The sequence below is a fragment of the Myxocyprinus asiaticus genome, chromosome 2, assembly GCF_019703515.2.
Source record: "Myxocyprinus asiaticus isolate MX2 ecotype Aquarium Trade chromosome 2, UBuf_Myxa_2, whole genome shotgun sequence".
Lineage (NCBI taxonomy): Eukaryota > Metazoa > Chordata > Actinopteri > Cypriniformes > Catostomidae > Myxocyprinus > Myxocyprinus asiaticus.
In genome coordinates, this window is record NC_059345.1 from 56,086,619 (window position 1) to 56,158,707 (window position 72,089).

Below are 72,089 nucleotides of genomic sequence, written 5' to 3' on the forward strand. Positions count from 1 at the left end.
ATCTCTTTTTGTCATGCTGGGGAGTGGTCTCAGGTAACACAGTGGACCAATCACAGCTATTGTGGTCTACATCAATGTGACCACCATTTACATTTTTGAAGAGGTGCAGGTTAGGCTAGGTAACCGCCATAGTTACACGTGGCCTACGACGTTGGTTCGACGCAGAACTATAAATCAGCCTTGAGGGTCATACTAGTTGAGTACCTATTGTACTTTATTTGGTTCAAATTACTCCCTTTGTCTCTGGTGGTCTTATTTGGTTGCAACTCATTCCCCTCCTTGCCTTGGTGTGACACAGTGTACAGTACAGAGTGTTTTTTGCATGCTATGATGTGACAGACAACTAGTTATGGTTTCATCCACACCACACTGGCTAATCAAACTCACTCTCAAAATTCAATTGTAAGTCTTGAAACTTTAAGGGTGTAAATTTGAATAGAATAGAATGTGGATGTCACTCTTGCACATAACTGAACTGTGTGTTGACAGAACCATATTTGGCACTCTGAAACAGGACAGACAACAGTATTCTACTGCTGTATGATGAGTAGTCTATGAAAAATATTGGTATTGTGTCCCATCTCACACTGCAATGGGACTAACCCGATATCTATTTTACAGCACCACTTATTAAGAGTTAGACATTAACAGCCCATCTGGTTCAGTACTTGCACAGTATTTGCATGCTATTATTAGCATTTCCCTCTTTGTCCTGCAGCTGTTACCCCATAGAGAGTTCAACTTCCTGCAATTTCACTGCTTTGCACATTCCCTTCTTTGTTTGGTATCCCCCTTCTCACTGTCATGACACTTGAACATCAAACCTCTTTTTACAGCCATCTTTCTTGCTGTCAAAGCTCCCTAGAGAGGAAAAAAGCTGCAGATGCTGTGTAATGATGCAAATGTGTGTGTGTGTGTGTGTGTGTGTGTGTGTGTGTGTGTGTGTGTGTGTGTGTGTGAATCAGAAGCTTGGCCATAAGTCATGGTTGTGATGTAGTTTATTGGTCACTCATGCCAGGATTTGTTTGATAGCAAGGGCGTGAGCTAGAGAAGAGAGGCAAGAGATACTGACTCACTATTTTAAACCTCTCTCATTAATCAGCAGTTATAGGGATTTGCAAGGATGCACACACACTCTCTTCTTTGTTTATTGCTCCAAGGCAATACGTCAGCACACTATTGTCGCTGTTTATAGCACATACTGCATGTCGAGTTAAATGTGTAGGCTAATCTCACTCTCTCTCTTTCAGATGTGTATAGCAAAGTTCTTTCTCTCACCAATCAAATAAACAATGCTACCACTCTGAGCTTGGAATGTAAATTAAATCAATATCAGGGTTTAATATATCTACTTCTGTCAAACTAGCATTGATGGATGTTGAAGGAAATAACAAAGCTGATAATGTTTAAGAAACACTTTATATATGACATTTCCATTACCCATGTCAGCACAATATTCTGCTATCCATTTCCTCTAACAGCAGCAAAACCTGTCTCCATTAGGTATTTTTTTAACTTAACCCTGTAAAGTCTGATATATGAAAGAATTGTCAGAAAATTCACATTTTTATTGCCATTAGACAAACTATAAAAATAAATTGTAATTTTTTTTTACATAATGCATTTATTATTATTATTATTATTATTATTATTATTATTATTATTATTATTATTATTATTAGGGGTATTATCAGAGGACTTACTGGGCTTTTCATAGATACCAAATGTTTGAGAGTTTGGCCATGACAACTTCCACTCCTTGGTCTATAAATGTAGATTGAAATGTATTACAGTTCAATTCAGCACATCAAATATAATATGAATAAAATATTATTTTTTCAATAAACAATTTGTATCATATGTATTTTATGCACCAAACTCTATATTGACATTTAAAAAAAATAAATTGTAAAACTTTTTTTCTCTGGATCTCAGTAACTTATGATAAGATGACATCATAATAGCTTGTAATGTAAAATAATGAGATCTTTATAATGATAGAGCAGGCTGCATATATGAAAATACAAGTAATATTTTTTGTTTGCATAAATGGAATGGAATGCTTTGAGAGATATACATCAAAAGCCTAATGTATCATATTTTTGATACATGGATTTCAAAGGGGAGTTTTCAATAAAATAATATTCAAAATTTTAACCAAACACAAGTTGCTTATATTCAACAAATACTCATTTTAAAATATCAGTAACAATATAATCATTACTGTCACTTTTACTTTATTAAAATAAGCTGTCATTTATCCCAGCATAAGAGTCACTTTTCCGCAAGTCCGCCACCATTTTAAATAGATCGATATAAACATTGAAACCACTTTGTTTTCACAAATAATCATTAGATGGTGCCATAAACATGTGAAACTTACATACCATAGGTTGTTTGGCTCGTCAGCTTGAACAGAGTGAAACAGGACCCTTCAAACGTTGTCTATCATATTTGATACACACTGCGTTACAGGGTTAAGCAAACTGATTTACACACATAGAATAAATAGCAAACATGCAAAACATGTTGATGTTAAAATTTCCTGTCCATTTATATATTTGGGCTGATCAAATACCAAATCTACTAATTAATGATTAATATATGTTGGTTAAGTTGGCTAACATATTATTTTTAGTAACTTTACACACAGACACATACACACACACACACATACACAAAAATGCAGACCAATGTAGCGGTTGCACGACTACTAATATTTAATAGTCGACCCCATTAGTTGTGTTGAATTCGACTAGTTGTGATGTCATCCACCAGCCCCCTCCCCTACTCGCTGAATATTAAAGTATACAATAGAAAGATCTACGTTCACTACAATATAATGGGTTTTAGCAAGTTATATGTAATTTAAAAAATAAAAACGTAACTGCATTTCATTAGCCATTAGTTAGCCATGTGCCTGGTGTCCTATAGGTTGCCATGAAAATGCGCATAAGTAGTTTGACACCTGAGGGCAAAATTATAAGTGATGCTCTGAGTGTTGTTTTGTATGTGAAGGGATCAAATGGAATAAACACCAACCTTATATTGTAAGTGCCTCATCGTAACCTCAATTTCTGTTTTTATTTTTTATTTTTTTTAAAGGAGGGACAAGTTAAAATGATGTTTTGTGGTAATCAACATTCTGCCACAAATGCTGTGGATTAAACTTCTCTTGTATTGAACACAGAACCATACCACAATAATTAATAAAAAAAAAATAAAAATTGACTTAATACCAACATACTGTAATTTTTACCTAGGGCATTTGTCATTAGCATATGTGAGCAATTCTCAGTTCTCAGTTGTGTGTGTGGTTTTTGTCAAGCAGGATGAGTGACTTCACATGCGGTCTTCTCTGCTGCCAGCTTGTTAGAGTAAATGTGATCAGCTTGTGCCATGGCTTCTGGCGAGAGTGAATGAATGTGTACGGGGAACTGTAGAAAAGTCAAATTTAAGTAAGTTAGCTATTACAAACTTCTTGCCCAAAAAGCATGTGCTGAAATTGTTAATGACTTGATCTTGTTACACGTAACCGCGCGCCTACGTGCGTGTGTTGCTCACCACTAATGTTGACCGTATTTTAAAAGCTCCTTGATGTTGACGCACCTTATGACATCAAAACGCTTTCGATGCAATTATTTTCTAAATATCCTTGCTCTGGAGAGCTCTGAGATGACAGAATAGAGTATCTACTGTATAATACTTTCCATGGTAACAAGTAAGGATGTCAAAAGTACCGGTATTATCGTAGTAAACTCCACACTTAGTTCATTCCAAAAGGATTGTTTAGTGTAAAACGTTGAAGATTAGCAGACAGGGGGTCAATCTATTAAGTTATGAGCTGTTTCCTCACAATAGCAGTTTATTCAGCACACTGAAGCATCTCCTCCATAGACATCCATTAAAAAATAGCATCTTGTCTCCTCGTCAGCTTACCGCCCATAGAATGTCTATGGGACTGCCGTGTAATGCTATTTTATGCCAAGATTGTAGGCTCGATTATGTAGAAGGGTTCTGCCTGTGGTAATGCAGGTATGCAATGTGCAAGAAAGGTCAAAAGAGCAGTTTACACCATCAATCAAACCTTTTTTTCCTATGTAAACATGCGCAAGACAGAAGTCTTTGACCTTTGTGCCACGTCTCACAAATACACTTCTTGGTCAAAATGCCTGTATTTATTTGTATGCTTTATTGACTGTTTACATCAAATTACTTGGAAAAACTTGAAGCAATGCTTAATTACTTAATTGAAAAATACTTTAATTGTACATGCCATTGTTTTAATTTGCTAATATTTATTTTAGTGCTGTCAGTCGATTAAAATTTTTAATGGCGATTAATCTCATATTTTGAAAGTGCTATAATTTGACACTATACTTTTCCATCTTAGGAAAGAAAACAAAAAATGTAACAATATAATGCTTTATTAACATTTTCCAAACAAAGCCTTCCACAGTATAAAGATAGAAATGCACTAAAATAGCACAAATTCAAGCAAAATAAAACATTTCCCAAAGTTTAACTGGGAGGTTGACTAATTGAAAGAACTAGTCCCCACATAGGGGGCGTTTTCATTGCAATGGGAATTAAATCTCTTAAACTCAAATCTCCTCCACAATCTTAATCTGCTGGTAGACTGTGGCAATCCGCTTTCCTACAACGGCAGCGCCACTTTGGACTCCACACGAAGAAGGCTTGCAGACAAAAAAGTCTCATTCTGCGTTTTGGGGATAGTTAAGACTTGACATGCTTCTGTTGTATTAAAATGCGCCTTACATAGGCTGAAAAATACTTGATTTCTATCACAAATCAAATCTGGGATTATGTACATAAAATAGCATTAAGAGGTTCTTTCAATCATTTTATCACAGAGGCGCTGTTTTGTGTGTGTGCAGAGATTCCTTTATTTACTGAGATAACATCCTCCGACTATCTAACCTCCATCATAGGAGAGAGTGTAACGGACAACTTGTGTGTTATGACAGTACTGCCCATAGAATGTCTATGGGACCATGGCATTATGCTATTTTATGCTAAGCTTGTACAATCTCCATGTTAGAAGGTGTGTGTTGCTGTGTCTCGTTTTGAAGGCTGCGTGCTTGCTAGGACGCTTCCTTTGAAGGCAGCTGTATACCGAGCGTCCTCCTTTAAACAAACCTCATTTAAATGAGACGGCCTTCATAGGACAAACGGAAACAGAACTTATCATGGTTGCTATTACAGCATGCCAACAACTGTGAGCGCTTTGAGTGAGAAGGGAACAAAGTCTCTTTGGAAGGGAATGTATGAGGTAAATTTTAGGAGAGTTATAATGATGTAGAAAGAAAAGAAAATAGATTTTACAGGTGTACTTTTAGTCTATAATACTTCATTTTAATTACATATTACTATAATTATACATATTATATACTCTGCACCCATCTACTGAGGTACATCAACTTGGGAATTAACATTACTTGCGTTTGATCATCATATTTTCGATCAAATTGGCGTAATTTGTTTTTAGAAAAATTATGTTAATTTCTGTTGAAGCAGAGAATTGTGGGTTGTGAGTGCCCACGAAGGATACACCTCATGCATCCTCCGAATTCCCGTGAATGACAGTTGCATTCGAAGGCTGCATTCGGAGTGTCCTACTCGCTTTTCTGAAATGAGACAGCCTCGATGACGTATGCGGCCGACAAATGCGACCTCCGGAGGATGCAGCCTTCAAAACGCGAACAGCTTGTGTGTGTGTTGTGAAGTGTGCGTCAGTGTAATGACACCGGGTGGACACATTACAAAGGATCCGCCCTTCCAACAAGTGTTTATGCAGGTTTTTGTTGTATTAACCGCGTTAAATGCATTAATCGCGATTAAGAAAAATAATGCGTTAAACTTTAATTAATCTCATGCGTTAACCCGTTAATTCTGACAGCTCAAATTTATTAAAAAACATTATCTTTAGTAAATAAATAAATTAGTGTGTTCAATAGCATATCAGTTGCTACTGAATACTGTTGTGAGTGTACAGTGTACAGTATAATGCAATTTTACTAATAATGGGATAGAACACTGACATTTGGGTGTATTGTGACAACTCTAGTAATATTAGACCTCCATTAGAAAGTTTTTGTTTTGTTTTTGTTTTGCACAAATAGTTGAGAACTCTGAAACAATACCCTGTTAATCCTAGTTTAGTTGATATGCTCTAGAAAATGCTGGAGTTTGAGGTAAATTGGTCAAAAGTTCTAGTTACTCAAATTGCAACTTTTTCAGGCTGAGTAAATAGGCCTTAGCAAAGCACCATATATAGGAAGACAGGAAGAGAGATAGAGAGAACTCTCTTGTGCCTAAACACAAACACACATACACACGGTCTGGGCTATTAGCTCTGTTTCTGACAGAATGAAAGGCGGAGTGGTGGAGCGCTCTGACATTAATGAGAGGGAGATGGAAGGATGCAGTTCTTGACTGTCATCTGACCACCAGCATATGGCATTTCATGTGGACAGCAAAAGAGGCTTTAATCATGTTTTCCCTAAGCAAGATACACTAATGGCTCTCAGGAGACAAAATCTGCAGTTTGATTCTCCTGACTTTCGATGCCTTTAAAGGAACAAGAATAAAGAAAGATGGCTTGAGTGTTATAATTCAGCAGGTGGACATTAATTGGACAGATTAAAGGAGAGGAAAGAGAGAGAGAGGAATAGAGAGTGAAACAAAATATGGTGGTGTGTCTTTGTATACAGCACTCACTCTTTGAGGCTAAATGAGTGTTAACTGGAGAGTGAAATTATAAGTTTGGAAGTGTCATCACCATTGAAGATTTCATCCACAACTGCATGTTTAAGAACTCTAAATGACAAAATGTCTCTCATGTGTCTTTTTACTGTCATACTTTTCAGCTGTGACAAAACCAAAGCATCAGGCACAGTTCAGTAGTATCTGGTACCCAGCACTGTGTTTTATTTATTTATTTATTTTTAAATATATCTAAATCTTTATTTCTAAAGAATAAATATTCTATACATAATTACATGTAAATGCTTTATTCCACAATGTACAGTACTGTGAAAATGTCTTAGGCACACTAGATGTTTCACAAAAACATGTCTTAAGATGAATATTTTATATATTCTGCTTTAATCTGTCAATAGGAAATATCTGTTGTAGATTTCCAAAAAATCCTTTTGCAAATAGAACAGAAGTAGAACAAGGAATCCTGCAACAGATGGTATGGCCCCCACAGAGCCCGGATCTCAACATCTTTAGCCACTTTTCCACCCATCGGGCCGAACAGTTTGGAGCACGCTACGGAACGATTACAGTAGCATTTCAGGTTCGGCACGGCATGATTGTAAACCGTTCTCGGCTCAGGTAGCTTGACTGAACTCAACCTTGCTGGTGGAATGGCTTTAGTACATGGCGATTCACAATTGTCAGTTTGCCAACTCCAAGGTAACTTAAAGCACATTTAGTGTTCCTAGCTTGCTAAATTTGCTAATATTTGGCTGAAGTTAATAAAAGTTAATACAATTTTTTTTGTTTAGTCTATTTACATGATTTTATGATGATGGTTTAACTAATATTGTAGCCTATATTTATTTTTCAACACGTCTATTTCATTAGGAAAGTAGGCTAGATAACTAGCTCATTAAGACTAAAAAAACTCAATATATTCTAATATACTATTTTCATATAAAACATATATAATATTTTGTCAATAAATATTATTTTTAGCTAGTCTGACAGAAGCAATTGCGACAGCCTAAATACATAGAACTGTGGCAAGCTCTCCAAGATGCTTGGAACAACATATCTGCCAACAACCCTGAAAAAATGTGTGCAAGTGTACCTAGGAGAATTGGTGCTGTTTTAAAGGTATAGGGTGGTCACACCAAATATTGATTTAGTTTTTTTTTTTTTTTTTAATGTGCACTGCACTTTGTATTAAGTTAATTGATAGATAAAAAAAATATTAATGTCATTATTTTTAAAAACATTCTCACTATCCAAAATTTTTCACAACTGCCTAAAACATTTGCACAGTACTGGATGTGCCTGTGGAATGCATCACAAATATTCAGCTGATAACAGCACCATTCTTTCACATAACCACATGATAGTTTCCATGCTGTTTGTACAGTTATTCCACTTTTTGTTTTTTACCAAAACGTTTATGATCATGCTGGAGATTATTAAAAAAAGCATACTCTCTTGTCCAAAATCTTTGTACAGTTAGCTGTGTGTATGTTATCATGACTGCAGTTCAGTCATCCTTAAAAGAGAGAGTGATTCGAGAGCAGCCGTTTGGTGCAGCCGCTGCAGTTGCTCCAGAGGAGATGCACAAGCTATGAATGACGACGCAGCTCATTCACGACTGTCCTTTTGTATGTGAAGTATGCAACTGCACACTTCACATACTACTCTTACTACTTTTACTATGTCTGTCTTTGGCAGAAATAAGAATAGTATATTAGTATGCCATTACCATGATGTTTATTCTGACATCTCCAGTTTGGCAAAAACTCTCACAACTCCATGTTTTTATAACCATACATCATGTTTATGTCATGTGTATTTTGTTGATTCATGTTTTTCATGTCTTTTATTTTGAAATGTATAGTTCCTGTTTCATGTCATGTGCTTCCCTTGTTCTGTGATTTCATGTTTCCCTCCACATTCATGTGTCTTGTTTTCATTGGTTGATTGTCTTCTTATCTTGTTTAGAGTTCTTTGTGTTTATTGGTTATCATTGTCATGTGTTCTCCCATGTCATGTATTTAACGGACTCTGCCTTGGTTCACCGGGCCCTCGTTTCACCTTGGCTCTATGTCCCTTCAGCTCCACCATGGTCCTTCAGCTAATCGGCTTCACTGGGGTCCCTCATCCCTCCAGCTCCGCCTTGGTCAGTCGGTCACCTGGCTCCGCCTGAGCTCTCCAATCCCACAGCTACGCTTCGTCAATCCGAGCCTGCGGCTCCACCGGGGACCTCCTTCCCTACGGCTCCGCCTTGGTCCTCAGTACCACCAGCTCCGCCTCTGTCCTCCAATCTCCAGCTCCACCTCGGTCCTCCGAGCTTTGGGTGCTACCTCGGTTCTCCGAACCTCCAGCTCCACCATGGTCCTTCGAGTCGTCGGCTACTCTCCGGGCAGCATGTTCCATGGTGTCGCCCTTCAAATCTCTCACGGCTCTGCCTTCCATGGCTCCGCCCCTCAAGGCTCTACCCCTCAAGTCTCTCATGGCTCCACCTTCCACAGATGTTGCCCTGATCACATGCTCCACGCCTTGTCTTGCCAAGCCACGCTTCAAGAACCACCCCCCCAGCTCCCTACAGAACTTTGAGTTTATGCCATGTTTTATGTGTTGGTTCATGTTCTTAGTGGGGATGATATGTCATGTGTATTTTGTTGATTCATGTTTTTCATGTCTTTTATTTTGAAATTTCTAGTTCCTGTTTTATGTCATGTGGTTCCCTTGTCATGTGATTTCATGTTTCCCTCCATGTTCATGTGTCTTGTTTTCATTGGTTGATTGTCTTGTTTAGAGTTCTTTGTGTTTATTGGTTATCATTGTCATGTGTTCTCCCATGTCATGTATTTAACCCTCATGTTTTCCATGGTCAGGTATTGCTGAATGTAACTTTGGTTGTGTTGTGTAACGTCGTGTTATTGTTCAAGCCAAGTCAAGTTTATGTTTTGTTCACATTTGTAGTTAGGGTTTTTGGATTTCACTTTTGTTAATAAATTTGCAGTTGGGTTCTTCATCATCTTTGTCATTGCCAGTGCCAGCAACAATGTTACAGTTTATATAATGCTATATTATGTTTGTCATAGTAATATGTTTATTCATAAAAAAATTCAAAATTATTAAAAATACTGACTCATTTATTGATATTAAAATAATGCAGGCTTTTATTGGACTTTCTTCTTTTTACAAACAACAGGCCCTGTATTAAGCAGCACATAACCTTTTCAAATGAACAATGTTTCTGGTTATTTTATGTAAAATTCAAACATCTGTTTATCTGAATTCCACTTCGTCTGCAATTACGTGACTGGTGTAGGTTCAGCAGACGAGGAGAAGAGCAAGTGGCTGGCTTGACGGCTCTCTTTTCAACTCTTCCTCTGACTGCAACCGGTAAATCTCACCGATCGACAAATCGAGATGCAGTTCAAGTCGAACACACCTCTATACTTGGGCCGATTGACTTAACATGTCACATGTGAGCGAGCCAATTGGCTAACAGATAACAAGTCAAAGAACCTATCAGCTTGTATCACATAGAGCTGCATGGCTGAACTTTTTAACCTGTTTACTTTTTAACCTGTTTTTGCTCTGTTCTACTTAAAAGTATACTCTCATTTGTGTAGCTGTCATGTGTATTCTGTTGATTCATGTCTTTTATTTTGAAATGTTTAGTTCCTGTTTCCCTTGTCATGTGATTCCTGTTTTCCCTCCATGTTCATGTGTCATGTTTTCATTGGTTTATTGTTTAATTAGCTTGTTATCAGTTCTGTTTGTTCATTGGTTTATGTTCCCCCATGTCCATGTATTTAAGCCTCATGTTTTCCATTGTGTAGTTGTCAAGTATTGGATGTGAATGTTGTTTTGTTGTCAAGTCCAGTCCAGTCCAGTCCAGTCCAGTCCAGTCCAGTCCATGTTTTTGTTAAATCACGTTTATAGTTAGGGTTTTGGATTCACTTTTGTAAATAAACTGCACTAGGGTTCTCATCTTCATCATCGTCTTCGTCTTCATCATTGCCGCAGCCAACAAGGTTACAGTAGCTCAGTTATTATTAGGTGTGGGCGATATGACCAAAATCTTTTATATCACGATAGCTATATATATCACGATATAGTATTTATTTTTATTTTTTTCTGGAAAGCCATTAAAAATCGGTTAACATAATAAATAATATTGTAATCCCTATTTTTGGAAAATTTAGTCAGTGAAAACTACGTCCTCTTATATAATTTTCTCCTTATTTAGAACTTGACAAAAAGTCAGAGTTAGAAATAAAATAATATCTTAAAATCAACCTTAGCATAATACTCAATTTCACATTATGCCACATTTCAGTCTGATATGTTGTTGACCAATATTATTATAAACATTTCTTAGGAAACTCAAGATCTTTTCAAAGTAAAGCAACAAAGAAAATATTACTTAATTTTAGATACAAAATACACAATGAAAATAACACGTCTTGCAGAAAATAAATTTCAAATCTATTTATAAACCATTCTTGCAAAAAAAAAAAAAAAAAAAAAAGAGGAATTAATGCGTTTCTATTAATCATATCAGCTTCTATTGATCTTATCAGCAATATTTCATCAAATGATGGAGAAGTACAGATGTGTGGTGTAGTCAAGCGCACCTCAGCATGTTAAAGAGATGATTCAGGTGTCTGGATCACAGTGATGCTGTCCTGGTAGAGTGTGTCAGATCACGGTGAACTTCTGCATCCTCCGCTATAGAGCGTTCGAGTTTGTGGGCGCGTTTGCGGCGTTTTCTGATCTGCATAATTCCTTTAGTGAATCCGGCGTTAAACCAACGTGCGCAAATTTTACCCGCAGAAGCCTGGTTTCAGTCTCACGTGACGCGTGCCTATTGATATATACGCTGGTGCTGCGCACGATATACACGATATAGCTAAATCTCTATTGATTGACACTTTATATAGTCGCCACGATATATATTGTGATATTGCCCAGCCCTAGTTATACTATGAGAAGACCCTTTGATGAGAGATGACTTTACATGAAGCTGATAAATGAACAAATGCAGTGGAAAACTGTTCTTTCTCAGAGGATCCAGATTACTGATTATAACAGATTTCAGCTGACAACAATATGTAAATTGGAGGGAGTTGGTCATCTGATTAATCTGAAGGATTTTTGAGATTCAGCCTAACCTTCAGAGCCCTTCTGCATCATCAACACAAGAAGGACACAGTTGTAATAAAATGAATTTTATTTACAAATAGATAAACAAGAACAACTAACAACAACTACAAAATGTACTAATATGTTAAAAGATGCCACAGATGGATAAGAAAAAGTGCATAGTATGGAAAGATGCAAGTGGTTGAGTTGGATAAAGCTATGGCAGAGTATGGTTTATCTTTTGGAAAGATAAACTGCTGTTTCTCTGTAAACTAATAAGGTGAAGACCTTATCTCTAGTTTAACAAATAATTCAAGATTAAAGAACATTAGGTATTTATTAACGGATTACGAACACAAATTACAAACACTAATGCCTAGGTCTTTGGGAATAGGTTTGGAAAGTGATTTTTACGTTCTGCTTGATCATGTGACGAGCTTGGTAACAGCGACGTATTCCACTGGTTATGCTGTTGTGCGTTGCAGTGGAGAAGGAGCTGGATTCCGTTTCAACAGCCTTGAACACGAAGCGCTGGGGAATGCTGATCTCTTGTGAAGCATTGGAGAATAGACAGAGTGTTTGTCGGACAGACGTGCCAACATGGTCACAGAGTCGAGTTTCATTCCCATGAAGGAAACTTGCCGACTGGGCACCAATGCAATCTTTGCCCAACTGACTTTGAGGCCAAAACACTCCAAATGTGTAAGCAACAAGTAAAGTACATGTTTTTCAGGTCGATCAACATGAACCAGTCCAGAGGACGGACATGAGACAAAATTTGTCTCTTAGTAACCATCTTGAACAGAGACTTTGGGAGGGTCCGGTTAGAGCATCGTTAAGTGTAATATGGGCTGCAGCCCACCATTCTTCTTGGTGTAACAGGGTTGGAAATGACTGTCAATAATTATGAACTCCTTGTGGGTGAATTCCATAAAACTAGGCATTCAGTTATATTCAGGGGTGTTCAAGGGTCCCCTAGTGGCTACTGATGTACTGCAGAATGTACTTTGTTCCTTCTCGCTTGCCGTACTCCAGTGGAATCGATCGTCACTGCTGCAGGTATGTACGTTTATGTTTGTCTCTCTCATACTGAGTGGATAATTGTGACAAAAGTATGTTTTAAGGAGATCCCTTGAATTTAATAACTGGTGTGCATATACTGTATGTTAATGAATATGTGATGCATTTAATGTTTTCACATGGATATTGTAATGTTTATAAATATTTAGTGTTTCACCTCGTGTCTCAGGTGAGCATATTGCAATGTCAGCTTGCCAATTAGTCAACATATGGTGGATTATTTAAATCAAATCAAAATCAAATCAAATCCCTTTATAGTCATGCAACCATATACACAAGTGCAACAGTGGGTGAAAGTCTTGGGTGCAGTTCCGAGCAACAGTCATGACAGTGATGAGACATATACCAATTTACAATAAACATCAGATTTACACAACACAATTTACATATCTAATATAAACATAATTACACACAACACAATATACAAATAATAATATACAATGTACAGTATAAAAAACACACAATATAGAATACACATACAATATAGAATACACAGTATACAATAAAAATAGTATATATAAAATATACAGTAGGTTGTATTGTGCTGTATTGACATTCAGGCTGTCGGTTGATAGTCAGTTGCCAGTGTGTTGTTAAGAGAGAATATAATTTGTGACAGTCCAGTATAAGATTAATAAAGTGCAGTGCTGATGTATATTGATCGTGAGAGATCAAGAGTTCAAAAGTCTGATTGCTTGGGGGAAGAAGCTGTCATGAAGTCGGCTGGTGTGGGTCCTGATGCTGCGATATTGCCTGCCTGATAGTAGCAATGAGAGCAGCCCATGGCTCGGGTGGCTGGAGTATCTTATGATCCTCCGAGCTTTTTCACACACCACCTGGTATATATGTCCTGGAGGGAGGGAAGCTCACCTCCGATGATGTGTCAGGCAGTTCGCACCACCCTTTGCAGGGCTTTGCGGTTGAGGGCAGTGCTGTTGCCGTACCAGGCAGTGATGCAGCCAGTCAGTATGCTCTCTACAGTGCTGGTGTAGAACCGTGTGAGGATGTGGCGGTTCATTCCGAACTTCCTCAGCCGTCTCAGGAAGAAGAGGCGCTGGTGAGCCTTCTTCACAACGGCCTTAGTGTGCACAGACCATGTGAGTTCCTCTGTGATGTGGACACCGAGGAACTTGAAGCTGCTGACTCTCTCCACCGGTGCTCCATTGATGGTGATGGGGCTGTGTTCTCTGTCTTTTCTCCTTAAGTCCACCACAAGCTCCTTGGTCTTACTGACATTGAGGGAGAGGTTGTGCTCCTGACACCAGCGTGTCAGAGTGTGCACCTCCTATCTGTAGGCTGTTTCATCATTGTCTGTGATCAGACCTACCACCGTCATATCATCAGCAAACTTAATGATGGCATTGGAGCTATGTGGAGCTGCATTCTAACCACTGCTTTACAGGAAGTCCAGGATCCAGCTGCACAGCGAGCTGTTTAAGCCCGGAGTTTCACATCAAGCTTGGAGGGCAATATGGTGTTGAATGCTGAGCTGTAGTCTCAAACAGCATTCTCACATATGTGTTCCTTTTTTCCAGGTGGGAGAGAGCAGTGTGTAGTGTAGATGCAATGGCATCATCAGTGGAGTGGTTGTTGTGGTATGCAAACTGCAGTGAGTCCAGTGAGGCAGGCAGCACAGAGCAGATGTAATCTCTGATTAGTCTCTCAAAGCATTTGCTGATGATGGGGGTCAGAGCAACAGGACGCCAGTCATTTAAGCAAGTGATTTTGGATTGCTTTGGTACAGGCACAATGGTGGATGTTTTAAAGCATGTGGGGACCACAGACAAGGAGAGGGAAAGGTTGAAAATGTCCGTAAAAACACCAGCCAGTTGGTTCGCGCATGCTCTGATGATGTGGCCCGGAATGCCGTCTGGACCTGCGGCTTTACAGATATTCAATCGTTGGAAGGATCGGGTTACATCTGCTACAGAGACGGAGAGTGAGCTAACCTCTGTAGCTTTGGCTGCGAGAGCTCTCTCCGCGAGGGCGGTGTTATTTCCCTCGAAATGAGCATAAAAATATTAAGCTCATCCGGAAGAGAGAGGCAGCGGAGTTTTTATTCCCTTTGAAGTCCGTGATGATATTAATTCACTGCCACATGCTTCTAGAGTCAGTGGTATTGAACTGTCCTTCAATCTTGTCCCTGTACTGGCGTTTGGCTGCTCTGATAGTTTTGCGGAGGGCATAACTGGCTTGTTTATGCTCCTCAGAATTCCCAGAATTAAAAGCGGAGGTCCACGTATTAAGTGCCGCACGAACATCAATTTTAATCCACGTTTTGGTTCGGGTAGATCCGTATAGTATTGGTCGGTACTATGTCATCTACACACTTCCTGATGAAACATGTTACGCTATCAGCATAGACCTCGATGTCGTCATCAGAGGCGGACCGGAACATCTCCCAGTCTGCGTGATCAAAACAGTCTTGTAGCATAGAATCTGATTGCTCCCACCAGCACTGGATCGTTCTGAGGGCTGGTGCTTCCTGTTTCAGTTTCTGCCTGTAAGCGGGCAGAAGCAGAAAGGAACAATGGTCCGATTTGCCAAATGGTGGGCGGGGGAGGGATTTGTAGCCATCCCGGAAGGGAGAGTAGCAATGGTCCAAAACTCGATCCCCTCGTGTGTTGAAGCTGATGTGTTGGTAGTATTTTGGTGCTATTGACTTGAGGTTGGCTATAAAGTCCCCGGTCACAATGAACGCGGCCTCAGGGTGTGCGGTTTTCTGCTCACTTATACTCCCATACAGTTCCTTGAGTGCCCGGTCTGTGTCGGCTTGTGGGGGGATGTACACAGCTGTGATAATGACCGCTATGAATTCCCTCAGTAGCCAGAATGGTCGACACAGAAGCATGAGAAATTCCAGATCAGGAGAGCAGAAAGACTTGATAGAATGTGCATTCCTCTGATCACAGCAGGATTTGTTGATCATAAAACATACACCACCACCTCTGCTTTTACCTGAGAGGTCTTTCGCTCTGTCCGCTCGATGCACGGAGGACCCCATGGGTTCGATGGCTGAGTCTGGAATCTCCGCAGACATCCAAGTTTCTGTAAAGCATATAATGCAGCAGTCCCACGTCTCTCGTTGGAAAGACAAAGGGCTCCACTGGCGTGTTTGAAAACAGCAGGTCGGCATTGAGGTATTTAAAGTCTGGTTTTTGGTGTGCTATTGCAGAACCAATGTCCAGAAGTGTTTGTCTAACGTATACAATAATGCAGACAACATCCAAGACAAAAAACATAAGAATTGTAGACAAAACAAACAAAAAAACTGCAATATTGGGTCGGAGCTCGCAACGCAGCAGCCATATTTGGTGCCATCTTGAACTTCTTGAACTTCTTGATTATTCACAATATGAGTTGAGTGAATGTGTGTTTTTCTAGTCTTTGTGAATGTCTGCTGTAGCTGTTACCCCATGTGTTTATGCAGTGTGTTGGAATTCTCTGGAATAAATTGAAGATTGATTGCCTGTGTAGGTGTGTCCCATCACCTGTTACATTGGCAACCAGAAAAAAACAGCTGTAGAAGCCTTTCTCTGTGTCGCACGCTGGTACTGACTCTATCGCATTTTCGGTGAGGAGACATCATTCCTCATTGCGTAAAACTGCCGCATGGTAGAGGAGAGAATGCCGTTGAAGCACTAGCCATGTTTGACCATGCGCAGTACCCAGCTAGAGAAGCCCAGAAGGCCGTGCCATGCACCCGCGTAACTGGCCAGAGGACACAGGGGCTCGCCTGTGCTCACTGGGGTCTGAACTCCGCCCACCCTCAGGGAGTGGTCATGCAGTACAACTGAGTTTGTAATGAGAACTGGAAATGAGCGAATTTCCGTTCTTATGTTTGAGCCACGAGCATCCGTAATGAGGTCTGAACATTTTATTGGAACATGACAAACACTTGGCATGGAGCCAACAACAGCACAATCAGTAACATTGTTGTGAACGTCTTCTCGATCCCGGCAATCAGAGGCAAGGAGAGCTAGGAAAACTCGGTGGGGACACAAAGAAGTGTTCCAGGCCTTCTTTGGAGCTAGAGTAGACAAATCCGTGGACACTGATCTCCGGTTCATGGTACTTGAACCATCAGGAATGCTTGCCTTACCCAGAAGGAGGTTTTCCATGGAGACAAGGGCTGGAAAACAAAATTTTATGCTTGAGCAACAGCCGCTGGCTCAGTCTCCTCTTTCTGGGGAGCTGGAGTGGTGGAGGCACTGAGCTTTGCAGGGTGCTGCCTTGAGAAAGAGCAAGTGAGCCAGTTGCATCACAGAGCCATCTCGTCTCAGCAAGATGTGTCATTACGCTTGCAACTTACTTCTTAGCTGTTTGGAACAGCTTGGTGAATGCACTCATGCAGTCACCAAAGAGGCCCTGCTGTGACACCAGGGCATTGAGCAAGACAGCTTTGTCATTATCGTATATCTCTGTCAAGTTGACAGACACCTGGCTACCCATAGATCTGCTGATGACTTGTGCAGTGATCTTAGTAGCCTGAAGCGCAAGATCAGTGGTGCGACACACAGGGTTGGGGAGTAATGGAATATATGTAACAGGATTACGTATTTAAAATACAAAATATTAGTAACTGTATTCAACTACAGTTACTATTTAAGTCATTGGTAATCTGAATGCAGTTACATTCAAAAAGTATTTTGATTACTGAAGAGATTACTTTGTATTTTATTGTAATTTTTAAAATTTAATGTTTAGAATATTCAGTCGGAAAACATGTATCCATATAAATGATGCGATCCGAGGAGCTTTTGAACAGCAGTGAAACACTTTCTTATGTGTTACATTCATACAAGTTCATACTGTTGTGAGTTAAGGGGTGGATATGACGTCATTGACGAACTTTCCCTTGGGAGCTTAATAGAGGAGCTACATAATGTTTCTACAGCTTAACAAAAAACAGTTAGAAACGCTTTGACAGATGAAACATCAGTCCGATAAATACAAGATTACATGCCTTGTCAATGTTTTTTATGTGGTTAGGGTATTTGTACAAGAAATGCTAACTAACGTAGCCTTTAACATCGTATAGAAATCTACAAATAATATATTTTCTGCCTCATTCTATGAACAGAATCCACATATGACCAGAAAAGGATGTGCACACCCTGTGGGGTTTGAAGCTTGGAGCAACAAAAATAGTAAACCTTACATAAATTGTCATGTGAACATTTAGCTTTATGCTAAGCTAAAATTCTATTTCTTGCCTTTACATGCATCTGTTACCAGGTGCGATTATATTTTATAATGAATTCTATGGCAAAAATGCACATTGGAGCAAGTTTGATATTAACGCAAAGATGTACAGCAAAAAAATTATTCTTAATGAGAATTTAAATATTTTTTTTTTTCTGTAAAAATATATACAAATCCATAAAACAAGATACATTTTCTTGAGTAGCAAGAGTTATTAAGCTTGGGTTATTTAGGCTTTTTTTAGAGAAGTGAATTTTCTTACTTTATTTACTTGTTTATAGTCAAAACAAGTAAAAACATTTTTGCCAGTGCTGAAGAAGTAATCCAAAGTATTTATATTACTTTACTGACCTTAAGTAATCTAACGGAATGTGTTAAAAATGACATTTTACAGCATGTATTCTGTAATCTGTAGCGGAATACTTTTCAAAAGTAACCTTGCCAACCCTGGCGACACAGCTCTTTAAAAGACTCAGGGGCTGGCCCTTCTCTTCCATTTCCTTAAGCAGGTCAGCCTGTTAGGCCTGCAAGACCGCCATGGTGTGCAGGCCCAAACCAGCCTGACCTGCAGTGTAGGCCTTGCCTACAAGCAAAGACGTGAGCTTGCAGGGCTTGGACAGGTGCACCGGCCGGGCTTTCCATCCCAGTGCAGAGGAGGGCCATAAATAGGACTCACTGGATCTAATGATCTAATTTGAGTTTTTAATGGCAACTTGAGTGTGTACGGCTTAAAGCGATCAAACATTCATCTGCGTTGTACTTCATTTGTTTCTTTATTTCTTTCATATTATTTTCTTATATATTTACTCATTTCTTTATATTAATTTTCTATATTAAATTTTACTTATTACTTTCCTTTTTATATTTCCTTGCTCTTGCTATGCATTTTTATTTCTGTTTAATCTTATATTGTGCTGTATTGTCTTCTAGAGATAAGGTATTGTCTCCATTTTAAGGTTTTTAACGTCACAGGACGATGTTGTGGAGCAGTAATTTTCCACTGCCTTTGCTTGGTATAATAACACTTGTTTGAATTTGTTCTGGTCAGAAGAAGTCAGTATGAGCATTAAGAACCACACAGCTAAGATTATTCAATAAACTCTGCTCATTTTTACCATCACTTTGTCTCCTGCCTTCTGCTATTTTTACTTTACTGCCTATGTGTGCCTCTTGGGCTGGTAGAAGAGTTAACAAACTGTTGATGTTGACTGGGTTTTGGACATCAGACATCTGATATTTGTAAATCTTCTACCTGAGAAAGAAGTCTAGTGAGAGACAGGATCAAACATTCCTGCCATTGTCGGTCATGATGGATGATTTAACATGCATTAAGCAGGATCGATGATCTAACAGGCCGCTACTGCCTCTTTGACTCGGGGGAATATTAATATAGCCCATTTGTGCGGCGCGGTCGGGCACCGTGAAGGCTGCTGCACCGGAAACATTAGTTTGTGCAGAGTAGGGTGAATTCCATGCTTTGACCAGCTGGTCATGCAACTTGGGAGAAACAGCACCAGGCGACGGGACGCGGAGTTGCGCCAACTCGGTAAGAACCGTTCATTGAGCCGAGAATGCTCAGGCTTACTCGGAGTGGGCCACTCAAGCTAGAGCTTTTCAACCATCTGAGAGAGAACCTGTGTCAGCTCAGCATCAGAGATTTTCGCACAGTTTTCCTCCCTGCAGGGGGATATACCAACGACCTCATCGGCTGTGTAAGATGAGGCCTCACCTTCAGACACTGTGAGCGATATAGCTTCTCCGACTTCATTACAACCGCCAAACTTGTCCACACCATGCTTGCCAATTGTGGGGCGCAGATTGTCATGGGCGGATTCAATGGGCAAAGATGTTTGAAATGGAGGCGGGGAGCAACAAAAGGTGACAAACTCTCTGCGCTCTATATCTTGGCCTCATTTGAATCCCTCATGCGTTCCCTCAGGAGCCGCAGAGGGAGTATGGTGTTAGGGTGTTGGATTGGCTTCGTCCTTCAGAAAGAAGGTGAGCGAAGCGTCTTGAGTTTTATGCATTCACAATGAAAGCAATTAGTCTCACAGAGCGCCGCTTCCACGTGAGCTTGGCCCATGATTCTATAGCAGCACTTGTGCCCGTCAAACAGAGGGATATAACGCTCACAAGAGGAAAACATTTGTGAAACGCCATCTTGAAAAAGATGTTGTTAAGCAAATGGCACTTTTATGCGCTTTATTCCTAAATAAAACACACATCAACAATCACAATGCAATAGCTTTTCAAACACGGAACTGATAAAGGATACACTGTTCATTGGAGCACAAGCAGGGAGATAGATATAATCCACTCGCTGTTAAGGTGTGCAGATTCAACTGCAAAAATTCGGGCATCCAGAGCAAGAGAGATGTTATCGTGACCCTTGAAGAGAAAAATTCTGATGAAATTGCGCGGTGCTTTGGCTTATATGCCAATGATGCTTGCATCAGGAGCCAGGTGTCAAGCGCCATTTACCAATAGATTGCCATGATTTTATTGGGCTTAAGAGGTCGCCACTCCTTGGAGGAGTTTCCTATAGTGTCAGTTACTGATGCAGCGGCGAAGTGACCGACTTGAAAGGGAACATTTGACCTAGCCCTAAATTAGGTCACTTTTTATACTGTTGATTAAACAGAAACCAGGATTAAAGTCAACATTAATTGCTGTTTGCAACTTATTTTACTTCCATAATGTGAAAAATGGGCAAAACTTGATTTTATTCATTGAGAATTGATTAGATGGTGATAAGTACAGTAAGCGTTATACACCAGAATGGAGCTAGACAGAGACAGTTTTTTTGTCATTTGGAATGCCCAATTCCCAATGCGCTCTAAGTCATCATGGTGGCATAGTGACTCACCTCAATCCAGGTGGCTGAGGACAAATCTCAATTGCCTGTGTGTCTGAGACCGTCAATCTGCACATTTTTATCACGTGGCTTGCTGAGCGCGTTACTGCGGAGACCTAGCGCGTGTTGAGGCTTCACGCTAATCTCCGCAGCATCCGTGCACAACTCACCACGCAGCCCACCGAGAGCAAGAACCGCATTATAGCGACCACGAGGAGGTTACCCCGTGTGACTCTACCCACCCTAGCAACTGGGCCAATTGGTTGCTTAGGAAGCCTGACTGGAGTCACTCAGCACGACCTGGATTTGAACTTGCGACTCCAGGTGTGGTAATCAGCGTCTTTACTTGCTGAGCTACCCAAGCCCCAGAGATTGACATCAGCAGAAAAAGAATGCCATTTCAGAGGAAGAGCAACTTATGCCAGTTTTTTAAGTTTAATTTAGCTGGAATAAAGAGAATGGTTGAATTGTTAAAAAAAAAAAAAAAAAAAGACAAGATTTGTGCATTAAGAAAGTAAATGGGAGGCAATTTTGCTTTCATTTTAAATTCAAGTTTTTAAAACAAGGCTAACCAAAGCATCAAATTCTGTCCTTGTCATTACATGGTATGAAGCTTTTAAGTTTTTTTTTTGTTTTTTCTGCTCCCATTTGTTGTAATTCACTTTAACAGTATATAAATGAAATACTAATGAATGTACTAATTCAGACTGCCTTGTGGAGTTTTAGCTCTGTAGAATCCATCTAAATTTATTAGGGCGGATAAAGGAACTAGTTTTTTCGATGCACTCCCAATTCAAGCTTATAAAGCAGACTGTGAGGTTTTTAATCAAATTAACACAGGAAAAACAACAGATGAAAGCTTGTTTGGGAGGTTTTTTCTGTTTTTGTTTGCCTGTGTGTGTGTGTGTCTGCAGGTGTTTCAAAGTATATTTGAGAGAATGTGAAGTGTCTCTGCACTGTGTATGTGGTTTTGTTTATTTATTTGTGCATGTTTGTGCATAGAGGGAGCAGAACTACTGCGGCTCAATTAACAAACAAGACAACAAATTGTCTGACTGTTTTCCATTCGCTCTGTGTGTTTGCATTTGGAGGAATACAGAGAATTTATTTCCAGAAAATGTTTTCTCCTTTTTCATTTTTGATTTTTCTCACTATAATCTATGTTGAGTGTAAAAGAACTGAATGCTATTTCATATCCTTATGCATCTTCTGTTCTCTCTCTCTCCCTCTCTCTCTCTCTGTATGTCATCAAGGGTTCTGTTTTCCAGTTTGAGAATTTAATTCCATAATTGTGATTTTTTTATCTACATCAACCCCACAAAATGGGGGCATGTCAAACCTATGACTGTTATACAAATAACATTTGTTGCAAGGTTTTAAATTGTTATCAGAAACCCAAAGCTTTAAAGGGATCTACATTTCTATGGTTGTTCAAGAAGCTGATGATAAACAGACATTAAAAAAAATATAATATCATGAGGAATTAGTGCCGCAACATACTTTAACTTTTGGAACTCAAAATCTGTTACCCAGAAAAAAATTTTTTTTTTTCTAAACTAAGCAGCAAAACGACTCATTCTTCTACAACTTCCTGACTTCTGACAGATGAATACATTAACACATGATGCCCATGTTCACGCATGAATGACATCTATGAGTGGTTAGTAAAATATGTGAAAGTTCATCAAATGTTGTACTGTTCCTGGCTGCGTGTAGCACCTGCGACTCTGCATATGCTTCTGACGAATCCCAACATTTGGGAAAAGTGGCTGAAATTGATTTTTTAAGTCCCTGGTCATTACAGTCTAAATTTTATCATTTTTGTAGCTTATTTTAGTTGTGGCAGCTCATTGTATGACTCTGTCACCAGATAATGCAGGTTTTGTAAAGAGACTGGGAAATGAACTCTTATGTTTGTAATTCGTTTGATGTTAAAACACTTTCTCCAATCCTTGCTGGAAATGCAGAGACAACTATAAGTAAACCATTAGGTTGATTTCCCTAAAAAGTGTTAACACTGTGTCTCTGTGGCACTATAAAAATTGCTCTGTTTGAGTGGCCCGTCAAGCCCAAGTCCAACACAACATTAGCTAAAACAATGGCGTGTGTTTGGGGCGGGACTATCTGTTTGTTCGACCAAAGGCTGAAGAAGGGTGTATCCGGAAAGTTGTTTGAAAACAAATTTCATTTTTGCAGGTGATGCTAATGCTGCAGAAATTACACACTTCAGCTTGAAGGATGGAAAATGGTCATACAAACTAATGAAAAACTTGTGTTTTTGGCTCAAATATCTATAGAATAAGAGGGCATCAAGGTATATAGTTGCATAGTTAAAAATTGACAAATAACTCATTTAAAATCATATTGATGTGGTTTTATACCTGGATATGCTTTCATACTATTGTATGCTCTCTAAATGTGTATTTCCATATTAAAAAGTGACATGTGTCATTTGTTTCTGCACACGCATAAATTCACAAATCACATCTATGAATTTCTGCTTCCTATTTGCCTGATTATGATTGTTGTTGCTGTTAATTATCATTATAATAACCATAAAAAGTATCAATAATAAATAATACTATTAATAAAACATATTGAGTGAATATTAATCATGAATTTCATAGAATTCATCCATTTGCTCAACAAAATCACACACATTAATGTCATTCTGACCTAAACCACTGGTAGCTTCTCCCTCAATTAATAAAATCAATTGCGAGCAAATTGACAGTTCATCATGACTGCCACTAGGGGGAGAAATACGACAGTCATATGTGAATGTCGGAGACATGTAGCAGCTTAAGAGACATGCTTGTTTACATATTCTGTTAATCATGGCAGCAGGTATTCACTGAATGATGATCAAATGATGGAGAAGGGCGTTATAATAGGGCATATATCCAGACGCGCGGTGAAGTCCAGTGCTTTTTCTGAATTTAAAAAATCTGATTTAGATGCCTGGATCACAGTGGTGGAGTCTGCTGCATCCTCCACAACCTTGCACTTAAAATTGGCCTCAAAAATGGGGAACTGCGGCAAGAAAATTGCATTCAGCGAGAGTTATTATTTTATTTGTTTATTTATTTATTTTGCCCATGACTGTGCATTTACCTAATTGTCATACTGCTTTTAGTGACTTGGGAGCTGAAAAAAACTATACAGCACATGCAAATAAGCAACAATATAAGTGGGTGCAATTCATTCCTGGTGAATTCTCCTCTCCAAAGATAAGCATAAACTCTTTGGTTCTGTAAATTGTACTTCAAATCCTTCTTACAAAAAAAGATGCATTTAAATCAGTGGAACAATTTTTGAATGAATGAAATTATGAACACTTTACACAGTAATTCATTCTGCTTGTTTTTCATGAATGATGCCTTTTGTGTTTTGTGTATGTTTTAAGTCTATAGTTGAAGAAAAATATAATTTTTGTGTATTTCTTATTGAAATGTAATCATGCCTGAACATCATTCATTTACTTTCCCTTTTCCTCTCTCCATCTCTCTTTCAGATAGAACTTAAGCAGCTGACTGTCAAATGTGTGAAACTGTTCCTTGGCTCTTTGTTAGATTAATATTGGGCCTGCCCCCTTTCACTCATTGGTAATGAAAGTGAGTTAGGAATTAACTCCAAGCATCTCTATGGCTAGCCACATGCGAGAGTTGCTGTCTCTGCAGAAAAGCACCCACTCCTTCACTCTTCCCTTCCATCCCTCTCTCTCTCTCTCTCTCTCTCTCTCTTCAGTTAATTACTGTAATGGTTCGGCTGTCCTTTGGGGATGCTGAAAGGTTGTGGTTTGGCCCAAAAGAAAGGGAGAGAAAGTTTAGAGGGCTAGGAAGAGATGGTTGCAGCAGAGAGTGGTATAACATCTCATAAAGATGTGTTCATTAAGAGAGGAGGAAGCATGAGAGAGATAAGATAAATGTCATGGCCCATCATCAGTTTTAGAGTGACATCGTATAGAATTAGCAGCAGTAAAAAGCTGCTGTTGTAGAAATGTAGCCATCATTAAGAACAGCTTGCCGTTCAAGCATTAGTTATAGGCGGATTGCTGGCACTCACATTTCTGCTTGCACAACAGTCAAAATATGCATACGCTATATGTACATTCCTTCTGGCATTAAGAAAATACACAGATACAAAAATTCTTATTTGCAACTTCATGCCAGACTGATCTCAGTGTGAATTTGGCGACAGTAGTTCAAAAGTTTCGACCGAAATTCGAACCACTCCCCCCAGTGGCCGAAGCTGGAAGTGTTGTTGACTGAATGGGCACATGTGACTCCATGTTCTGGATGAAATGTCCACAGAGTGATGTCAAAAGCAAGTTGTAAAGTGAGTTACAACTCAGTATTTTGTTTCCATTCTCCCTAAACCAAACCCTAACACCAAACTTAACCGTTGATGAAGAAAAAAATGTAATCTTAGGGGGAAAATGCAACCTCAAATTGTGTGAATGCGATTAGTTCCTGGTTTCCATGGGACTGGAACCCATGTCAATAATCCATTGTGGTTATTTTGCTATTTCAGTCCAATCAAATAATGAGTCAAGAAAGAGTTGTTAAAAACTGCAACTGATATGAATTGTTTCATCCATTGAACTGGAAATGGAAGGTCATGCACATTGCATCTTGGGATACAGTAATTCTATGCAATAAGTTTGGCAAATATATTAGGTCACCTAGGAATTCTATGCATACAGAAAATTTGCATTAGCTACTGTGCACTGCACACTAATAGTACTGTATGAGTAGTATCTCAATTCATTGCATCTTTATTATCTTTATCAATCACCATTCACTTTCATTGCATCTTTTTTTCCATACAATGAAAGTGAATTATCGTACTATAATCCGTCACACTCACATCACGGTAACAAAATTCCGGCCTGTTGATAGTACCTAGAATATCTAAAACCACAAAAGGAGGTAGATAATTTTCCTATTTGGCTCCTAAAATATGGAATAGCCTTCCTAACAATGTTCGGGACTCAGACACACTTTCTCAGTTTAAGTCTGGACTAAAGACTCATCTCTTCAGCTAGAGATACACCTATCCCTCAACCCGTATATGCTGCATTAATCGGGTCTGCCAGAACCAGAAACACTTTTCATATTCTATAACTCTGCTTCAAAATTAAGTAAATGGCATCTACACTAATATTATTCCATTTGTTTCCCTGTCTCGTCCTCTGTATACATATCCCAAAGTTACCAAAGCTGGCCAAATCCAGCTTTGGTCCAGCTCGATGCTCCCACTGCTATGTGTCGCTGAGCAATGACTACTAATTGCAGCCTGTGCCAACCAGACAGCGAGGGGTGCTTCGATGATTACTGTCTGCATCACTTCAGTCTATTACGATGGACTTACAGAGGATGAACTGCTGCCAACTCCAGCCGTACAACAAGGCATACTTCACTGGCCATATGCCTGCACCTCTGTCTTAGGATGGACTTCACTGAAAATGCACTGCCACTAGCTTCCAGCTAGACTGTGATGCACACTTCACTGATCTCTGCCAGCATCATCTTGGTCTTAGAATGGACTACACAGCAAATTAGCTGCTATCAACTGCACTTGAACAACTGCAAAAAAAATAAAAAATAAAATGGAATACATAGACAATAAACTACTGCCAACTAAAGCCTTTATTAACCAAAAAACAAAAGACACTTTGCACACTTCTGCAGTAAATTCGGGATGGACTTCAAAGACCTTAATAATTAATCTTACAGTTCAATAATTAATCTTACAGTTCAATCATTATACTTTAGGTTTAAATATTGCCCAAAATGCCCTCCAAAAATCTACCCAGTTTTACTCAATTAATACATGACTTGTATTACACAGCTATCTGATATTGGCATTATATCCATGCTGTATAGCCAGTGAGGAACTGGCTTGTCCAGCTAGCTGGGGGAGCCAGTTCCCTTATGGAGTTTTGGGTTTGTTGCCACAGTCACCTATGGCTTGCTCTCTGGGTGCATATAATCTTAAGCATTTTAAGTGGTTTTCAATGACATTTTCAATGAAACTGCTAAATTAAGGTCTTTAAGAAATTTAAGACATTACAGCATGATTTTCTGTAAAGCTACTTTGAAATGATTTGTAATGTGAAAAGCGATATACAAATAAAACTGAAGGTCACTAAGGCTAACATTCTACCTAACATCTCCTTTGGAGTACCATGGAAAAAAGTCATACAGTATGGGTTTGAAACAACAGAATGGTAGGTAAATGATGACAGAATTTACATTTACTTTGCATCTTTAAGATTAAGAGTGATTAGAAGTTAATCTCCACATGTATTTCAATATATTTAAAAAAAATAAAAAATGATCTCTCCAGCTGGCATGTGGCTATGTTGGATATTTAGATACTATATGGTGTCTCCTCTCAGCCATTCTAAAGTTATTACTGTGCTGACTGCTTTTATTACTGTGCCGCTTCCTCAGCCTCTTTTTAATGATCACTTCAAATCTGTAGAAAAGCCAGGCCCCACTGGATTATTAACTGTGACCAGGGTTTATTTCCTCTATTCTCACATATGGCAAACATTCCTTTTAATGAATGTGATATTGAAAAAACCATTAGGCTTAGCAGATGGCAGAAGTGTTCAGTATGCTTACAAAATTGTGTGCATTTGACAAATAAATGATATGGTGTCTTTCCTAAAATATGTTCTATTTTTTGTTCCTGGTTGAGAAATAATTGATTGAGAAATTTAATTCTGGAACATGTGTGTAATGTAGAAACAGAGAGAGTGAACATATTGACTTTAACCATACGTTGATCTAACAATTGGCCATGTCTGTGATTTCTTTGAGTCTACAAAGTTTATGTGTCTTCAAAATGGGCATGAAAGAGTTGGAAAGAGGTGTAAAAAAATGTGATTTTTTTTTCTCAGATTTTCTGTATGAAAATCCGATGGTTGCCAGGGTATTGCTATGTGGCCTCTAAGGTGTTCTAAGGGCTTTTTTTGTTAGTTGCTATGAGGATATTAGGGTGTTCAGGGTGGTTGCTAGGTTGTTCTCAGTGGTTGCTAGGTGGTTACTTACTAGAACAAGTCACAAAAATCCCATCCCCAAGTCTCTATTATATTCTCCATAGATATGACTAAGGTCTTCTCATCAATTAAGTCTATGTGAGTTTTACAAATGGCATTTTTGTGGAAGGGGACACCACTCGAAGGGTCATTCCAAACGAAGGTAAGAAAAAAAATATCACTAAGAAGGGCCCTTCCACAAGTCTGTTAGCGAAGGATACATTCATACAGTAATTCCATGCTCCCTTCAGAGTGTCCACATCAAGTGCTCTGTCCTTCTGAGTGAGTAGAGCATGGGGATGATCACTTTCGATTAGAATTTGCCCTATGCAAATTTCTCTCTGTTTTATCCTCCACCAGGTAAAAATAATGGCTTAGAAAAGTAATATATGGATCATTCATGAAACGTGGTAAATAGGAGAATCACACATTTATTTTTTTACATATAAAAACAGGAGATATAGTATGTGGTTATTTGTGAAAACGTAGAGGATAAATAGAAAAACAGATGAACAAGGAGGGGAGTGAAGGCAAATTGAAGGATGTGGAGAGAGAGAGAGAGAGAGAAAAGAGAGAAAGGCTGAAGGGGTTGTGGGGAGGAGGAGAGACATGGAGCATGAGCGCGCAAGACTGAGTCTCATTACCGGAGTGACCCTAGACTTCCACAGCAAATCACATTTATTAAGTCAACAGATGAGCACACACACGTACAACCACTACCACAACACAAGATATCAAACTACATGAAAATCACTCAACAGCATGCAAACACAACTCACCCTCATGTCATTCCAGTTTGCATTTACTTTTTGCTGTGGAGCACAAAATGAGATTTTTTTTAAAAAACCTTGTCACTGCTCTTTCTCATGGAATTGAATAGGGAGGCTCTCAGTACCTAATATTCTGCATAACATATTGTGTTCCACAGGAAAAAAAAAAAAAAAATGCCATACAGGATTGGAACAAAGGTGTGTAAATAATGACAGATTTTCATTTTGGGGTGAACTATCTCTTTAAAACACCATAACATACACCATTTTGTGTATTTCTTAGCACATGGGAGGGAAGCCCTCTCTTTCTTTTCTCACCACTGGTTCACCATTGAGAACGCTCTGAGAAACCTTGCATCAGACTAACTGAACTGAACTCTCTAATTATGGCCGGATGCATAAACTGGCTGTCGTCCACTCCAAGAATCTCAGCACTTGTACTGAACCAGCTTCCCCTTTGGCTTGTTTAATATAATGAAGGCACACCCATCATAAAAACACATCCCAGATCAGTGCGTCTCGTGAACCTTCTCCCAGTACAGGACACATTCAGAGCCCTCATTATTCCTACAGTGACAGGTTTCATTAAGATTGAAAGAAAGTGACTATTTTTCTACCGTTCAGATGGCAAGAGACTGGCCTTACATTTAATGGTTTATTTATTGCCTGTATGTCTGTGTGTGCTGCATGATTTTTTTATATATTTTTTTCTTCCTTGAGCAGACACACTGACCTTTATTCGGCTCAGGCAGGAGAGACTGCTACAGGGTCACACACAATTCTCAACGAGCCGTGTGTGTGTGCTCAGGAATTGGTATGGAGGTTCCTTAGTGTGACCCCAATGATCCGTTCTATTTCTGGTCTTCTTTCTCTCTCTCTCTCTCACACATACATACTGTCACAGCTTTTGTGAATACCCCAGAGGAAAATGTTATCTTTCAAACATTGCTCTTTCAAAGCTGATGAGACTGAAAGAAATAGTTCTCACAAATATTTTTTATAATTTACTCACCCTCCTGTATGAATTTCTTATGCAGAACACAAAAGTTGTTTCAATCAGGTTAGATCTTTATGAAAGTCTCCGTCATTGATTTAAAGGAATATTCCGGGTTCAATATAAGTTAAGCTCAATTAACAGCATTTGTGGCATAATGTTGATTTAAAAAAAAAAAAAAAAAAAAAAAAGTATTAATTTTGACCTGTCCCTCCTTTTCTTTAAAAAAAAAAAAATCTGGATTACAGTGAGGCACTTGGAAGTCAATGGGGCCAATCTCTAAATTAAATACATTAATTTACTCATTGCTTTAAAAGTATAGCCACAAGACATTAACAATAAGCCTGTTAACATGATTTAAGTGTGATAAAATCGCTTATATTGTTACCATGACAATGTAATGTCAACAAACCCTAAGCCCTAAAATGAATGTAAAAATGACGATTTAATTGACTTTATAGCTCAAATAATACATGAGTTTTAACAGAAGAATTAATATAAGTGCTTTTATTAATGTAAGTGCTTTTATTAAATGACAAGCTTCACATTTCTGCCTTTAAACCCTCCAAAAATTGGCCCCATTTACTTTCACTGCAAGTGCCTCACTGTAACATTGATTTTTGCTCTTTTAAAGAAAATGAAGGATGAGTCAAAATAATTTTTTGTGGTAATCAACATTATGCCACAAATGCTGTAGATTGAGCCTAACACGTATTGAACCAGGAATATTCCTTATTCCTCAGATTATTCTGGGAAGAGACAAGCACTAACATGTTAATAAAAGGGGGTTACATCTGGGCCACTTTATCATTTTTTATATAAAACACACACACATTCTCATGTGTGCACACAAAACTCTTTTTTTACAATGCTACAAGGGCAACTGTGAGGAGACATCCCTTGTGAGAAAAACTGAGAAAATGTATTAGCCAGCGTTCTAAACTCTTCTGTGTCCTCTATGTGTGCGCGTCTCATATCTCTTGCTCAGTGCTCTGGCTGTAGAGAAGGGTGTTATCCCCGAGCACCACTTTGGGAAATAACAGAATGTCTGGGCTGCCTAGGCGTGAATTCCTCGCAGACGTTTCCAATACAATTCTCCCACCCTGCTTTTTTTCTTTTCCTCACATCTCAGAATGTCTGAAAGCTCCTTGGGCGACAACAAACTCATCTCATTGTCTAAACAGATAAGATAGTATCAAATCAATATGGATTGTTTTTTCTCACTGGAAAGTGATCGAGACATGACCTCAATGCAATCGTCCCTTAAAGCGACAGTTGTTTTTCTAAATTTTTAATTTTGCTTTAATAAATATCTTAAAATGAACAACTGAATGAACCATTGAGCTTAGGCTTCCGTATTAAGTGCAATATTTTGACCTTGGCAATCCCACTACTAATTGTCTCAGACTAAAGGCAAAAACACACTCAACGCTAGTACCTGAACGGAGATGCAAGCGCTTGGCCACCATATTGCCAATGTGCAGTCCGGTTGAACATGCTTAAAGCGTGATCCTGCGTTATCGTGACGGGAACAAACCTCAAGGGGGTGATAGAATTACCTTCAAATGTCTGTGACATTAAACTGGATGTGCTGTTATTATTATCAGGTAAGTTGCTATAAATATATTGACTTTATCTTACCTAAAAGTATCATAAAATTGGTACATATATCTATCTCTATGTGGGCTACATTCCAATTGAAGCCATGTGTCAAACCTGGAACAATGCATATTGACGCAGATATTTGAATTCCCAGAAACATGAATGAGATTTGAGAGCTAAAGGGATGATATTAAGCAAATAATAAATTACTGTCAGTTCCTCACACAAAGCGATTGTATCCATGGATATAAACAGGGTTGGGAGGGTTACTTTTGAAATGTATTCCACTACAGATTACAGAATACATGCTGTAAAATGTCATTTGTAACGTATTCCATTAGATTACTCAAGGTCAGTAATGTATTCTAAATACTCTGGATTACTTCTTCAGCACTGGTAGATTTTTTCACTTGTTTTGACTATAAAAACTCTGCCAGTACAGTAAGACAAAATACACATTAAAAATACATTCTCTGAAAAACCTACATATCTTATGAAGTGTTGTTTCTAAAACAGGATAAATCAAATTGATCTTGTTTTAAGGATTTTTAGATATTTTTACAGGAAAACAATACAAAAATTATAATCAAGAATACAATTTTTGCCCTAATATCAAAGGTCTTACTAGAAAAATTCCAACGTGAATTTTCTTGATAAAAAAATATGATTGTGCCTGGTAACATGTGCATGTAAAATGACTAGAAATAGCATTTTAGCTTAGCGTAATGCTGACAATTTACACAAGGTTTATTTCTATTTCTTCAGCTCCAAACTTACTTCAAACATGCTTCTCTGTCTGCTCGTATGAATGTAACACATCATAAGAAAGTGTTTCACCGCTGTTCAAATGCACTTCGGATCGCATCATTTATATGTATAAATGTTTTCCATCAGAAAGGACTAAATATTAAATGAAACAAATGACAATAAAATGCAAAGTAATCTCTTCAGTAATCAAAATACTTTTTCTAATTACCAGTGATTTAAATTGTAACTGTAGTGGAATACAGTTACTTATATTTTGTATTTTAAATACGTAATCCCATTACATGTATTTTGTTACTCCCCAACCCTGGATATAAAACACTTGGAATATAACACACAAGCTGTATGGACTACTTTTATGGTGCTTGTGTCATTTTTGGAGCTTGAAAACTCCAGACCCCCTTCACTTTCAAACTTACAATGTATGGAAAATAGCAGTGTGTATTCTTTAAAGGGGTCATGACATACTCTTTTTTTTTTTTTTTATTGTCTTCCCTGAGGTCCACTTATAATGTTAGTAAAGTTTTTTTGTTTTGTTTTTTTTTTTGCACCAAAACAGTCACAATTTAGTAATATATGATAATTTTTCACCATGTCTCTAGCTCTGTGTCTGAAACTCTCATTGTGCAGCCCCTCGAATACAGCCATATTTGAAACTCAGTCGGAAGAGAATGAACCAGCTCCACAACAATATAAAACTACATTTCAGGGTTTACACATAACGCACATCTAACACATTGCATCTGAATATAAATAATGTTCACTCAAGCACAGCAGCATCATAACTATCAAACAGTCATGACATATGAAATATTCGTGAATGAATCTGTTCACTTACTGTTTTGTGATCGGGTCCAATATTGTTTTTAACTGCCCCATCCTTCAATTGCAGTTCCTTTGCAAAGCTTGAATCATACTGTGACTGGTTCATAAGCAATCCACGCTGATATGAGTCGGAAGCACATACAATCCACGCTGAAATGTTCTGAATACGCAAACGTAATACAATCAGTTGTGATTTTGGGTGCTTCAACAGGCCAAAGCAGTAATGCTGGTTTTCAAAGGTGCGATATCTCACATCTTCTGTGTGGCGGGGAGTGAAATTTTTGGCACAGCAACAGCATGCGTTTCTCCCAATCAGTAACAGCAGCAGAATGAGATCCATTTTTAAAACTTATGCTTGTACCAGTCTTAAAACGTGGCACACATCGCCGGAAATGCATCGAAATGACCAAAGACGTCCATATAGTGCATGTTTACAAAAGTCTAACAATTAAAAATAGCACTTATGGGTGCAGAAACTGTACTGGACACCTTCAAAACAGCAAGACAGTGCAGCTGAATGAAACAGAATAGGGGTCTCCTTTTTAGAGTTATAATATGATATTGAGTCTTTTAAAAATGGTGCGAGATACATGGTAATGGTCAAACAAGGTGTCCTTTGGAAGTCCCCTTTGGTGTAGATAAATCTCCCATGACAGGCTCAACTCTCTCCTCTTCACTTGGGTAACTAAGCAACAACGGAGGAGGCAGGGTGCAATAACGAAAAATAGGCATTGATGTCTTGCTGAAGAAGCAGTGATATGCAAATGTATTTAGTCCTTGTGACCTCACAAGTTTCACAAATTCCAAATGAGCCATTTTTGCAGCTAGGTTTAAATAAATGCTCTTTTTCTATAAAGGAGGACGTTTTCAGCTCTGAAGCTTACTTTATGTTTTTATAGTACAATGACCTCTTATATGTCAAAAGATCAAGGAAAATTAGATACCATATGTCATGACCCCTTTAAAACATTTCCTTTTGTGTTCCATAGAAAAAGTCAATGCAATGATATGAGGGTGAATAAAAGATTTTTCATTATTGTGTGTCTTTCCCTTTTAAGAAAAGTTTGTGCTATCAAGCAGAATGTTATAAACAGCTTAATTGACTGCCTCCTTCACTAGCACTTTGAAGGATGAGCTCAGCTGCTGTAGTAATTATAAAACAACTCCCCTGCTTACCATCCACTCTGGTGCTGTTTACAAACCCATATACCGATCATTATCCTTATTGTCACTTGCTTTGTGTATCATACAGCCCACTGCAGATTGATGATTGATTGTACTTCTTAAACTGAACGAGTAAAACATGTCGACACTTCAGTGAAGTGACTTCACTATTCCTGAAGGCTTGTTTTACTGGGCCTTAAATATTAAGAACCAACGCTGTTATTGTTGTTGATTTTCTCAGTGAACTACTTGTCAAGGGAGTTTCATTTGGTATTGTCTGCGTGAACATTTGCATGTTTGTGTGCAAGCATACATGTGGCCTTTATCAATAATGCAGAAATTGAGAGAGCTTGCTAATAACAGGAAATGAGTTCTGTGCACAGCAGGACTTTCTTCTGTGACATTTATAGGCGTCCGGATCTGCACAGATGCCCTGACCACCCACCAGCCCAACGAGTGGCTCTAATGACGCCCCCCACTGCCACACACACTCAGGATATGCAATGCAACATACACCTGTTTGAGGGGAAAACGTGTGTGTAGTAGTTTAGTGTGCATATGTGGGTGCATACAGGTAATTTCTATGTTCTTATGTTTGATTGCGTTTGATGCTAGTGTGCATGAGAACCTTTAAAAATATGCAAAGTCTCTGCGTCCGTGTTTAATACTTCATTAGCTCCATTTCTCCTCAGTGGCACTTCTCTGGGCCCCTTTTGCTTACCCCCTTCTGTGCACCCACAGTGGTACCTCCAAATGTCTGACTCTTGTCTTTTCCCCTGACACCTGGGCTTCTCATTAATGCCAGTGCGACAGGGAGAGAGGCTGGAATGAAGAGGAATGGTTGAATTAATAAATTATGCACAATCTACTATTAGATAGAAAAAGAAAAAGAGGAAGGGATAGAGAACTGAGAGAAGGGAGGAAGAGAAGTACTGATGGATAAAGAGACAGTGAGACAAAGTGTGTGGGGTGGGGGGGTGGTACTGCTCTCTTCAGACCATATTTCATTCTATTCTGCTCCAGTCTTGATTCATAATTTAGCTCTGGTTATTAAGAATACTATCCGGTTACTTATGAAGTATGTGCTCCATTATTATAAAACTTCTTGAGAACTTTTTAAAGCTTGTTAGATTTTCAAAATATTTTAGAGTATCTATTAATTTAGCATTTGCATTTACAATTTGGAGGCCTTAAAATTAAATGTAGCAAAAGAAAAAACAATTATAAACCAGAATTAGTTTTATCTCAGAAACAATGCACAAATTTGAGAAGTATACATATTTTCCCAGAAAATATGTAGAACACCAAGGTGAAATTATAATAATAATAATAATAATAAAAATGCTAAAAATGTGTCTGAAATAAAAAAATTTTTTATTTTTTTTATATAAAAGGAGGATATATTTTCGTAAAGATTTTTTTATTATATAGGTGAAAATTGTGTTAAAACAAATGCTAGAATTGTTCATAAACTCTATTTAAAAAAAATTGGTTTCTTCTGCTGACACCAAGTGGTTAAAGAGTGGTATTACAGGAACACATAATGCCCATTTTTGTCATTACAGAAATATAAAGGCCTATAAATCAGTCACGTGCCGTGGGCTTTGAGATTCAAATATTTTTAATACACATTATTAAACGCTGTGCCCAAAACACATTAAACGGGTGAGTGTAATGTCGCTGAAATGTTATAGACATAATTGTTTCCATTGACTGGTGGGTTCTAAGGCACCAATTTACAGGTGCATCTCAATAAATTAGAATGTTGTGGAAAAGTTCATTTATTTCAGTAATTCAACTCAAATTGTGAAACTTGTGTATTAAATAAATTCAATGCACACAGACTGAAGTAGTTTAAGTCTTTGGTTCTTTTAATTGTGATGATTTTGGCTCACATTTAACAAAAACCCACCAATTCACTATCTCAAAAAATTAGAATATGGTGACATGCCAATCAGCTAATCGACTCAAAACACCTGCAAAGGTTTCCTGAGCCTTCAAAATGGTCTCTCAGTTTGGTTCACTAGGCTACACAATCATGGGGAAGACTGCTGATCTGACAGTTGTCCAGAAGACAATCATTGACACCCTTCACAAGGAGGGTAAGCCACAAACATTCATTACCAAAGAAGCTGGCTGTTCACAGAGTGCTGTATCCAAGCACGTTAACAGAAAGTTGAGTGGAAGGAAAAAGTGTGGAAGAAAAAGATGCACAACCAACCGAGAGAACCGCAGCCTTATGATTGTCAAGCAAAATCGATTCAAGAATTTGGGTGAACTTCACAAGGAATGGACTGATGCTGGGGTCAAGGCATCAAGAGCCACCACACACAGACATGTCAAGGAATTTTTACAGTTGTCGTATTCCTCTTGTTAAGCCACTCCTGAACCACAGACAATGTCAGAGGCGTCTTACCTGGGCTAAGGAGAAGAAGAACTGGACTGTTGCCCAGTGGTCCAAAGTCCTCTTTTCAGATGAGAGCAAGTTTTGTATTTCATTTGGAAACCAAGGTCCTAGAGTCTGGAGGAAGGGTGGAGAAGCTCATAGCCCAAGTTGCTTGAAGTCCAGTGTTAAGTTTCCACAGTCTGTGATGATTTGGGGTGCAATGTCATCTGCTGGTGTTGGTCCATTGTGTTTTTTGAAAACCAAAGTCACTGCACCCGTTTACCAAGAACTTTTGGAGCACTTCATGCTTCCTTCTGCTGACCAGCTTTTTAAAGATGCTGATTTCATTTTCCAGCAGGATTTGGCACCTGCCCACACTGCCAAAAGCACCAAAAGTTGGTTAAATGACCATGGTGTTGGTGTGCTTGACTGGCCAGCAAACTCACCAGACCTGAACCCCATAGAGAATCTATGGGGTATTGTCAAGAGGAAAATGAGAAACAAGAGACCAAAAAATGCAGATGAGCTGAAGGCCACTGTCAAAGAAACCTGGGCTTCCATACCACCTAAGCAGTGCCACAAACTGATCACCTCCATGCCACGCCGAATTGAGGCAGTAATTAAAGCAAAAGGAGCCTCTACCAAGTATTGAGTACATATACAGTAAATGAACATACTTTCCAGAAGGCCAACAATTCACTAAAAATGTTTTTTTTATTGGTCTTATGATGTATTCTAATTTGTTGAGATAGTGAATTGGTGGGTTTTTGTTAAATGTGAGCCAAAATCATCACAATTAAAAGAACCAAAGACTTAAACTACTTCAGTCTGTGTGCATTGAATTTATTTAATACACGAGTTTCACAATTTGAGTTGAATTACTGAAATAAATTAACTTTTCCACGACATTCTAATTTATTGAGATGCACCTGTATGTCACAGTGGCAAACTTCATGACCATATTTTTTTTAATTCAGGACAGTAATATTGCTCATATCACACAAATAAAAGATTGTCATATATTGAGCCGAGCATGTTTATGTCCATTAAATCATACAATGAACCATAGTGCCAGAAGAGCTTGTTTTGACATACAACAAAAAGAAAAGATTACAAGTTACTAGTTTCACTATGTCATTCTTCCCACAGTTCAGAAACACTGGAATGGACAGCAGCAATTAACTAATCTGACCACCAAAAACAACAATCTTAACCTGAATACACAAGGCAAATGTAACGTAAACACGGCAGTCATCCCTTAATGTATTTTTTTAAACAGACACTGCGCCCTAACGTTAGAACCAAGGATCTCTATATTTAACTAGATTGCTCATAGAATTCTAAACTGCCAACAGTAGGTGAAGCCACCGGAAGTGCTCTGGCGGCCACCTTGCTATTCCCTATCAACAGAGGGCATCGACCATCAACATACGAAACTCTCAAGATGACCCGATGTGCTGCGTTTAACTGCAAAACAACGTTCACTAAAGGATGTGGCAAAAGTGCCCGCAGGTTGTAATTTATACAGACTATGTACCTATTAAGCACAAATGAGTCGTTATCCCCATGTAGAGTGGGGATAACGATCATAATCTTTAATAATCAACAGTAAAAATACAACATCAAAGTGTATAAATTAACCCTTTTTTAAAGCAAAAGTATCCAATAGTGACATCTGCAGATTGTAACAGGAATCAACATTTCTCTGCCTTCATAGAGTTTAAAAAAACGTATAATCACTGAGATCAGTGATTGTTAATAAAAACAACTAGCTTTGTGTTGATACTGTAACTAGAAAGTACCTCTTCAGAATAAATCCAGAAGAGCCAAATATATACACACAAGTTCATATGCAGTATGTAGTATATACATGAATTTACCTTTACTTAATGGAATTATCCCATGCATTTGCATTCATTTATACATTTCTGGAATATGTACTTACCGGCTAGTGAACATTTAATCATTGGCCAATCAATACCTCAATATTTCCACAATTCCCTGATCTATTAAATCATAATCAGAAAAAGGTTTATTGACATTTATGCACACTCAAGGAAATCATACATATATATTTGTTCAATAACAGAAGCTTCCAAGTACCCACAAAAATGTATTATTAAACTGAACAATACAATTCAATTCGAAAATATGTGGGGACAAATCTGCTAATGGATTTAACAACAATCCCACAGCAAGGCAATTTAAGTCAGCTTTCAAAAGAATGGTAGCAAGACATGTCATCAGAACTAGTGGCAACTGTTCTCCACTGGATAGCACAGTGGTACTGGAGGAAACACCTTCAGATATGCTGGCATTTCGGCAAAGTATATATATATATATATATATATATATATATATATATATATATATAACAATATGTAACACAGATAAAAAAATTAAAAAAAAGAGAGATGAGAAGTATATTATACATGCATTAAAAGGGATAGTTCACCCAAAATGTAAATTCAGTCATCATTTACTCAACCTCATGTCTTTCCAAACCTGTATGACTTTTTCTGTGGAACACAAAAGATATTTTAAAGAATGTTTTTGTCCATATAATGAAAGTCAATGGTGACCAAAATGGTTTTGCTCACCATTTACTTTTAAAAAAAATATGGAATACAAAATACCTTCTTTTGGGTTCTGCAAAAGAAAGTCACATGGATTTGGAAGGACATGAGGTTAAGTAAATTATGGCATAATTTAAATTTTTTGGGTAAACATTTCTATTGACATTAACAGTTATAACTATCAGAAACACAGTAATTTTATTAGACTATTGTTATACTGCATGTTGCAAAAGTATCTACATTGCAAATAAAAACAGATAGTATAATCTTTTTTACTCAGCTATTGCTGTCTATTCTCTTACCTGTTAAAATAGTTCTTCAGTGAAGCCAGGCTGTCTCCTCATACAGCTTTTTCCTCCTGTTGCAAACCAATTCTGGTTTTATCTAACATTCAATGGGATAATTATTGAAATCCAAACTGCAGACTTACTTTGTTTAACTTCTACAATATCCATGTGCTCCTCGTGAATTCCAATTGACCACTTTAGAAATTATGCCAACAGGTTGTGCCGTGTTCAGGCCTGCACTGCAAAAAGTACATCACACTCAGAGAATTAATGCAAGCCCATTCAGTTGTTTTCATCAGTTGTATCACCGGTGTTGATCTGTAAGTAAATATCAGGTGTTGATCTGTAAGTAGATATCCAACTTGCCCAAAAATCTAACTTGGTGAGCTATATGTTTATTTTCCTAAGCTAACATTAGCTACATAGCTAATATTAATTTAGCCTAAGATAATAACCACAATGAATGTTCAACGTAAACAAAAGTTACAACGCATAATTATGTATTCAGAAACACTTTAAAGCCTGCAAAACATATTTTTTGAAAATGTCTACTGATATCTTACCTCAGGTTCTTAAACTTGTTTCTATTTAAGGTAACACATGCGCCACTGAAGGTAATGCTGCTGCGATAAAGAGTAACAAAACACACTCTTACTTTCAATAAGCAGGAATAAAAATGAGAGTCCAAATAAATAACTAATTACATGTATAGGAAGATTTCATTGTGATGCTGTATATGCAGACTTCAATTTTTTTTTTTAAAGTGACTGGATGGGTAATAATTACTCACCAAAAACAGATGATTTCCCATTAAGACCCATAGGGAATACAGAATGTTAGGGAATACAAAGATGGCGGCGCAGTAGCTTCACTGTTGTGACGTCATGAGCAATCCAGTTCTATATTATAGATCAGTGGTTAGAACTATAAAACAGAATAACACAAGAAGGACATGATTGCCAGATCACCACTTCATAGTCTCAGACTAACCAGAAACACTGACCTAGTATCATTGACCTAGTGTCAATAACACAGATTTTTTTATAAACATATTAACTTACCTTTACTTGAACACAAAATCCATGCGTCTCTCCTTGCGAATGAACATCTCCGTCACTTTGTTGTAAAAGTCACCCGCTTGTTTAAGTTTCGATAGCCTCTCTTTCTCGATTTTTAATTGAAATTAACTTTGCCAGATCCACGTAGGTCGTCAATGCTTACACCATACTATATCCATTTTAGCACTTAATAACACATTAGTTACGTGAACTTTAACGTGTTGACGCAAAACAAAAATCTAGCCTATCAGATAGCATGACTAAAGAAAGGAGCTTCTGATTGGCTTACTTATTTAGGTAAGCATGCTTAACTTGGCCATTTGTAGTAGCAGGCGTGATTCAGTTTAAATGAACGTATAATGTTGAATGAAATGGCAGTAAACAATGCTTTGAATCTTAGTCAGAGAAAGCATAACATAAAGTGCTTATACTTGAGGGTGGCACCAAAGCGAATAAATGGATAACTGTGCTGCTCAACTGAGATGAAAGATGACGAATTTGAATGAAAACAGTAGTTTATATTAACAATTGTATTTAAATATTTCATAGTGTTATTTTTCTTTTCACTCTCCTGTTAGGTAAGCACTGCTTACCCTGTTGCTACATATATACACTGGCGGACAAAAGTTTGAAATAGTGTACAGATTTTGCTTTTTCGGAAGGAAATTGGTACTTTAATTCACCAAAGTGGCATTCAACTGATCACCAAGTATAGTCAGGACATTACTGATGTAAAAACAACACCATCACTATTTGATCAAATCTAGACAGGCCCCATTTCCAACAGCCATCACTCCAACACCTTATCCTTGAGTAATCATGCTAAATTGCTAATTTGGTACTAGAAAATCACTTGCCATTATATCAAACACAGTTGAAAGCTATTTGGTTTGTTAAATGAAGCTTAACATTGTCTTTGTGTTTGTTTTTGAGTTGCCACAGTATACAATAGACTGGCATGTCTTAAGGTCAACATTAGGTCAAAAATGGCAAAAAAGAAACAGCTTTCTTTAGAAACTCGTCAGTCAATCATTGTTTTGAGGAATGAAGGCTATACAATGCTTGAAATTGCCAAAACTGCAAAAATGTACAAATGTATACTACAGTCTTCAAAGACAAAGGACAACTGTCTCTAACAAGGAGAGAAAGAGATGTGGAAGGCCAGATGTACAACTAAACAAGAGGATAAGTACATCAGAGTCTCTAGTTTGAGAAATAGGCGCCTCACATGTCCTCAGCTGACAGCTTCATTGAATTCTACCCGCTCAACACCAGTTTCATGTACACCAGTAAAGAGAAGACTCAGGGGTGCAGTCCTTATGGGAAGAATTGCAAAGAAAAAGCCACTTTTGAAACAGAAAAACAAAAATAAATGGTTAGAGTGGGCAAAGAAACACAGACATTGGACAACAGATAATTGGAAAAGAGTGTTATGGATCTTAACCCCATTGAGCTTTTGTGGGATCAGCTAGACTGTAAGGTGCGTGAGAAGTGCCCCACAAGACAGCCACATCTATGGCAAGTGTATGGAATATTTTTATTTAATCATTCAGTTAATCAATCAAATCAATCCATTTTTGATAATTGAATTTATATGTATGCAATATGCAATGATCTAAAAATGACAATATGTAATCAATGTACTATGAATAACTGCATTATGAATGTTATTCAATATGTTAGATATTGAATCATTCATTTATTGATTTAATTATCATTTACTCAGTTTAATAATCAAAGTGCAAAGAGAGATGTGTGTGGAGGATACTAAAAGGATAATTTAATGAGCAGAGCTTGTGTCCAAAAAAAAAAAAAGAAAAAAAAAGGCAGACGATATATGTGTGTTAATTAGTGCTAGAAATTACATGAAAAACATGTAGGTGGACAGCCTTTATTTGTTAAACTATATGACTCTGAAGGTGAATATTAAAAGGATGACTTAATGTCAGAGACAGGAACTGCCTGGTGTCCAAAAAAGGCAGAGGATCCATGTGCGTTAATTAGTGCTAGAAACGAGATGAAACAAATGTATGTGGGTGTGCACACATTTCCCATCTTATAGGAATGTATGTAACCAATGATTGTAATAAGGGAAATAATTTAATATATGTAAAGCCGAGGAGGGCGGGGCCGGGCTGGAATGACGCACGCCCGGTCCCCAATCAGCCTGATGGGGCTCGCGAGGGATAAAGGCGGCCGGGGACGACAGTTCGAGAGAGAGAGAATTACAGGCAGCTGTACTGTGTTTATGGTTGTGTGTTTTTGTTTAAGTTGTTTATTAAATTAGAGTTGTCAAGACGGTTCTCTTGGAAGGGTACCACATAAGGGAGGAGGATGTCTTCCCTGTAACGCACAGCACTGAGATTGCCTGTAATGAAAACAAGCTCAGTCTGATGATGCTGTGACACACTGCCCCAGACCATGACGGACCCTCCACCTCCAAATCGATCCAGCTCCAGAGTACAGGCCTCGGTGTAACGCTCATTCCTTCAATGATAAACACGAGTCTGACCATCACCCCTGGTGAGACAAAACCAGTCAGTTCGTCAGTGAAGACCACTTTTTGCCAGTCCTGTCTGGTCCAATGAAGGTGGATTTGTGCCCATAGGTGACATTATTGCCGTTGATGTCTGGTAAAGACCTGCCTTATAACAGGTCTACATGCCATCAGTCCAGCTTCTCTCAGCCTATTGCGGACAGTCTGAGCACTGATGGAGGGATTGTGCGTTCCTGGTGTAACTCGGGCAGTTGTTGTTGCCATCCTGTACCTGTCCTGCAGGTGTGATATTCGGATGTACAGATCCTGTGCAGGTGCTGTTACACGTGGTCTGCCACTGCAAGGACGATCAGCTGTCCTTCCTGTCTCCCTGTAGCGCTGTCTTAGGTGTCTCATAGTACGGACATTGCAATTTATTGCCCTGGCCACATCTGCAGTCCTCATGCCTCTATGCAGCATGCCTAAGGCACGTTCACGCAGATGAGCAGGGACCCTGGGCATCTTTCTATTGGTGTTTTTCAGAGTCAGTAGAAAGGTCTCTTTAGTGTCCTAAGTTATAATAACTGTGACCTTAATTGCCTACCCTCTGTAAGCTGTTAGTGTCTTAACGACCATTCCACAGGTGCACGTTCATTAATTGTTTATGGTTCATTGAACAAGCATGGAAAACTTTGTTTAAACCCTTCACAATAAAGATCAGTAAAGTTATTTGGATTTTTACAAAATTATCTTTAAAATACAGTGTCCTGAAAAAGGGAAGTTTATATGTATATAGGGATTAAACAATTAGTCAAAATTATCAATAAAATTTTTTTTGAAAAACATTTTCATTGTCAAATAGTCGTTCCATCTCATTTAACTTTACATGAGATCGTTTTCAATAGAAACATCTAAAACGCCTTTAAAACAAGGTTTATTTGCTCGAGGAGCCATACTGCAAAAGATGAAAAAAAAAAAAAAAAAAAAGAAATCTGAGAATGTTGAATACAATCTTGAATATTTTGTCTTACTGCACTGGCAGCAGTATAAACAAGTGAAAAATACACTTACAATTCAAGTCTATAAAATATTTTACATGTTGCATTTCAGGTGTGTCTTGTTTTAAGGATTTTTAATGGAAAACAAGACAAAAACATGCAATAAGAATAGTATTTTTCATTTTATTTATTTATTATTATTTTTTGGAGTGATTTTTTTTTCTCAATTATATGTAATACAAATCCTCAAGTATTTTTCCTGTAATTTTTTCCTGTAAAGTGAAGGTCATTTAGAGGTATTTTTAAAATATGCTTTCGTCTTCTTTTCTTTATTTTTAGTAAGCACGTGTTTAATACAACCTCCTAATTCGAGACACAAGCTGAATATATATACTGTATATATAAGTGCTGTCAGTCGATTACAATTTTTTATTGCGATTTATTGCATAATTTTTTGTAGTTAATCGCAATTAATCGCAGATTTTGAAAGTGCTTAAGTTTCAGTGATGTCACTTTTTCCCCACAGCCGACATATTTGTGACCATCAGTGGGAGAAAGTAATGGCGGTCAGTGGAAAAACACCTGTAAAGCAATATCAAGAAAAACATCAAAAATAACTTTTGATCCATGCCAAGTCACATGAAAGGTGTATATATATAAGGTCTCAAGTCAGTGCAAATATTGCCAAATTTGACTTTCGCAGACATTATAATATATTGTTTCCAAGATTTACCTCCGTACGCCGGCGACTATGATGTGTGACCGGCGAGTGCACACGCCTACGGTACATCACCATCAGTGGCACAACTACACATTTGTTGAGAGGTATGCAACATCAATTCTGGTGCCCCCAATACATTTTTTTTTTTTTTTTTAAATCAAGAATTCAGTAAAAAAAAAGTTACAACCTAATGTAAGTTATTTAATTTGAAATTTTATATTTATAATTTTTATACAAATAGGCATGTATATAGCACTGAAACCATTTAATTATATTAAAAAAAATTTATTAACTAAATGTATCTGCATCGTTATTTTCCATCGAAATAGAGAAAGAAAGAAAATAAAGAAGAGGCTTAATTGTTTAGCATGATTGATTCTGACGCAAGCTTCTCTGTCACACATTTCTTTGCCCAATTTTTGGGATGTAGTAAAAAATGTATCCAGGTTTTGTTTAATAATTCCTGGGGTAATTTACTCCCACCACATCCAATGGGTTCTCACATCGTGTTTGACAGCGAGATAAAAACAGGCGAAGGTAGGAAAGCGCAGCAACATTAGTTATGGTTGGTAAGAGGAGCCCAAGTATAGGCTGGACAATAAAAAAAAAAAAAAATGCATATTTGAACCCATTTAAAATGCTAAGAAAATTTTAAGTTAAGTGAAATGAAATCAAATAAAAGTTAAATCAAATTAATTCTTTCATTATTGTTTAAAATTGTGATTTTGCTTATTTGTATTTAAGGATATTTAAAAAATATGATTTTGGCGCCCCCTCTTGTGTGAAGCCCCTATGCGTTAAATATGTTGCATACCCCATTTTTGCACCCCTGATCACCGTAGACATCTCTCATTCAGAAGTTACACATTTTTGTGTTGTTTTCTGCTCTGATTTGGACACAATATTACAAAACGTCTGTGATAATCTCGTCTGTATGAATGTAAGAGCTGCTTTTAACTCATGAAGAATACACAGAAAGTAACCAAGGCATATTAGTGAATATGACTAATATGTTTACAGTGTAGTCTGGTGGTGTGAATAAAGCCTGTTCTTTTTAATTTTATGATGTGTTGTTTATTGACTAACTTATAAGCATAAACACATTAAATGTGTAGGACTATATTGACATTTATAGTGCTTTTTTACTTATTACAATGTGTTACATTTATGTACCTTTATACAGTCTGGGTGTTATGAATAACATCGTCCTATAGCCTATGTGCATTTCCAGTTTAATTGTATCTGACTGATAATTTTATAAATATAATTGACGTGTACAGATAACGAATATGTCTGAATAAATGAGCAAAGAGCCACAAGTGTTTTTATCTGTGCTCTCTCCCTTCATCGCTGCTTAACTTTGGAGAAATGAAGCTGTGCCACTTAAAAGATAAAACTTCCTTGAAAGAAAACTAAAATTTTGGCTCTGGCAAGTAAACGGCAGTATCACTTTATCAAGATTTATAAATAGAAACATCTCACAGCTCAGCACATTAATGGCGGCATGGCCATACAGTGACGTCATATGAAACAGGTCAATATATGACCAAAGTTCAGCCATGCAGCTTTATGTGGCGCAAGCTAAAAGGTTCTTTGACTTGTATCTGGTAGCCAATCGGCTTGCTCACATGTGACATGTTAAGCCAATCGGCTCGCATGGCGTAAGCTGATTGGTTCTCTGACTTGTTATCTGGTAGCCAGTCATCTTGAGTCTCGCTCCTTGCATTTTATTTAAATGGCTCAATTTTGCAGTTAAGCTGGTTTCTCTGAAGGGCACTGTGAGTTTTTCTCTAAAACCACCTCCACCCCAGCTTCTACCTGCCTAGATCTGCTACACAGGGATTGTTTATGTCTATGTGTGCAGCAGCATGTCTTGCGTTTTGATTTATTGTGCAGAAGCAGCATGTCCACATGATAACTCCGTATGTATGTGTTTTTCTAGCAGTAGTAAGTCTTCGTACTTGCTCTGCAGCAGCAGCAGCAGCAGCGTAGTAGATCTAGTCCGCCAAGACCAATGTCATATCAATATGTCATACTCCCATTCACATGCTAAATATTTCAGAGTTGGCATGACTGAAATATACTTCTTTTCCTGAAACTTGATTCATTGATATTTTCATAATAAAACCTAACAATTCAAGATGCACTTTGTTCAGTTTCTGGGCAACTGGCTGGAGGATGGAGGAGCGAGGAAACGAAGATGCACAATTTAAGAAATGATAAGCACCCCAGATAACGGACACGGAAGCGCTGTTGTGTGTGTGCAGAGATCTTCTATACTGAGATAACAACTGCACGTCCTGATTTTGCCAAGTGGTTGTTGTCCTGAGACCAACATTTTGTATGATAGCTCTGGGACAACAACTGCCTCAGCCAATCAATGTTTGTGATGTCATCACCAAGAGCCCTGCTCCCCTGCCGATTCCTTTAAAAAAAAAAAAAAAAAAAAACGGCTCTGCAAAAACACGCAAGTTACAAGGTGAGACCAACATCAAAGTTTTCATCTTTTCTTATTAATTTACACAACTCTGCTACTACTACTTTATTATAATGATGATAATAAAATGCATATTTGCTTTTTAGATTAGTATTTTTCCACCATGGTATAAGGAAACATTAGTTTGCATAGGTGAGTTAAGAGTTAACCAGGTTGATAACAGCCAAAACTGATAAGCATTGCTAACTTTCTGGCTCAAACTGAAAAAATCTAAAGTAATATTTAGATGAAAATATTTTTATAGGGTGCCTAGATGAAAAAAAAAAAAAAAACAAACAAAAAAAACAAAACAAACCTAAAACTTAGCTAGCCAGCAAACATGAGCAAGCTAGCAAGCCACCAAGCCAATACTAACCAAACTTTCAATATAAGCAAGTAGCGATTAAGTGTGCAATGGATCACCCAAAACCGCGATAGCATCCGAACTCACAGTTCGGATCCTATCACGGTTTTGAGTCACGGATCGGACCATTTTTTCGGATCCTCAAAAAAAGAAAAAAGAAAAAAAAAAAAAAAAGAGGCAAATATAACTTTGCTTTCCATTTATTCTGTAAAATACTTAAAGAAAGGAACTTTTGCCCATGGTCTTAAATAAAAACAACATTCAACATATTTATGTTATAACATTTATATAAAATCTTAAAATATCTGAAATATTCAAGCAAAGCAGACCTGAGCTTATAACTCAAATTCTTTTTAAAAAAGAGAAGGATGTCTACATTGTCTGGGGAAAGGGTACATCTATTTAGTAAATATGTTTACATTACTGATATTTTAAATTAACTTATTACTTAAAAACAAAATTCTATAATAGGCTATAGGTATGATATTTCATCCCTAAGCATTTTGTCATTTTCCCTTTGATAAAGCCTTCCTCTGACAATGAGGTAATCACGCTAAAACAGAGTGTTGAACATTATGTTCAATTAATAGGAAGAAAATACTGATATAGTGCTGCATCTCAAATGATTCCTTAGGGCCTTTTCTAATCGTGTATGGCAATTGTATGTGGCACCAACCGTTGACCTTTAACTTCCACCAATATGTGATGGTTTGATTGATTACAGTGACAATAAGTTGGTGTGCCTTGAGATTCTGGTTTGACTTTTGGTGTGCCTTGTGTCCAAAAGGGTTGGGCACCACTGGCATATGGTATGGTCATTTTTCTCATGAAAAAAAAGAAAAAGAAAAAGAAAAATAGGTGAAGCAATCTAGATCTTCTAAGACATGATACCAAAAGTTTATTTGTGTGTGTGTGTAAGAGAGAGAGAGAGCTTACACAGACACACTTACAGTGTTGCTGGGATGTCCTCCTCGGGTATCATGTTTGGCCAGTGCCATGCCAAACCCCTTGGCAATGTCTTCCGCCTCTCCCTCTGTTAAGGTGCTGAATATTGTCACCTTTGTCTTTGCCTTTCTAGGCTGCTGCAGCACATTGGGTGTAACATCTTTTTTGCCAACCTATGTACGAACAAGTACAGTTTCACAGATGCAAAGCATGAGAGCAGGCTTTCTAAATATGAATCATGTGCCATGCCTGTGAACAGCTATGAGGGGCAGAGTGGCTAACTGTGAGTGAGTGAGTGAGTGAGTGAGTGAGTGAGTGACATTGCCGTCACTCATAATTCAAGATGGGGTGCTTTGCATTTAAAAAACAGCAAAGACATTTATGCTTCTTACAGATTGGCAGTCTTGGAACTATTTTAATTTGCAATTAAATCTTATGCCTGTTTTTGTGTTTTATACTTAAATGTATGCATATAATAGAAATAAAAACCCTTATCAACATTCGGAACATGTTTGTGGACATGTTTTCTCCTTTGACCCTCCTCCTCAACTCTTCTTCATCTACCAGGTAAGTCTTTCCTTGCGCTGTTAGTCTTCCTAACACTTTGTACACTTTCCTTTTTTTCTCCTCCACTCCCTCATCTTCCCGATCTCTTTCTTCATTGTGTTGCTCGTGCTTCTCTTCCTCCTTGTCCTCCTCCTCCATCTCTTCCTCACTGCAACAGGCCATAGGTTTCCTTATGGCCTCCAACATGGCCATAACTGTCCCTTCTGTTCAAAAATATGTCAGAACTCATGTCAAGGTTACTCGTTTGCAATGTGGGACAGTCTACAAAAATGTAATTACTAGCTAAACCTTTCAATCAGTTAAAAGGGAATGTCACCCCTTTATTAGAACTCAGATACATGTATGTTCTTCCTATGCCCCAGGACAAATCAGTTAGTATTTGTGAACATGCATCAATCAATCCTAAATCTAGAAATCAAAGAGAATCCAAAAGCCCTGTTTGCACAGGAGTAGTAATACATTTAATAGAAAAGACCTCTGTGATTTTCACATGCTCATTTGCACAGGATAAGTTTTTACCGAGGTGTCCCAAGATTGAACTTGACACGCCCGTAGTTTTGACTGTCAGGGTGCATGATTAAACATATTGTTTCAGATAGCACCTCAAACTAATTTATAACAACAGCAAATGCACTGCATGATGCAAAAATGTTATCATGCAGAGTACTTCCCTATTTTTTACAATGATAAATCAAATTTATGACAATCCAGCAGGGTAAAACTGGATAACAATTAATTACAGTATGCACCTATTTTGGATAGAAATGCGTTTTCAACAAGGAACTGTAAGCCTATCGATCTCCACGCTGAAGTGAAGCAGATTGATTTGGTGTTTGGTGGTAGGGCATGTGGACGGGATGGGGGTGGAATATTATAAGTGTTAAAAGAATTTACATAGCCACGTACTAAAAGGATATTAATTTACCTCGTCAGAAACCTTGTCGTCCTCCATTAAAGTGTTCAAACTTTTCACTTGGATGTTATATGGCCCACACTTCCCACTGTGAATGATGGCCTCTTCTTTTGGAGACACATTAATGCCTTAACATCTACAAAGATGAAGAATAATTCATAGATGACAAATTTTTGCAAGCACATTAGGTTCTCAATAACAATGAAAATAAAAATGCCCATTTGACTTGAAAACACTGCAACAGCATGTTTATAAAAACATGGTGTGAGATAAGATGCTTCTCCTGTAACTACAAGCACATGATTTATATGACTGAATAATGTTTGATGAACATATCATAGAGCAGATCCCTTATTCGTGTATTTCAAAGCACAACAACTACGGTGCTTAAAAATCTGAATCTGAATCAGGTACAGTATGACTTGTTATTATGATGTTATTATGATACTGTGTTTGGCCAAATAATTTGATTTCTTTGGTTCTTGAAGAATTAATAGTATGAAGTATTTTCATTATAGCAATTGCAAAGAATGTGTGCTGCCGCATCCTTCCATCTCATTACATGACAACTGCTGCAGACAACTGTGCAGTTCCCTATATGTCACTCACTCAATGTTGTGTCGATGTAGTTTTTGGGAGCCCCAAACACCTCTGATATTTGAAGAAAGGCCAATGGGAATTGGCGAGTGGAATTTGCATGCCACTCCCCCGGACATACGGGTATAAAAGGAGCTGGCTCGCAACCACTCATTCAGATTTTTTCTTCGGAGCCAAGCGGTTGTGTTTCAGCGAGCTGAATTCCTCTGCTGGTCCATTCACCTCTGCATGCTATTGGACTTACGGTGCATTACAGTGAATTCTCCCCCTCGTGCACCGATTGAGTGCAGAGAACGCCCCTGGGCGCTTTGACATCCTAAAAGTGTATATATTATTGCAAATAAAAGAGTATATTTTCTCTAAAAGAGTGGCACTGATGGAGAGCGTCTTTTTAAAGATGCCTTTCCGTCGGTGTATATTCCCTGGTTGCGATCGTTACCTCCCCGCCTCTGACGGTCACGATCGCTGCCTTGCGTGTCTGGGCTCAGACACGCTCAGACAGCGTTCGTGGATGGCCCATGCTCTCACTGCGAGGGTGTGACCATGGCATCATTGCGGTCGCGGCTTTCCTTCCCCGCGGCTGGAGTGGTCATGCTTGCCTGGGTGGCTGCCAGCGTCGGGCTGGACTGGAATCCTCCACCCTGCCCTGAACCCTCGCGGGTTGTCGATTGGTTCCTGGGCTCGGAGCGCCGCTCACGGCTGCGCCCTGCCGGTCCTATTTTTCCCAGAGGTGCATGAGGAGCTCAGAAAATTGTGGCAGGCACCTTTCACTGCCCGAACCCGTTCTCTAAGCTCCTCCGCTCTCACTACCCTCGATGGTGGGGCTGCCAGGGGGTACTTGGTGATTCCCCAGGTGGGCAAGGCGGTTACGGTGCACCTTTGCCCGCAAAATGCCACCATGTGGCGGAACCGTCCGAGGCTCCCATCCAGGGCCTGTAAGTACAAGTCGTCACTGGTGACTAAGGCTTGCAGTGCCGCTGGACAGGCTGCCTCCGCCCTGCACGCCATGGCTCTCCTGCAGGTGCACCAAGCCAAGGCGCTGAGAGAAATGCGCGAGGGTAATTCTGACCCGGGACTGATGCAGGAGCTGTGCTCGGTGACTGATCTCACCCTCCGGGTGACGAAGGTCACGGTGCGGACTCTTGGGCAGGCGATGTCCACCTTGGTGGTCCAGGAGCACCACCTATGGCTCAACTTGGTCGAGATGAGGGAGGCTGACAAGGTACAGTTCCTTGATGCCTCCATCTCCCAAGCTGGCCTATTCAGCGACACCGTCGAGGACTTCGCCCAGCAGTTCTTGCCGGTTAAGCAGACGGAGGCCATCCTGCCCCGGGATCAGGTGGTGAATCTGCAAGTGAAGCTGCCCCAGGAGGAGGCAGACCCAGCCTTGTCATTGCTGTGTTCGGTGCGTGCTTTGCACATCTACTTGGATCACACACAGAGCCTTAGATGCTCTGAGCAGCTCTTTGTCTGTTTCGGAGGACAGTGGAAATGGAGCGCTGTCTCCAAACAGAGGATCGCCCACTGGGTCGTTGACACCATCGCTTTGGCATACAATGCCAAGGACATGTCGCCCCCCATGGGGCTTCGAGCACACTCCACCAGGACCTCCTGGGCCCAGACCAATGGCACCTCTTTAGCAGACATCTGTAGAACAGCGGGCTGGGCAACACCCAGTACCTTCGCAAGATTCTACAATCAATGGGTTTAGCCGGTTTCATCCCGTGTGTGGTCAGGTATGAACAGGTAAGTAGGTAAGACAACTGGCCGGGTGTACCGATTGCGTACAGCACCTTTCCCCTCCTGGAGGGGGAGACGTGCACTTTTTACCCCCCAGCCAAGTTCACGAGACTGTGGACCCTGGATGTCCTTCCTCCTTAGCCCTGTGGCAGGCGAATTTGCGGAGAAATTCGATGCCGGCCCAGTATGTGTGCTAGTGGGCCCTGTACTGGGGTAGGTGCTCCACATGCACTGATTGCCTGTAAGTAACACCGTATGATGTATCTTCTGCAATATGGTTTCCCTGTTGGTAAACCCGTGTCATCCTTAGGCAGAGTCCCATATGCCACCGGTTGCTGTGTTTGTAGAGCTTCGTCCCCTCTGGGTAGGACCTACCACAGGGACTTTCTCCACATGCGATACTGCCGACAAGACTCTGTAAGACCATATGACGTATTTCCACACAATTACCTCCCCTTTGGGCAGGGTGTGGTCTCTGAGGTGTGTTCCCCTTGGGAAAGGACACCCCCCTGACGCGGACGCTTATGGCCCCCAGCTTAACGATGTCCACTCTTTTTTTGGGGAAAAAAGAAGAGAAGAGGCCACAGCTGGGGCGGCCTGTCCCCATTTTGGGCAGTTGACTTGTCCCCGAGTCCTGGTTACTTGCGTAACCTCCATTCCCTGATGGAGGGAACGAGACGTTGTGTCCCTCCTGCCACAACACTGAACTACCCGCTGAAATGGCCGGGACACTGTCTCGGCTCCTCAGCACAAAACCTGAATGAGTGGATGCAAGCCAACTCCTTTTATACCCATAGGTCCAAGGGAGTGGCATGCAAATTCCACTCGCCAATTCCCATTGGCCTTTTCTCAAAGATTAGAGGTGTTTGGGGCTCCCAAGAGCGACCTCTAGTGTCACTACATCGACACAATATCTCGTTCCCTCTATCAGGGAGTGGAGGGTACAAAAGTAACCAGGATTATTGGGGACAACATATTCTAAAATAGTTTAAGGTCATTATGACAGCAGAGGGGAAGTCATCATAGCAGTTTGGGATAATACATTATAATGGTCTAAGGTCATCTTTGTAACACTGTAGAGGCACCCCATCAGGAAATAAAGTAATGTTGACTTGAGGTCAACACTGATATGATGGTCTGAAGACAACATCATGTAACAGAGAATACAGCAGCGATGACTTGAGGTCAACATTGGTGTGATGATCTAAGGACAACATCATGTAACCGAGAATAAAGCAGTGATGACTTGAGGTCAACATTGATATGATGGTCTGAAGACTACATCATGTAACAGAGAAAAAAGATGTGATGACTTGAGGTCAACATTCATATGATGGTCTGAGGACAACATCATGTAACAGAGAATAAAGCAGTGATGACTTGAGGTCAACATTTAAATGATGGTCTGAGGATAACATCATGTAACAGAGAATAAAGTAGTGATGACTTGAGGTCAACATTGATATGATGGTCTGAGGACAACATCATGTAACAGAGAATATACTGTACCCATAAACTTGCAGAATGTAGCACTACCCTAAGCTCCACCAACATCAATAATGGAGGAAAGATTATGCTTTGTTAGCTAAGGCTAGACATTTTGCTAGTGCATAATTGAAAGTTTGGTTAGTATTGGCTTGGTGGCTTGCTAGCTTGCTCATGTTTGCTGGCTAGCAAAGTTGTAGCTTTTTTTTTTTTTTTTTTTTTTTTTAGCTAGGCACGCTATAAAAATATCAACATCTAAATATTACTTTCAGATTGTTTCAGTTTGAGCCAGAAAGTTAGCAATGCTTACCAGTTTTGGCTGTTACCAACCTGGTTAACTCTTAACTCACCTATGCAAACTAATGTTACCTTACTTCCATGGTGGAAAAATACTATATCTAAAAAGCAAATATGCATTTTATTATCATCATAATAATAAAGCAGTAGTAGCAGAGTTGTGTATATTAATAAGAAATGATAAAAACTTTAATGTTGGTCTCACCTTGTAACTTGTTTTTGCAAAGCTGTTTTTTTTTCAGGAATCGGCAGGGGAGCAGGGCTCTGGATTATGACATCACAAATGTTGATTGGCTGAGGCAGTTGTTGTCCCAGGGCTATCATACAAAATGTTGGTCTCAGGACAACACCCACATGGCAAAATCAGGACGTGCGATAACAACCTCTGCACTTTTACCATATGATAAGAGTGTAACGGTCAACTAGCATGTTACAACAGTAAGTCACCGTTTGCAGATACCATACAAGTGAATGGGGAGAGCCGTAAACTGACACCTACCTGTTGCAAAATTGTCCATGTCTTCACTTATAAAATAGCGATTTTACTATAGTATACTCCACACATAGTTCACTCCAAAAGGATTGTTTAGTGTAAAACATTTTGAAGATAAGTGGACATGTGGTCAATTCATTAAGTGATGAGCTGTTTTCTCACAAAAGCAGTTTATTCAGAAAACTGAAGCACCTCCTCCATAGACATCCATTAAAAAACAATGGCCGCTTGTCCCCTCATCAGTGTACTGCCCATAGAAGGTATATGGGACTGTTATTTTATGTTATGTAGGCTCAACCATGTAGAAGGGTTCTAGGGTGTGGTTTGTAAAGTGTGCGTCAGTGTAATGACTCTGCAGACAAATTACAAGGTTCCGCCCGTTCCAACCAGTATTTATGCTGGTTTATAATGCAATAATGGCAAATGTGTTGATCGCAATAAAGAAAAATTAATGTGTTAAACTTATCACATGCATTAGCGTGTTAATTCTGACAACTCTAATATATATATATATATATATATATATATATATATATATATATATATATATATATATATATATGCAGTATACACTTCTGGGCAAAAAAAAATTGGTCCTAAATGGCAAAACATTATGTTTTTAATGGTCTTAACCACAAATCATTGGTTGGAAATTAGCAAGAATTGAACAAATAGATAAAGTAACTTAGTATGGGATAGTTTTTCCCTTTGATTGCTTAAAAACTTATAAAGAGCTTTTACAGAAAGAAGAGTCATTGTTGTTTCACCCAATGTTAATGGCTTCAAACAGTTGATAATTAGTTGAAAACTTTTCTCATTCAAATCTGGACTCTGACCAGGCCAAAACATGAGCCTGATGGACTTGTTCTCAAGCCAGGTCTTGGTGGTCTTTGCTGTGTGGGCAGGAGAACTGTCTTGTTGAAAAATAACATCTGATCGTTCCTCTTTAGAAAACCTTTATGCAATATTCTCCTGTACTCCAAAGCATTAATTGACTTTTCACAGTGAAGCAGCTCACCAGTACCAGCAGCTGAAAAGGCTCCCCACACCATAACACCTCTTCCTTCATGCTTCACTGTGGTAATCATGTATTCACTATTGTATTTTTCACCAGATCTTCAAAGACACCTCTCTGGACCATCACCATGCAATTCAAATCATGATTCATCACTCCACACAACTCTGCTGAACCACTCTGAATCAAACTTTCCATATTCTGCCAAAACCTTCATTCTGTTTTTGATGTTTTTCTGAAACAGCAATGGCTTTTTAACACATCTTCTAGACACAAAACCTGCATTAGATAACCTTCTGGTTATTGTTCTTCTCGAAAGAGTCTTGTTTTCTGAGGTCTTGAATTCTGGTGACAGTTTTTGTAGGCTTTTTTCCCTGTCTTTGAGAACTGTACATTTCCAAAAGTGGTCATCCCTGCATGAAGAGGCTTTGGGCCTTCCAGATCCTTTCTTTCTGGCAACATCACCTTTAGGGTCTTGTGATCTTCAGAATAGCTACAGTTGGCCTGAGACAGACCTGAGGCATGTACTATGGCTAGCCAGGTAAGTTTTAGTTTAGTTTGCCTCAACCCCAGGTTTTAGGTACCACGAAAGTAGGTCGGCTTTTTGCCGTGTTCATCGCAATAGCAATTTACACTACACGGATAACCTGCTCCGTAGCATATTTCGTTCTTTATTACAGATCGCTAACAGATGCTGAACCAATCAGCTGTGAGTAAAAAGTCATCTCTGACACAATCAAGTCACTCCCCCGTGTCTCTTAAAGCTAGGGTAACCAGATTCCTGATTATGGAAAACAGGACAGTCCCCTTCCAGCAAAAATGAAACTGACGTATCCTTACCTAGGCACTGTCAGGGTTCAGAAAGAAGAGGATTCAATTTTCAGGGTAATACACAGTTTATTGCGAAAACGGGAGTTCAAGGGGTAACAAAGAGAAGCGAGGGCTAGACTGGATAAGGTCCACAGTCAATGACGGTTGCAGGTAGCTCAGACAAAATCCATGGAAGGGTAATGCCCAGCCAAGAGCAGTCCACACAGGAAGTCAAGGATGATGGCGAATGAGACAGGGGGAGCAACGGGAAGAGGTGGCAGGTGAGGCGGAGAGAAGGGGAAGGGAGATGGCAGCGGGGAAGCCGGAGGTGGCGGGAAGATGAGCACTGTCCAGCAGCCACGGAGACGGGGAGACTGGAGAGAGAAAAAAAAAGGAAAAACAAGACAAAACTAATCTGAAGGCAAGCCACAGGAGATAAAATAAAATGAAACAAATTACAAAATAAATAAACGAAAAAACCTATTAACTATTCCAAGTAAAAGTGTAGAAAAAGGAAAGAGTAAATAAACTGGATAAAACTAAAAATCAAAACAAGGTTGATAACAAGCAGGGCTCAAGACACAACAAAAGAAAAGCAAAATAGGAATAACTTGGAATCCAAAGCAAAATCAAAACTGAAGAAAATAAGGCTTGACTAGATAACTAGACTACCAGGAAAGGCAAGATGAAAAGCAAGACGTGAATAACAAGATGCATAAACACGATCTGGCACGGAACAAAAAATACGAAGGGAATAAAAATGAAAGCTAATGAGGGGTAAAGCGTGAGATTAATAATGAACTAACAGGGTAATAAGAGGGCGGGGCGACAACTGACAGTTGAATGCATGGCAAACACAACAGAACAACACGTGCAGAAGCACATGGCGAATGAACACAAACACCACACGCCGGAGCACGTAGGCGGACAAACAAGGCAGCCATGCGCTCTGGACAAACAACGGCACAGACACAAACACAACTAGGCTGACCAAACCGGCATCCTGAAAGGCACAGATCGATGTGAAGTAGAGGGTGTATCTGTAACCACATCTGTAACTGTTGTCACCTTGTACTTTTCGCTGGCATCAAGTTTATTGTAAAATGCAGTGCAGTCCAGTCCAAAATTAAGATGTGTGAAAAGCATTGCCTTCATGACTGTTACACTGAGTTGAGATTTATCTGGTGTCCATGCTGCATTCATTAATGAGAACACACGCTCCACAGATGCAGATGTCCCAGGCAGCATAAAAAAAACTCCACGACCTTGGCTAAGACTAAGAAGTTGATGGTCTTGCTCTCCAGCTCATGAAAAACGTCTGTCCATCTCTCAGACACGGCTGTCTTGTTCATTTTCCACTCAGTGATTCGACGAGTGACAATGATTTTCACGCAAGCCCACTCATCAAAAAGCATGGTTTCATCAATCAAACTGAGAGCAGGGATTCTGGAGTAGAAGTGTTCGAGGTAGCTCTGAATGTCATTCCACTCTGGGATGTCTCTCAGTAGGGCCCACACAAGTTTTTTTGTGTTCTCCAATGAGAGGCTCCAATTTTGGAGGTAATCCACCGATGCTGAATAAACGTTTCTCACTGCACAAATGAAATCATCTGCTCGCATGTCACCAGCCTCAACCAGGACATCCAACTGCTTTTTAATGTCAGAGCGAATGAATGATTCCTCCAGCCTAGCCTGCAAGATTTTTTTCAGGTCATGAATGTGCAAAGCCACTTCTGTGGCTGATATGTGGTCTTGCTCTACTATCTCCAGTGCATGGTTAAAAGTGGCTGTTTGCTTGAGTGTGAAGCCAATCCAAAGTTTAGTGCAAGGATCACTGAAAATGTATCTTAGAAACTTTGAGCATTTTTTTTGAGAAAGTATGCACGCAGACCATTGAAAATGTGTAGTATTCTTTCAAGAGCAGGACTAAGAGAGATGAAATGTGACTTGCCATGCTGCAGTATTTTCTGATAGTCCAGCTGCACAAAAGTGAGTATGTTGCAAATTACAGCTTCAGATTTGGTGCAGGCAGAAGAAAATTTCAGATTACACAATTTCTTTATCAATTTCACAGTGCGATCAGATGACCAAAAACTATGGCCATGCACAACAGAATGATAAGCAAAAAGTCCTTCACTTGCGTGCAGCTTGTCAGATTCGGAACTTTGCTTCACAAAAAAATCGTTAACACTTTGTGTAGCACACTTACTTTTAACAGCATCCACATGCTTTTTGTATGAACATGCATATGATGTCGATGCAGCCTCCATGGGCGATGGAAAAGCGAGCTCCACAAATCTCACACCTCACTTTACTAAGCTCTGTCTGTGACTCCTTTTTAAGAAATGTAAACTCTTTCCCTCATTAGATCCTCATTAAATGCACATACACGCTTCCTTGACATTTTTTGAGCCGCAATTTCATCTGTGTGCTCTTTAAAACTGACTCTTCAATCAGTTCACTAACTGGACGTCTATTGATAGAGGATTGTGAATTTTTTGTAATCTGTGTAGTATATTCATTGCAGAAGAATGAACAATTGCTATGCAAAATGACTTGAATCCAGGAAAACCCAACCTTTTATCCCTGGAATTCCTCAAAGCCAAAGCAAAACTAAGAGACTGCCAAAATGGCACCCTAACGTCTGGCATGGCCCAGCTCAATGAGATTAACCATATTTGGCCAATTACGTGAACAAAGGAGACTTGTCCAAGATCACATACCCGAAAACACTCATGTTAATAAATTATTCATATGACTATCGTCTTTGTTCAAGACACAGAGATTGAACAGACTTACTGGATCTGAACTGCTGACTTCTCTTTAGTAGGACAAAAACTTATGCTCATAACTTCAAATGTACAAATTAACTTTTCAAGTGTATACAAGTGTATCTCAGGACATCTCATCTTAATTTAGGAACTTTTACACAATCACAAAACTTACTTTACTGTAATTATATCCTGCACATAATCTGCCAAAGTGCCTAGGACTCTCATTCAAGGTTTAACCTGATACTATACCCTGACAATCATGTTTCTCATAACGTGTAATGTATTATCCATGTTTTAAACCCGATTAATTAACCATTATATCTTTTAATCTGACATCCTATTTGGAGCTCTCAGTTTAAGAACAAAGAAAGGGAGGTCCCACCCCCTTCTTCTCGAAGTTACACTCAAGAGCGTGAGATCTGAAGCTGTGAAATTCCAAGATTTACTAACATTTTACCCTCTTAAATAAATGGAACTAACATTGTTCTTGTCTTTCTCATATGTATATCTACCTTAGAGATGGTCACACTACCTCATATAAGGTTGTCCTTGCTTTAACCATATGATTTATTCTTATTACTCTTGTAATCATTTATCATGAATGTTATTACCATTGCAATTATTTTTATTATTCTAATGTTTACTATCATTGAGATTCTTTCTGTATTTCAGGAATGTTTATGTTAATTAATTGTTGATATATTCAGTTGTATCCAAGATATAAAATGTATAGTTAAAATGTAATTTTTTGAGTGGGAATTTTTAAGAATCCTTTACACAAAGGATTGTAAATCAACTTTGAAACGGAAGGAAGGAGTTGACCATGTGACTCTGAAAAGTCACTTCTGTTTGGCTCAGGACACCTTTGGGGTGCGGCCAGTCTACACTCAAGACTTTGGTACCAAAGAAGAATGCTCTCTTCTCTTGCTTCTTCACTTCCTCCGCAGCCCTGTATCCTCCGCGCTCTTGCCCTCGTGGCTTGCAGCTTCGTCCCGGCACCCCTCAAGTTCCGTACCATGTAGAAGTCCAAGAAGGCTCGGACACCAACTTCAGAGGAAGCCCTTCTCTTCTCTGTGCTACAACCCACACACGTGAGGGGAGCTGCGAGTCTTCAGTGCGGAAGGCCTCGCTTAAAAGCCCGCCTCATCATCCATTGACGCAACAGACAACAGACATCCACGATCTTAACCGGAGTCCAAAACATCAACTGAACAACCAGAACTTTCTACAGAGAACCAAGCAACTACACGCAAGTACATCTCTAGATTTGCTAAAAGTACTGGTGGTCTCTTTAATATAATTTGAGTTACCTGACTGCAAATCGAGTTTGACTGAATTATCAAAGGTTCTTAAGGCATTGTCTACAGACTCCATAAAGTTTTCCTTTTCCATTCAAGCTACTCTGTTCATTTACTCACCAACCTGTTCCATGTCTGTCTATGTGTTAGATTAGTTTTTATGTTGGATTAGCAATAAAGTCGTGTTTGTATCCATAGATAATTTGACTGTGATATATTTTGATAATCTCATTACGTGACTTTTCAGAGATCTGGCCCTAAAGCAATACCTAAAATATTTGTGATCTTATTTTCAATAAGCCATGAGAATAACATTACTCCAATAAGTGAATTAATCATAATTCCCTTATTAAAGCTAATTTCTTACAATAGAAATTGTGAGCGGATGCAACAAGCTGTTATATTACAATTTTAATGGTGGAGAATTTTATTCAGACAAATAATCTAATTATTTGTTATTTATCTTTCTTACAATGGTTTTCGAATGTGACTAATTCCATTATAAATTCCTTACATAATGATGGAGGTACATGGGCACTTTAACCCATACCATGTACATTTATACTACCAAAAATTCCTACATCTGTTTCAAAGCTGCTATTCTGATTACCCTAAATATATTTAGTTCAGTTTTATTTCTTAAGGACAATGGCATTTTACCCAAAATGAGGTTTTCTGGATGTATTTCTATTGTGCAGTTAAATATTAAATTAACCTGTCTAAACACTTCATTCCAATAAGTTGTCAATTTAGAGCACTCATATAGAATTTGACTGTAATGAGCCTTTTTTTCTTACAAATTCTCTGACAATCCCCTTTTACCATGCTATTGTATTTGCTTTGAATAACAGGTGTTATATAAAAAAATCTAATTTGTATCTTCCAAGCATATTCCCTCCAAACACTGGATTGAGTAGTATGGAATGTATAATATGATATTTCTTCCGAGTCTTGCTGAATAATTTGTATTTTTAATTCATCCTCCCACCTACATATACAAGACTCTGAATAAAATTATATCTCTTTTAAGTACACTCTTTAAAATTCCTAAACTTTTTATTGGATTAGTTGTATTGTATGTATCAATTATATAATTTATTCATGGTGTAACAAGGCAGGCGAGAAATGAGGATCTAAACACAGCATTAATGAAACAAAAGATAAACAAAGTACTCAGAATATAAAGAAACAAAACACAGGAACAAAACACAGGGACCCAAGAACAGAACATAACAACACATGCGAAGACTGACAAAGAAACCAGGGGAAACAAGGGCTTAAATACACAAGGGCAAACAAGGGAACGAGGAACACCTGGGGAAAACAATCAGGGGAAAACCAATCATGAAAGAAAATGTCCTAGTTTCTTTCATAACCTCCATTCCCTGATGGAGGGAACGAGATGTTGTGTCGATGTAGTGACACTAGGGGTCACTCTTGGGAGCCCCGAACACCTCTGCTTTTGAAAAAAGGCCAATGGGAATTGGCGAGTAGAATTTGCATGCCACTCCCCCGGACATACGGGTATAAAAGGAGCTGGTATGCAACCACTCATTCAGGTTTTGTGCTGAGGCGTCGAGACAAAGTCCCGGCCATTTCAGCAGGTAGTTCAGCGTTGTGGCAAGAGGGACACAGCGTCTCGTTCCCTCCATCAGGGAATGGATGTTACAAAAGTAACCAGGACTTTCCCTATCTGTCACTCACTCAACGCTGTGTCGATGTAGTGACACTAGGGGTCCCTATACAAAATGCCACAACTAGCTGAACTGTGTTACGTGGACTGGCGGTGCGAGACGGGCAGACCGCTGTGTGCCTCATAGCCAGCACGCCAGCACGCCGTGACGTAACCTCCCCCAACGCTCTTATGAGCGTCAAATGGTTCTTTGGGAATAAGTCGACTGGCCAACAAATAAGGACAGGCTAGCCCAGCCGTGGCCTCTTTTCCTCTTTTTTTCTCCCTAAAAAGAGGGGAATTTCTTAACTGACTGGGGGCCATAAATGTCTACGTCGGGGGGGGGGGGGTTGTCACTCACCGCGGAGACCACACCCCGCCCAGAGAAGGGGGGGTATTTCGAGTGGAAATACATCACATGGTCTTACCGAGTCTTGTCGGAAGTATGTCATGTGGAGAAGTCACATGGTAGGTTCTACCCGAGGGGGGAGGAGTTTCTACAAGCATGGTGACCAGGGGCAGAGGGGCCTCTACCCAAGAAAGATGCAGTTTACCGACAGGGAAACGATTTAGTGGTAGATATATCACATGGGGTCACCTATGGGGAACCAGAACATGTGGAGCACCTACCCCAGTATAGGGATTAGTTAGCACATGTACTGTGCCGGCAGCGAGTTTCTCCGCAAACTCGTCTGCCATCACGATGGTGTCAATGACCCAGTGGGAGATCCTCTGTTTGGAGACAGCGCTTTCCGCTGTCCACCAAAGCAGACAAAGAGCTGCTCGGAGCTTCTAAAGCTCTGCGTGTGATTCAAATAGATGCGTAAAGCATGCACCGGACACAGCAACCCCAAAGCTGGGTCTGCCTCCTCCTGGGGCAGCGCTTGCAGGTTCACCACCTGATCCCTAAACAGGGTTGTGGGAACCTTGGGCACATAGCCCGGTCGGGGTCTCAGGATCACGTGAGAGTAGCCCGGACCGAACTCCAGGCACATTTCGCTGATAGAGAACACCTGCAGGTCCCCTACCCTCTTGATGGAAGAGAGCGCAGTCAGGAGGGCAGTTTTCAAATAGAGTGCCTTATGCTCAGCTGAATCCAGGAGCTCGAAGGGGGCTCCCCATGAGGGGATGAGACGCAGTCTGGAGGGATTCAACCTCCTAGCGCCTCTCAGGAACCTGATGATCAGGTCATGCTTCCCTAAGGACTTACCGTCCACTGTGTCGTGGTGTGCCACTATAGCGGCTACATACACCTTCATACACCTACATACACCTCGTGAGGAGCGTGAGGTCTGAAAACCACATCTGGGTGGGCCAGTAGGGTGCTACTAGGATGACCTGCTCCTTGTCCTCCCTGACCTTGCACAGGGTCTGTGCAAGTAGGCTCACTGGGGGAAAAGCAGATTTGCATAGTCCAGGGGGTTAGCTGTGTGCCAGCGCGTCCACTGCGGTGTTGAGGTCGCCCGGGATGTGAGTTGCTCGTAGCGACTTGAGGCACTGCTAACTCCAGAGGAGGAGATGGCGGGCGAGTTGTGACTTGAAATGGGAGTGTAGACCACCTTGACGGTTGATGTACGCTACCGTCGCTGTGTTGTCCGTCCGGACCAACACGTGCTTGCCCTGGATCAACGGCCAGAACCTCCGCAGGGTAAGTAGTACTGCCAACAACTCGAGGCAGTTGATGTGCCAATGCAGCCGCGGGCCAGTCCAGGAGCCGGCGGCTGTGTGCCCATTGCATACGGCACCCCAGCCCGTCTTGGAGGTGTCTGTCATAATCATGATGCCCCTGGAGACTTGCTCTAGGGGAACCCCTGCCCGTAGAAATGCTAGGTTGTTCCAAGGGCTGAAGAGGCGGCGAAAGATCGGCGTGAAGACCATGCGATGTGTCCCGCGGTGCCATGCTCATCTCGGGACTCGAGTCTGAAGCCAGTGCTGAAGCGGTCTCATATGCATCAACCCGAGCGGTGTGGCAACCGCAGAGGATTCCATATGCCCCAGGAGACTCTGAAAAAGTTTCAGTGGACCCACTGTCTTCTGTCTGAACACCTTCAGACAGTTCAGCATCGACTGTGCATTCTCGTTCGTGAGGCGTGCCATCATAGAGACTGAGTCCAACTCCAAGCCGAGAAAAGCGATGCTCTGAACCGGGGAGAGCTTGCTCTTTTTCCATTTGACATGAAGCCCTAGACGGCTGAGGTGCCTGAGCACCAGGTCCCTGTGTGCGCACATTAACTCTCGAGAGTGAGCTAGGATCAGCCAGTCGTCAAGGTAGTTGAGCTTCTCAATGCTTAGAGGAATTTATAGGCCATCTTGGTGTAATTCTGTCTTAATTCTTCTTAATTTCCTTCTGCCTGCTTACTCAGATCCTACAGAGAAGTCAAATAAGGTAAAATATATGTGTAATAGGTGGTATATCTTCTCAAGCTTACCCTGCCTGTCATTCTCCTGTGCCTCAAGAGTCAGCTGGTTTCTTCTTGCTACACTTACTGAGGAAGGATGCATTATCAGCTGTCTTTCTGACATGCATACACCTATGCAAAAGCAAAACATAGCTATCAGCCTTCCTGCAGCAACAGGTTTTAACGATAGCAAATTAATGTACTCTTCAGCAGAGGTTAGAATGTGTTTAATATATCTAGGTTTACCATAAATGAATGCATCAAATACAGTATGTAATGATAAAAAAAAATATTAACAGCAAGTTAATTTCACAACACTCAAAGTTAGCGTGTTTCCTAACTGCTGTTTCGTGCAAGATATGGAATATGGATAATCCATAACTAAAGTGTCCATTTTGGAAGCATTGGAATCAAAACAATTTATCTTCCATCTGATTTTATTAGCTCACATGTAACAATGTGTTTGTGTGCAGGATTAACATGTTCAATTACTAATGCAATTGTGTCAAGAAGGATATAGCTGCAAGCAAAGCTTAAAAAAATGGGCGGGAGCTCCAAACCACCAGCAAAGATAAAGGGAGCCCCTAACCTAACCCTTTCCCTAACCCAAACTGTGTGTGGAAGTGACACCCCCTTTTGGAATAACCCCGCCCCCTTCCGGAGTAACCCCACTCTCTTTTGGAGATTCCGCCAACATTTGGAGACCTCTGGCCTGCAGCTATATCACTGTAGGACCACACCGCCATGTTTGTGACCAAAATTCCATTTACCTTGGGATGCGACAAAAGTCTGTAAAATTTTTGTTTCTATTTACAAATATTGAAAAGGTGATACTGCTGTTTAATTACCAGAGCCAATAAAGTTTTATCTTTAAAGTGACACTGCTTCATTTAGCCAGAGTCAAGCAGCGATGAAGGGGAAGAGCACGGATAAAACATTTGGATTGGATTTTGCTCATTTATTCAGAAGTGTCAGTTATCTGTACACGTGTCAATTATACTGTATTTATAACATAATCGAGTCGGGTACAATTAAACTGGAAATGGATATAGGACGATGTTATTCATAACACCCAGACTGTGTAAAAGGTAAGTCATAATTGTGCACATTGTTATAAATAAAAAAAGCACTATAATGTGATTATAGTATATATTTAATATATGCTAACGTTAGTCAATAAACAACACATAATAAGATTATGAAGCGCACACTTTTTTCACATCACCAGACTACAATGTAAACATATTGGTCTTAAACACTAATATGCCTTGGTTATTTTCTTTGTATTTTTCACGAGTTAAAAGCAGCTCTTTCATTCATACAGATGGGATCATCACAGACATTTTGTAATATTGTAACCAAATCAGAGCAGAAAACAACACAAACATTTGTAACTTCTGAATGAGAGATGTTTACGGAGGTGTACCAGTAGGCGTGTGCTCGCCTGGTCACACACATCATATTCACTGGTGTACGTAGTTGAATTGTGGATAAAATATATTTAAATATCTGTGAAATCAAATTTGGCAATATTTGTGCTAACCTCCTGGGACTTAGCACGGATCAAAAGCATTTTTGATGTTTTTCTTGATATCGTTTCACAGAAGTTTTTCCATTTGCCGCCATTGCTTTCTCCTGCTGATGGTCAAAAAAATGCTGGTGTTACAATATATTCAGTTCCTGAGATATTTGGTTCCAGTGGGCAGAGCATACATGAATATTAATGAATTATCCTGACATGCGTGTTGAAGTGGAACTGAAAATGTTAGCGCACCACCGTCATGACTCAAGTTCAAATTGTCTAAAGGATTATTTTGAAAAGGAATTTAAGTTTCAGCGTCAAATGAAGTATGTAATAATTACAATATTCAGATTTTCGTAACAGTTTGCAGTTTATAAATGCAATATGTGTTTTGATTAGTTTTGTGTTCCTGAATTCAGCATTTACTGAAGTAGGTATTAAGCATTAGGTATTATATACAGGGTTGGGGGGTAACAAGATACATGTAACAGAATTACGTATTTAAAATACAAAATATAAGTAACTGTATTCCACTACAGTTACAATTTAAATCATTGATATTTAGAATACAGTTACATTTAAAAAGTATTTAGATTACTGAAGAGATTACTTTGCATTTTATTGTGATTTGTTTCATTTAATATTTAGTCCTTTCAGATGGAAAAATGAATACATATAAATGATGCGATCCAAAGTACATTTAAACAGTGGTGAAACACTTTCTTATGATGTGTTACATTCATTCGAGCAGACAGAGAAGTATGTTTGAAGTAAGTTTGGAGCAGGAGAAATAGAAATAAACCTTGTGTAAATTGTCAGCTTTACACTAAGCTAAAATGCTATTTCTAGCCATCTTACATGCACGTTACCAGGCACGTTCATATTTTTTTATCAAGAAAATTCAGGTTGCATCATAATTTCATTTTTTCTAGTAAGACCTTTGATATTAGGGCAGAAATCTTATTTTATAGTCAAAACAAGTGAAAAAATCTACCAGTGCTGAAGAAGTAATCCAAAGTATTGAGAATACGTGACTGACCTTGAGTAATCTAACGGAATACGCTACAAATTACATTTTACAGCATGTATTCTGTAATCTGTAGTGGAATACATTTAAAAAATAATCCTCCCAACTCTGACTATATATATATATATATATATATATATATATATATATATATATATACTGTTGTGGAATGTAATGTTGTGGAATGTTGTTTGATGACAGCTTCCAAATTTAAGTGATTCATGGTGATGAGGTAATTTACCCTGTTCTGACTTGTGTTTAACATACAGATTCTGTCCTCACTTTGCAGTCCTTTTCCTCAGTTAGACAAATAGGTAAATTCCCTAGGCTGACAAAATGAGACAAAGACAGGCCTACATACAGTCATAAAGCCTGACTGAGGCCTACATACCATCATAAAGCCTGACCACGCCAAAATCAAACAAAGGGAGTCCAAAACAAATCCCATGAAGCCTTGCTCACTTTACACCTATGTGTGAAATTCTGAAGGATCAAACTCTCAACTCCTATTGTATGAGGCGTACGACAGCACGCGCCCTCAACCATGACATCATCGGGAGTAGAAAAACCTCTGAGATTTTTCTGGGCGTTGCTTCCAGCGACATTACGTGCCGTGTCTAGACGCAGCTCTGCTGCTCTCAGGTATAGCCTCGTTACACAAGGAAGTAACGTACGACTTGAAACTTTGGCCATACAATCTTCATCTCACTAGACGAGTTGAGATTTCTCTGTGTTCCACCGAACACGCTAACTGATTTGAAGGAGACCGCCGAGCAATCCGCGTCTTCACCCGTTTGCCTGCAGAAGTGAAGATGATTTCTCTTCCCTCTTCAACCAAGTCGACTTTGCTGTTTTCTCCGCTAGCCCGCCGACAGAGTGAGGAAACGGCCTCCTGTCATCACCTGAGCTTCGAGGAACCGAGTTGAAGTTAAACGATGGAGGAACACACGTTCTACCTGCGTCCTCTTGCGATTCAAGTAAGAGGTTTACGTCTGGGCACAGATAGATTATTATAGTGTGTTATTCTTGTGTATCAAGGTTATTGCTTGTACAGTTTACAGACTGCTGAGTCCGCTCATTGCTGCTAATAATACTCAAGGTATTACTGTAATGTACCGTTACCACGAATGAGATTTGCTGTATTGTAGTCCAACCAAATTGGACTGATGTGTATTTCTGCCATCGCAAGTGAGACCGGCACACTGAGTTTATCATTAAAGAACCAAAGACCGCGTAATGGTTTACAAGCCATTCACCGCGTCTCTGAGTGATAAACTAACAGTTGCCTTCTCCACCTCCCCCCCTCACGATTGCGAAAACCGGCTTCGGTGCTGTCACTCTTCTCGCTCTCTCTCATACTAACCGCACACACACGCAACCCCTCACAAACATACCTGCACACACATTTGGCTAGTAGATAACTTGGTGATAAAGCTCAGTTTTGTCCCTAAGTTATTGTACAAGTGGAGACACGCGCTAAACGGGCAGATGCCATTAACTAGCCTCTCTCCTCCCACATTCGCGGCCATGTTCTCTGGCTGGAAACCTCACGTGACGTACTCTCCACAAGAGCCATGTCCGCCATTTTGTGCGCGTCACTCCTTACACACACACCCATTCACACACACACACACATACCTTCCTCTCATGTATTATAGGCTTATTTGTTACCATATCTAATCATGTTACTGTTTAGTTTGTAGTTGGAAGTCGAAAGTTTATTGACTGCATTGTATTGATTATAACTGATATTACTGCATCAATAAACTTTGTTATGCTTTAAGTGTTTTGGTTTGTTTTGCATACACCTGTGTCAAGGGCCGGCAGGGGATGTCAGTGCTCGGATTCAAGCCTTCATTGTTTTCCTTTTGAATGTCTATGTTCTCCGGACGTCGACATTCCTAAGAGAACAATCTTATAGTGAGACTGCTATACTGTTTGGTTATTAGTCCCTGATTCCATGGTGGTGCCCCAGCGATATTAATCCTTATTAATATTCTATTAATTTTGATAATATTCTTTGATCATTGTTGATTTAAAGGATTAAAAAGCTAACATTGATTCTAATAAATCTTTGATAATTATTAATCATTGCTAATAACCAAACCCTCTTCTGAACATAGCGGCCAACAATATATAAATGATATATACAGCAATTATCAGAAACACTTAAATACAATGCTTTCTACAAGTGATCATAGAAAGAATGGCTTCAGAAATCTAGCTGTGATTGTAATTTAAGCACTGCCTTTTACTGAATAAAACTGTATAAGAATGTTTGCTGGCAACCATTTAAAAGACTGCATGACTAGGTACAGAACTGATAGCGACTAGCAAGCAAAAAAGCATTAAATAAATGATTCGTACATGATCCAGAACAATACTCAAGACTCATTCACAGGTGTTCTTCTCATTTCTTATTTTCAAGTTTAGCCTACTCTATGTACAATGACAAAATCATCTGCTGCACACACCAAAAGGCATGTTGCACCAATTCTGTATTAACTTCTGTATTATATGTTATGTAAATTTTAGTCACATGAAACAGTTACCAAAGCCTAATAATTTGAGGAAGCAGTCACAATGAGCGTGACTCTTCTTGGAAAGATAATAAAAGTTTCAAAAACATTATATGAAATTAAACACAAGATTAGCGAGTGCCCCAGAAAATAGTTTATTAAAACATGGCCTTGGCACACTGGACAAATGAAACAGCCTCCATATTTGCTTGGATAACATATCGCCAGTGGTTCCAGCCATTGCAGCTCTCACATTCAATCTGAAAGAGACAATGACATTGACATCACATGCGTATGAATTTATTCTTACAAGATCATGTCAGATTAATACACATTTGAATTTCGTAACGCAAACTGAAATTCCAAATTAGTTTTCATATTAATATACTAAAATGTCCACTCACAGTGTCTTCAGTGAAATTATATTTGTACCTTACTAAAAACAAATCTGTTGTCTTTTGTGAAACAAGTGCATCACAAACGCAAAACTAAAACATAACATTCATAATATTGGTAATGATAACATATGTACTATTTCCTATCATCCCAATAAAACAACAACAACAACACATTCTTGTGGTAGCTGCTGGCCTGTTTTTTTTTTTTTTCATCCAATTTGGAATGCCCAATTCCCAGTGCATTTTTAAGTCCTTGTGGTCATGTAGTGATTTGCCTCAATCCGGGTGGCAGAGGATGAATCCCAGTTGCCTCCGTGTCTGAGACCATCAACCCATGCATCTTATCACGTGGCTTGTTGAGTGCATTGCCATGGAGACATAGCGTGTGTGGAGGCTTCACACCATCCACCGTGGCATCTGCGCTCAACTCACCACACGCCCCACCAAGAACGAACCACATTATAGCGACCACGAGGAGGTTACCCCATGTGACTCTACCCTCCCTAGCAACAGGGCCAATTTGGTTGCTTAGGAGACCTGGCTGGAGACACTCAGCACGCCCTGGGATTTGAACTAGCGAACTCCAGGTGTGGTAGCCAGCGTATTTTACCACTGAGCTACCCAGGCCCCCCGGCCTGTTTTGTTTTTGTTTTGTTGTTGTTGTTGTTTTGTTTTTTTGCATTAATTTCCATGAGAACTGGTGCCTCTGCACACTACAATAATAATAATAATAATAATAATAATAATAATAATAATAATAATAATAATAAATATAGCTGCAATCAGCAATTAACGGGGTTCAAGCGGTTTAAGGCCTTTAAGCACATGCGTAAAAAGGTATTATGTTTTATTTAGCAAGCATGTAACCACCTAGATCATAGATGGAATAGACCATTAACAGCCAATACAGGCAATTTACAAAGTAAATACATGGTTTTTAAAGCTATTTAAAACTCATAACGCCATCTATGGTCCGATCTCCATAAAAGTCTGCATGCTTCTTTAGAATCATATATCGCATGTGCTCACCTAATTTCATGAAGTTCTGAGTTTTTGTTTAGGAATTATGGGCTTATTTGTACACTTGACCACACTCATTTTATAAATGACACTGTTATAGCTACCCAAAGGGTAAAGTAAAAGAAATATATATATATATTTTTTTTTGATAATTATTGACCTAGAGAGTCCAGAGAATTGTACTGCATTGGTTTTATTGAGGTGGAGCAAAAAGCCTAGGACTAGATCACAAATGTAGGTTTTTTATATAATCGTGAATATTTAATGAACAATTTGATTGACAGCAGTGGTTCTTGAGGCAAAGTTGTTCAGTATGAGGAGAACTATATGAATTATAGCTGCGTCCCAATTCAGAGGCGGCATCCTTCAAAGGTCGCATACGAAGGCAGATTGTGTCACTGCTGCGCGACAAAGGCTGTCCCAATTCGAAGGCTCCTTCAAATGCGGCCTCCAAATCTGATCCAACAGATGGATCCTTCGTGGTCTTGCCTACCCCAGAATTCATTGCACACCAGTGATGACAGGATTTTTTTGAGAGAAACTGCCGAATTACACTTTTAAACGTCAGTAATGGGTTTCAACTTACTCAAATATCTAATGATACAAATGTAAAAAATCTTTTAAAAAAAACTTTAAAGTGGTTCAAATGTTGACTTATATCTTACTAAGATGCGATTATATATAGTTTATACTGTTTATTATATAAAGAAATGGACCATGGTGAAAATATTTAGACAGTTTGTGAACCCTGTTTTGTTTTCAGACAGTTTAATATAACCTTCAAAAAAGTCCAGCACAAACGTTACAGTCACTTGGCAGCTGTCACAGTTGTTGGGCGACAAGAGCAGTCCTCCGTAGGCTAGACTGTCCCAATTAACAATGCTCAGTCCGACCTTCGCGGCCTTCGAAGGATGCAACCTTTGAATTGGGACACAGCCATTGTGTGTATGTGTGAAAAACCATGTGATTATAGAGGCATAAAACTCGTTAGCACCATCCATTGGCCGATTCTTTTAAATTTCTCACAGATCTCTCGGGCCAGGAGTCGAACAGGCTCACCGAGTTTTGTGCCGATC

At 39.2% G+C, this 72,089-nt stretch overlaps 1 protein-coding gene across 1 annotated transcript; it reads right to left on the minus strand.

The window, feature by feature from the left end:
- Window positions 1-17,101: 17,101 nt before the first annotated feature.
- Window positions 17,102-50,043, minus strand: LOC127449879 (uncharacterized). The gene is made up of 5 exons (XM_051713500.1): window positions 49,961-50,043; window positions 48,958-49,238; window positions 48,474-48,641; window positions 17,267-17,442; window positions 17,102-17,186 (listed from the first exon to the last, which is right to left on the minus strand). Exons 2-5 carry the CDS (start codon window positions 49,225-49,227, stop codon window positions 17,102-17,104), a joined length of 699 nt encoding a protein of 232 aa, XP_051569460.1. The 5' UTR covers window positions 49,228-49,238; window positions 49,961-50,043.
- Between the last annotated feature and the right edge of the window lie 22,046 nt (window positions 50,044-72,089).

Excerpts from the sequence above, each read along its gene's own strand:
- LOC127449879 (XM_051713500.1), bottom strand. The coding sequence starts at position 49,227 with ATGGCCATGTTGGAGGCCATAAGGAAACCTATGGCCTGTTGCAGTGAG. Across the intron at positions 48,642-48,957 it reads TGTTCCGAATGTTGATAAGG|GTTGGCAAAAAAGATGTTAC; the intron begins GTTTTTATTTCT and ends GTTCGTACATAG. Across the intron at positions 17,187-17,266 it reads CTGTTCCAAACAGCTAAGAA|GCAGCACCCTGCAAAGCTCA; the intron begins GTAAGTTGCAAG and ends CTCTTTCTCAAG.